General features: G+C 33.4%; 1 protein-coding gene and 1 long non-coding RNA gene across 2 annotated transcripts in view; both read left to right on the plus strand.

The window, feature by feature from the left end:
- The window catches only part of LOC147076194 (uncharacterized), a 4,664-nt gene extending 2,187 nt beyond the window's left edge, over positions 1 to 2,477 (plus strand). The window contains exons 3-4 of the mRNA XM_085941208.1: positions 728 to 1,048; positions 1,862 to 2,477. Of these exons, the coding sequence (XP_085797334.1) occupies positions 728 to 1,048; positions 1,862 to 2,353 (813 nt within the window). The 3' untranslated portion in view covers positions 2,354 to 2,477. The remainder of the gene's footprint in view (positions 1 to 727; positions 1,049 to 1,861) is intronic.
- Positions 2,478 to 37,723: 35,246 nt separating this feature from the next.
- Positions 37,724 to 43,219, plus strand: LOC147076195 (uncharacterized). Its single transcript, XR_015069576.1, has 4 exons — positions 37,724 to 37,901; positions 38,241 to 38,372; positions 40,549 to 40,701; positions 40,905 to 43,219. It is a non-coding gene; the product is annotated as an uncharacterized LOC147076195 (long non-coding RNA).
- Positions 43,220 to 61,278: the final 18,059 nt, after the last annotated feature.

Genomic DNA, 61,278 nt, shown 5'->3' on the forward strand with positions numbered 1-61,278 from the left:
CTTGAGGCACTGTGTGCACTCACCTAAAGGCAATAATACACTGACCACGAATACTATTAACTCTGACTTATATATTAAATCAATACAATAAAGTAGGTAAAAACATTATCACCTACCTATGAAGTCTCGGATCACTATTAAAAATACAACAAACAAATTATTAATAGTCTGTATAAAAAACCCTATCTTATTAATAATAATACACTCGATAAGTGTATAATAAATCGTCAAAACCTAATAATAGATCATTAGTAATTATGAACAATAAAAATACTGCACTCAAGAGGTGTAAAATCGTCCTTTCTGGGAACAATGGTAACGTATTGGGAATAAATGGAGTTAACTATCGAGTTAATATATCTACGAGTATCATATCAGTCTTTAAATTAAAAGTTATCAGTTAAGCAATTAATTTTCAATAATATTCTTAGTTTTTTTAATAATATTTTTTTAACTATTACAAATCAACAAATAAACCCACCTAATATATATTTGTATACACACGTATCCATACCTATATCCACACACCTACATACATAATGGTTGTACATCGTAAATAAACCGTCATATTTATTATAGGATATAGCAATGGGCTATTAGGAAAGCTAAGTCGATCATTCAAGATAGGTAAGCTCGACGGTAGGATATGTTATTATTAGAATTTACAATATTTATGACAATATTCATGATAAAATAATTCAAGGAACATTCTCTTCATTTTTTTCAGCCCGGAGCACACAAAATGCCTAAGATACAAGCCGCAATGCCGTACGATGCAATTACAATACACGAACATGACATTAAGCAGGAAATAGTGAATGCTCCCGATAAAGAAATATGTTTAAAATTGACAAGAGATTCCTTTCATCTCAATAATTTTGTATGCAACGTGTGTTGTGCATTTTTCTCTTCAAAAAAGATTCTGACCTACCACAAGTGTATGCATGACGTATCTCTGACTTATAATGAAGTGGCTCTCCTTCGAGCACAAGCCTTTCAAGAGTTTGGTGAACGCTTGGATTCGTCAATGTTTAATAACGATTCACAGGTACGTTCCATTGCCATTGTGTTATTGCTACCTTTACTTACTTTATATTTATTAATTTAAACACTTCGGAATAGTATGAAATATATATGGTTGCGTTTTTCATCGAGGACTGTAATTAATTAGTGAAATGATTGTGATGGTGGAGTGGATGCTGGGGGGAGGAAGTTACACGTAGGATGCAAAGCACTAACATTTAATGATGTTCTGCGATCTTGCTAAAGCTAGTCCTTGGTGCATGCCCTCATGTCATAGTAGGCACTCGCATGGTACACTTTGATGAATAATAATAAATGATAAATAAGGAAATAACATGGCCGGTAACATGGCAAGATATGGTTTGATTAACAATGTTTGCACGGAGACTCGGATAGAATATTATTTCATAATCTACATAATGTACTCTTATTCATCGGCATCGCTCGCATAGCATATTAAAATCACAAGGACGTATAGTTATAATCCGACAGCTTTAAAAAAATCACTCTAATTGCAATGCACAAAAGAAATCACATTGGGGTGGATTGTGTACCTACTGGTAATTATTATCGTATCCAATATGTCATTTTATTATTCACATGCCTATTCGCTTCCCAGGCAATTTTCTCTTTGGCGGTTATTCAAAGTCGAGTTCGAAGCATGGTAGTACGTAGCGGCTGTTTACAGTAAATATCGAACAATGGTCGGACATCAATTAACGGTGGGGTTTTTAGTTAACAAAATCTGGAGTAGGCACTATTGATAACGAGAAACAAATTGTTTTAAAAAACCTGCTTAGGTACTTTTTAATTTTTGTTTGTATTCTTTTCGTTCCAGGCCAACAATATTAAGTGCAGTATACCATCTGATGAAAGTGATCTCGTCCATGTTTCATCATCTTTGGACAACGATAAAGCATTGCGGATTATGGAATATAAACGAGATGATCGTATAACTGTGGACAATGCATCTATCCCTCGACATGACGTAATCGATGTCTATCAAGAGTTGGATACATCGAATAGGAAGGAAGCTCGCCTTGTATTGAAGAGAATTTTATTTTATTACAGATATTACGTATGCAACTTTTGCTACAGATTCTTTTTAACCAAAAACATTCTGCAAGAACATAGAACTTGTCACACGTCTTCCGTTTGCATTGAAGCTGTTCCTGATTATCTAAAAAATAAATTTGCTTTAAACCAGGAAGGAATCACCGATTCTAATGGAATATATTATTGTGATGATGTACATTCAAAGAAATTAAACATTCAGCATCAAAAAAAAATTAAATATCTGCACAGAGAAACTGATACTTCTGGGATATAGTCCAAAATTTCCTACGATGAAATTGACATACAGCAACATGACATTAAAAAGGAAATGGATTTTCAAGTATGTTCTCTCCAGCAAGAGTATCCTGTTGGTGATGTCACTACTACATCATCTGATCAAAATAATAAAACTATGGGATCCAAAACACGTTTTCCTCAAGACAAATTGAATAAACCAAACAACTCTACAGGTGCACATCTAGATCCGCGTAGAACACCTGATCAATCTATAATTGACACCTCGCTACCGTATTATGATATTGAAATCCACGAAAATGATATTAAAAAGGAATTATTAGCCCTGACCAGAGAAAAAGAAGTCTGCTTGAAGTTGAAAAAAAATACGTTCTATGATAGAAATTTTGTATGTCATGTATGCTTTGCTTTTTTCTTCTCTGAAGACATTTTAAAGGAACACAAATTGGTTCACAGCGTGTCTTTGTCTGGCAATGATAACAATAATGACAATATAAAACGGCTTGTTTGCAGGAAATGCGGATATAATACAGGAAACGCTTCCGTTTTCAAAAAACATAAAATGATCCATAGTGGCGGAATTTCGTTCCTGTGCAAAATATGTGGTTATGGTACAAGAAAAATCAGTCACATGAAGCGACATGGCATGATCCATGGTGGAAAAAAACCAATAATGTGCGACGTGTGTGATTATAAATGCAGAGATTCCACTACATTGGAAAGACATAAAATGATTCATAGTGGGGAAAAGCCTTTAGCATGCAACGTATGTGATTACAAATGCAGAGATTCTCGTTCATTAAAGACACATAAACTGATTCATAGTTGGGAAAAACCTTATGCATGCAACTTATGCAATTATAAATCTAGAGATAAAAATACTTTAAACGAACACATGTTGGTTCATGTTAGCGTGAAACCTTTTAAATGCAATTTGTGCGATTTAAGATATAAAACAGCAGGCAAATTGAACAGACACAAAATTATTCATACCGTAAGAGCCAATAAATGTGATAAATGTGATTTTAAAACCTGCCGAAAGAGTCAGCTAATAGAACATGTTATGACTCATACTGGAGAAAAACCATTTAAGTGTAAATTATGCGATTACAAGTGCAGAAGGCGTTCTCACTTGAAGTTACATAATATGGTTCATAGTGGTGAAAAACCATTTAAATGCTCTGAATGTAATTTTTCCTGCACACACTCCAGTAACTTTATTATACACAAAATGATTCATACTGGCGAAAGACCATTTAAGTGCACTGAATGTAATTATTGCAGCACACAATCTAGTTACTTAAAGAAACATAAAATGATCCATAGTCGTGAACAAAACCACTAAGTTATTGTTTGGCTTACTATAAAGGTATGTCTTAGAGTAAAATATGTACAGCGACACCATTTTACATGTTCAATCAAATACATTTAATCAGAAACATTGCCCTGACATATAAGTCTATTTCCTTAAAGCAGGAGTTCTCCAAGGGTGTATTCTCATATGTATTTAATAAATTTGAAGTAAACTTATTTCAAAGCAACGATACAGCATAGGCCATGTTTTGGAAAAAGGTTCCCGCCTCCGCTCCCGTTATGTATATGCAGTCATGTCGATGCGCGACGTCTATCATAACCCTTAAGTGTGCCAGTTCATAGAATTTAAGCCTTCATTTTTGTCCCGAGCAGAGTCGCACGGGACTGGTGATGCAACCTTGCACCGAAGTGCAAAAGTAAATGGATTGTATTTATTTATCGGCAACTATCAAAGTGTCTTTAGTTTGACGAGTCGCAATGTTGGTCGGGGTTGTCCCGCTCTCCGTACGCTCTGGTGAATTCAGTAAAGGCCTCAAAATTGGCCTCGGTTGCCACCATATACGCGTGTCCTATTGGGCCCGAATGGGTTCAGACCCGGGCAAACAACTCCTCTCGTTCGAGGCCCATAAGTGGACACAGCATAGGCCAGAAACAATTAAACGCACCTAAGCCGAAGTGGCTATTTTCTGTGGGTGGAAACAAGGTTTCACGTCTAGTAAAAATGTACATTCTAGCCAAAGTAATTTCGCCAAAAGTCCGTGTACGCCAAATGTACACTTCATAGTTTAAATGTGTAGAAAAAGACACCTGCCATAGGGACAAATACATATTCCTTAGTTTTTTCAACAAGATTTCAGAGTAGGTTATCTACAATCGAAAGAATATCAAAGTGGTGTGGGAGATGGGATCACACAAAACTCTCAATTGTTTGACACGAAAAGCTTTCACCTGGTGACACATCCCAGAACGTCGGCCCTCTGCTGACGCTCACTATCAAGCATTTGGCGACCGAACCATGTACCCTGACCACATAGTCAACAGGACCAACAAGCTTTATGCGTCGATCTCTTGATTAGTCCCACGGCTTAAACTAACGAATCTTTCAGGTGAACCGTGGAAGAAATAAAAATCAGCCACGAGGTTTATCAAATGTAGTAGTTACAATAATTTGCCATACTATGTAAAATGATAGTATCACTGGCCACAGAACGGGGTAACAGAACCGATAATAATACCATATAGTGCCTATACTGCGACAATCGACCATATAAATATGACGACCATGACGTGGACTCACAAAGTTTAGATGGATCTTTCACCAGAAGACAACAGAAGAAGAAGATCGGAGGATATGACTATACTTCCCTCCCTCTGCTTACCATGATTACAATTAAGTGCCGATTTTCGTACCACAACTACCTCAGATCGCCCCATTATAATATCACACGCCATACACATTAATTAACTGTGTTACAATATGAATATCTTTTAAACCAATAAACACTATTTTGCACAATACCGCAAAAAAAACTTATATTTTTTATTATTTATTATTATTATTATTATTATTTTTTTATTGAATTAAAAATGTTTTATTTCAAAAGTTTTTATGAGTTTCACAACTGTCTATTGACACGAATAGCCGATTTTTAATATTAGATGTACGTAGGTACGTGTTTTGAGAACTATTATAGCAAATTAATATATATTATGTAAACAATGATGATACCAGAGTAAAAGAAATCCCCAAAGATTATAAAAGGTAAGTTGCTAAGGTATAATTATTAATTATATTTTCGTCCATACGTAGGTATTTGAGTTACAATGAACAACTAATCGGTTCATACGATAAATTGACTTTGATAAGATTTATTATTTTAAATCAGTATCATTAATAAAATACCTACTCTATCGTATTACTTTTCATCGACAAATAGACGTCACTTATACCATAGCGGAACCGAACCAGGTTACATGTAAATTGTACGACAACATTATGGCCTAAAGCAGGTGCGCATGTTGCAGTTGACAAAAAAACAAAAAGCCTGACCTGATTTGTATGATTGTATTTAAGTACATGTAACATATTATGACCCAAATTACGTAATAAAGCTTCTTCTTCGGCCTAGCCCGGCCTATAGCTGGGCCATATGAACACCACGACGCACTTCCAAGAATCCCTGAGGCTCGACACCGTTACGTAATTCCAGGTCATACCAACATCCCGTTTAGGTATACTATATTATATTATTTAGTTGTCTTCTAGGATTCCGAAATCGGGTTGGCTTGAAAAACACGCAAGCCACGCTGGGGTTTTCTTCAGACATCCAAGTCCAATTGTTGCCTCTTTACTCTTAGCAAGACGAGAGGCTTCTTGATTCGATGGCTTATCTTCTTGTAAGGTAGCATGTCGCTGATGATATTATATTACATTGATAAAAGTATCTCACATTTGAAAAATTAGAAGTTTATTAATGTTTTAGCACTCTATAATAAACTTAACAGGATGCCCATATTATAATTGTCTTTGGCGTTGGCGCTATACTAGTGACAAGCTATCCATTAGCATTATAAACATAATCATTAAAAAAACCAAATAAAAGATGCACATCATCATAATATTATGTGTCGTATAGTATCAAAAGTAGATCTGTGCGTTATTCATCATTTCGAGAAAATGACGAAAAACGTTTTGTTGGGTTTTAAGAGTTATAATAGCATGAAATATGTTTCTACATTTAGAATTTAGAAATAATTATACTTTTGTTTCCAAAGTATAGAACAGTTCTAATTCTGATACCAAGCCCTATTTTCCATCACAATTTTATACCACACAGATATGATTTTGATTCTAATATTATATTGCTAGTCGTACATTATGTTTAGAAGAATAATTTGGTATACTTACTTAAATTTCGATATGTTTGCGACAATTCTACTTTTGATGCTATACGACTCATATATTCTTTCTTCGATGCTGAAAATTTGGGTTATGATTTTTTCACGAGGACAAATGCTGGCTGGAAGTAACATTTCTTAATGATCTTTTTGAGAAATCAAATCAAGCCTGCAAGAAGCGAACGAAAATATCAGAGAAAAATTTAAATCTTTCTCTAACAAGTTAGACCTGTGGACCAGAAATGTTAAAAACTTACAGCTTAATTAATTGGTTCCCAGGTGGAGACCCATCCTTAAAAAAATTAAAATTTTGAATAAGTGCAGAGGACATTAGAACTCCTTTCTGCATCATTTTCCCAAGTATTTTCCATATCCTGATTATCAAATGTACCAGTCAGTCATCAATCTATTTCCTAGATTCGACGGTACACACCTGACACTAACAGAAAAGGAAATTTTAATAGATCTAAAAAACGACCTTGTGCACAAGCCTCATTTTCTGAGCTAGACTTTTCGGCGCTGAGAACTCTATCAGCATTTTTGATATCGTTTTGGAGTCAAAACCTATCCTCGATTGGCTACAATAGCATTTAAATCTCTGTTGCTGTTTGGATAGTCGTATCTTTGCGAAGTTGGTTTTTCAGCGCTCATGGAAATGAAATCAAAAAAACGAGAGCGGTGACAGATGGTAGATAAGGAGTTACGTGTTTGGTTGTTTAATTTTAACCGCGTTTTGACAGTATTCTTTTTTTTAAGGCAGTTTTATTTAGTGTGCCGTGAAGTAGAAAAGTTTGACAGACACTGGTCTGAATTAAAAACTACGAGGCTAGAACAAATCATTTTACAGCTTAGTAAATAGCATAATTTCATTTAAAATTAAATTAAAACTGTTCATCCCTGTTAGAAAATAAGGATTTTTGTCATTTACCACAGTTGAAAGAGCAGAATAAATATGCTGTGGATAGTGGCAATTTGACCAAATATATTGTAAAAATCAAGATATTACAAGGGTTCTTTGAAAGTCGTTTTCATAATTTTGCTAAAGAAGAAAACTCCATGTTCACATTTATAAATCCATTTTCACTTAGTGAACAAAATGTAATGCTGATGCCTATAACATACGAATGGAACTGATTGATTTAAAAACAAATTCATTATCGAAAATGAAATTTGATGAGCTTTTTCCTGATCAAAATGCTTCTGATATGATTAATTTCTGGCGTTCATTACCCTGTGAACATTAATTCCCAGAGCTAAGAAAATGTTCACAAAAATAAGGTATATTATTCGCTTTGGATCGACATACAGACGTAAACAAGCATTTTCATCCATGAAGTTGATAAAAAGGAAAACAAGGTCACGTATAACTGATTCAAATTTTGAGAATTCTCTGCTGCTCTCAGAAACAAATTTAACACCAAACATTGAAAGACTAGCGAAATCCAAACGATCACCCTCTTGTACAAGAGATCATTTCTGACTGTTGTAGATTAGTGCTCCAATAAACGTGTGTTTTTTGAACTGGCATAAACTAATTGCGTGATTGAGTTGTTATTTTTCCTCCCCTAAGCAAAGTAGATCCTACCCCTATTTTCCAACCCCGACCGTGAACGTAAGAAGGTAGAAAAGTTGTTTGAGTTGCATGGCGAATCTGCACTCGTCTGTGAACAAAATTGGCGCATGGTATGCAAAAGGTTGGCCACCCCTGGCGTAGATAGACCTAAAATGACCAGCAAAAAATGATTCTGCCACTATATGTACAGTCACTTCTTCGCCCGTTTACACCGTATGTCCTTCCTTCTTTACTCGACGTTTCGGGCTCATTGCAGAGGCCATTATCAAGAGATGATATGTTTTTGAATATTGTTGATAGTTATATGAATAGATAGATATGATCCAATATTCGAGCCGGTATCCCTGATCGTAACTATTGACAGATTACTCTGAGCAACGTTTGCTCTTAGCTAATCTGATTCCTTTTGCCATTCTTAGAGCAACGTTTACGTTCACATACCTATTCTTAATCAATGACTGATAATATATGAAAATGATTAATTATTACTATTGAAAATGTACAGCGTGACTCTATTTGTGAATTGTGGTGGTAAAAATTGTTTAAATTAAAGTAACATTTAATATAATTACAATATTTACGATCGTGAGTCGTTTTGTGTCTTATCAGTTTTCCAGATATTCTACAAGAGTTATTGCATTTGTCACATTGTAATGGCTTTTTACCAGAATGAGTCATTTTGTGTCTATTCATACCACTAGGTGTGATAGAAGAGTAATCACATTGGTCACATTTAAATGGTTTTTTACCAGAACGAGTCATTTTGTGTATTTTCAACGTACTAGATGTTAAAAAAAGCATTTACGTTGGTCACATTTAAATGGCTCTTCACCAGAATGTGTACTTTCATTTCACTAGGTATTATACAAAAGAAATCACATTGATAATATTTAAATGTCTTTTCCATTAGAATGTGTCATTTTGTGTATTTCCATCGTACCGGATTGTATACAAGAGTATCACATTGGTCAAATTTAAATGGTTTTTCACCAGAATGAGTCATTTTGTGTACTTTTATTTTACTAGATGTTATACAAAAGTATTTACACTGGTCAAATGTCTGTTATTTACAGCTTGGATATTTTTATAATGCTGATGGTTCCTCAGCATTATTAAACATTTTAATAGAAAAACTCTTATTGACAGATTATCGGAAACCGTTCAACCACGTATTAAACTTAATTTTCCCTATTCCGATGACAGCAGTCGAAAGTGTAAGATGTTTTTCCACACTCAAAAGAATCAAGTATTTTAGCAGAAACACCATCACGCAACCAAGTTTGAACGCATTATGTGTGCTTGGTATCGAAAAAGGATGAAACAAGAGATTCCTGACTTCAAAAACGTGTGATTTTCGATGAAAAACAGAAGAATAGAATAGTTCATAAAATTAACAAAAACATAATTTAAATAAAGTGAACACCCAGTAAAATAGCTCACCGGTCGCCACGGCTGGTAGATCTATAGAGGCATAGGAAATCTGTCACATTCGTCGTATAGGGCAGCAGTGTCACGTTATCCTTCTTAATAAATAAAGTTAAATATAATACATTTTATGCAACTCATGTTGAATATAATATTATATTGAAACACCTACATATTTGCTATACAAAGATTAGATTTTTTTCTGAAAATTTTATTAATAGTACAACGTTAGTGTAACATAAATTGAACTGAAAGTTCTTCAATTGTTAATATTAATAAGATACTTACCTACATACAAGAATGGTACTCATATGTAATAACTGTACTTAAATGAGGATTACTAACTTTATGATGCTCCTGCCCGCCTTGCTCCCGCGTCCACCTGCCTTTTCCACCTATCGGTGTAGAACATGAGATGCTTTCACTCAAAGGGCATGGATACGGCCACTATCCAGAGCAGCTAAACCCACGCCGGGAAGCATCTCCCATGGCGTGGATTCCCAGACTCATACAGAGTCTGGAGTAAGGTTTATGTGTTTCATCTAATCTACAAGGCACCTCCGTCCACCAGGGTGGACGCCAGCAAGCTTTTCTTTGGAAGGGAAACAGCTGCAAAAGACCATGTGCTTGGTAGGACATTAGGTTGAAAATGAAAAGAATAGTTAAGTTATATCGCTGTGACGCGGCAATATTTAATAGATGAAATTGGTCCAGCGATAAGGTATAAAAGAATATAAAGAAATTACGTGGACAGAGACCCTCACACGAGCATCCCCGCCACCAGCAAATAATATTAGCCTAGACAACAAATGATAATGATAATGATGATGATGGTTACATATTTACATGATAGAGTTCTCCTCTTTGGTTCTCCCTTCATCTCGTCCATGGATAATTACAACACACGCACTTATCACTGATGGGTACGGGAATGTGGCATCGCCTAGATCCTCGTCCATGGCAGTCCGCCATTTGCACGCCAATTCGCGCTCCCGCACAACGGAAGAACGGAGACAAAGAGCGTGCTCCCCACGCAACGATCGGAACCAGAAAGAGCAAGATGCCTGCCTTCCGCTCGGGTTCACCCACCTCCTCCGGTCCGGCCGTCGATTGCTCGCAGCCAGGCATGAGTTTAGTGTTGCCAGTCGAATTTCACCAGTTAAGAAACTAATTTGATGGTTTCTTTAGGTAACGAGTTTATCACGTTACATTAGTTATAAAAGCCAGCCTCACACGTAACCTTTGCTAATAATTATTAATAGAACATTTTTAGCGTATTTAGATGTTTTGTATAGATAAAAACATTTTTGAGTTAGAATTCAATACTGTAATATTATAATGGTACCTATATAAAACAAAAATAAAAAAATTAACGAAATGCATGACTTAACTTACTTTACCTTCTAACAAACGTCACCGTGTTCGATCTTGAAAAGACCATATGGGCCTCCAGAGTGTAGGTTGTATTACAGATTTGTATACGAGAAATACATGGTATCCACTTGCTCAACCTATTAGGTCCATGCTCTGACTCCAGACACAAATTGAAAACAATATGTTCATTTGCCAGACCCAGGATTCGAACCTGAGACCCACATCATAAACCGACGCCGTGTTAAAATGTGACATCATTATATGGAACGACTGATACTTACACAACATCTACACACCTTTTCAGATACTGTGTAATGGCTATTATATTCTGCGCACAGTAGACAAAAAGTGGGTGGCCTACCGGATAGGAAGCCCAACTGACCAAGTCGTAGTATTTTATTTAACGCAATTACGATTCGCGGTGGGCAAATTTTTTTGTCAAATATCGATTTATTGCTTATCGTCATTGTTAGTGAAATATCTTTCATAAAATAGAAATAAAATTATATTTATGCATTTTTGTCTAAATAAAGCGAGGGTCCTGCAAGCAAATTCCTGTCATTTTAAAAGAAATTTCACAAGAACACATTTTCTCATGCGTCGGCCAATAGTGTCATGGGTCCCAGGTTCGAATCCTGGGTCTGGCAAGTACATATAAATTATTTTTCAATTTGTGTATGAGTCAGAGGTTGAGCAAGTGGTTGATATCCATTTCTCGTAAAAACAAAATCTGTTAAAACAAACCACCACTCCGTGGATCCACATAATATGATTTTATGAGGATTGGATATGGTCGGGTAAAAAAAACTAGTAGAGTAACAGAAAAATAAAAATCATAATAAAGTCAATCAGTTTTCGACAGAATGTATAAATTTTATGACTAATCGTAATATGGTACTAAACGTTAAGTATGATAATTTTTATTTATTATCTTAAGATGGTGTTTTACCAGAATGTGTCTTTTTGTGTTTTTTCAAGCTCCTGGATACTGTACACGAGTAATCACAGAGGTCGCATTTAAAGGGTTTTACACAAGCGTGAGTCATTTTGTGTACCTTCATGTCATTAGATCGTGCACTAGAGTAATTGCACTGGTCACATATAAATGGCTTTTCACCAGTATTGATTGAAGATTGATAGTTCCTTCGGTGTTTCCTTTCATTTTTGTAATGTTATTTCTGTAATGAAAATCGCGTTCCCAATTATTTTGTTTTTTTTTTTAATTTTAATAAACTGCTCCTACATTTTAGGCCTACATAACTGGCCCAAACTAGGATACAACAATTGTCATACATTATTGGTGAATATCGTTTACAATTTTTTTGTCCATCTATTTTTGTTTACCGGTGATGATAGGAGGCACTGTTCATATTTAGATGCTTTTGTCTGGACCAGGCTTTATAATATATAAGTATTACATTCATCAATTAGTGATTGTCCAATATTACACTCTCCGCCCAATTATGGTTTCCGGAGCTTGGTAACTCGTCACCAAAATATTATATCTTTATTAAAAACTAATCGACGAAGTTTTTCAATACTGGGTCGAATTTTTGCTCGACGTATTACTCTACTGTTCAAAGGCCTTAAGTTTAAATGTTCCATAATAACGTTACCCCGGTACTGGTATAACCACAAAGGCACTATACCCTCAACCGGCCCAGCCCTTAGACCAGGTTACGATCCTTTGCTTAAGCTAGCTCAGCCTTAAGATGAGAGGGTAGTCACCTAAAGTTCTGTTCGTCACTATTAAAAACACCGTAACAATATTATTTATTTAATTGTTCAAAAAAGAATCGCCACCTAGTAGTAGGTTGACGTCAGGATCGTTAAATATTTTATTTACCTCCAATTTAATTTTATTTAGTAACCGCAGGCACGAAATGTCAAAAACAGCTGACCAGCTATTACTTGATTCTAATATCGGATTATTTTCCGTGAAAAACATCGTGGGATTATTTCAAAAATAAAACTTCTTGATAACACAGTAGTTTTAAATATTTATTAAATTATCTTTGTATAGATTTATTTATTATAGTTAACATTAATTACCAATTTAACATGGTATTTTAACTTTAAATAATTATTATAATTATTTTATAAACTTATTTAACTAATTTATTATATAAAAACTATTGTAATTATTTTTATATTTATTTAAATGTATAGCTGCACACTTATATATTAATGGGTCACCGTCTTATAAAGTTTGGGAAACCATGTACCATTTATAGAAGATCGCGAAGTACCAATGACGCGGTACTTAATAATATATCCGTTTACTACGAATAATTTTCGCTGACGCGTTTTACCTCACAACGAGCGATGACGACACGACTTCTGACGCGACGCTAATTTACGTAAAATATTCACGGAGAATATTTTCAAATTACGCGATTTTTCTCTGTGTTTTTGGCTCGGCAGCGACACAGGTTAACAGGACTTAACTCTAGTATTGAAGATCGGCGACTGACTTTGTATAGAAAAAGACGTCTTTTTATACCCTTCAGAAGGAATTTTCCCGAAAATTGACGTCACAGATGCAAAATTCCCCCACTATTAATTTATGATTTCATCGATTATCTAAAGAATCGTCCATAATTTTGATTAGGAAATTATGTCTACGCGTAATACTTGTCATTGAAATATGGATTTTATTAACTTAAATTACAGAAAAGGATAGGAAAAGCCCTTACATGACTTTCGGGGCGTGTTCACACGCGAAAAGTGGTCCAATGGGGCAGTTTTTATACCTCCTTCATCAGGCCCAGAGCCAGGTCCTTGGACCAATTACAGAAAAGCAGTTTATCTCCCGGCTTTTCCGGAAAATTATGAACATTTAATAAGGTAAAAACAAGTGGCCTATAGATGTCTATAGGTGAAACAAGTTTCGTAACAATCGTAAAAGTCCCTCTGGTACTTTTGACATAGATAGACTAAATATCCTCTGATTCATTTATCAAGATGGCGAACGGTTCAAAACGGTGCGTATCGTTAATACGAATAACAAAATCAACTGTTCTAGTATGTCAGTATAAAAGGATTGAGTCAAAATTTAATTCTGTCCTTTCTTTTATACCCGTTCCTTCCGCGCCGGTTCTACTGAGCTGGGAGGTAGGTACGATTAAAATTTATATAATTACATTTACGAGGTACTTTAAACTTGAGATATGGCTTTAGTTTCAAGTAAGATTACTACGACAAGTATTGATTTATAAATTTTGAAATTTACCTGTTTAGGGTAACTTTTTACAATTTGAAAATGATCTGTAGGGCTTAATTGACAGATCTAAGAAATAATTTTTATTTATAAATTAGCAAAATAATTATGTCCTCGGACTTACGTTGTTAGAATTTCGATTCTTTAAATTCCTTTATCTACTTTTTACAAAAGTAGGTACTAAACTCGTACGTACATTGTTATAATTGATAACATTAATTTATTATTTAAATTAAGTGTGTGCAGCCAGTACTTACAATGAACAATCATCAGATTTTAATTACGACGTTATCTGATATCATAATTTATTTAGATAGAAGATATTTTACAATATTCAGCGATAAATACATCGCGACAAAATTTTCAATCCTTTGACGTAAATAAAATTTGATTTTATGTAATTCAAAAAATGGATTAATTATGAATTGGCATTTGTTTACAACATTTAGCAAATGATATCACATAAGTCGTTTACATATTATTATTTATTTTTAACCTTAATTCTAGACATTTTAGTTACTCACATTTATCTTACAAGACGGTTTGGTCTACCTGAAAGAAATTCGTCCATAGTTCAATATGAGTGGCTCTAAGTCGCTCAGACTGTACTGTGGGACTCATGACATGTCATTACAGCTTTGTTTAGATGTAGGCCGCGCAATTTCATACAATAATCGACATTTATGATCGCACTTAAAAGTTGTGACGTCACAAAATCGTGCGTCACAACTTTTGAAAAATGAAGGCATGCATTTCTTGGCCATGTCAATAACCATGTGTACAATTCAATTTAAAACCCAACTTTTCTGTTATGGTAACTTATTTTATGTTTGCGATGCCACCCGCAAAGACGCCCGATTGGACCCAGTCAGTTCAATCACACAAAGATCGGCCCTTAAACAACAGGGTTACACAGCCATGGGCGCCGGCAGCGTGGTGCAAGCTGGTGCAAGCGCACTACCTACCTTTGGTTCAGATTTGTTTGTATATAATAATTATTGTATAATATATAAATATTACAATAGTTCATATCGGAGCAAGTTCTACACATAAAAAATCATTTTAAGAGTAGAAAAACACATTTAATTAAAACATTTTTTAGAATATTACCTATAAGAATTCATACATATTTCATTTGTCATTAATAAATAATAATTGCAATCTTCGAGGCTTCTCTGCGAACTTGCATATAGCTGCGTCTTCGTTGACCATAATATTTCTTTCTCTATGTAAACTCATCATACACAAGCCGGCTAGTTGAACTTCGCGCATAGTTGACATTATCCATGTCCTCAGCTTGCTAAATGAGCGTTCCACGGTACATGTTGTTATAGGTAGGTAGCGTGAGCCCAATTTTAATGGCATAATGGAGCGGATTTATATGCAACAAAAATGCACATGCACATATGCACTAAAAATCATTGAAATATGCACTAAAACCAAAGAAATATGCAGTAAAATTGACATTTTTATGGAAAAATATTGTAAATACACACTTCACCCAATATTACCGATAAAAAATCGAATAACAAATTAATAATCTTAAGCAATATGTATAATACAATAACAAATAAACACAAATAATCAATATAAAGTTAATCAATTTCAATTTTCAAAATAGTTTCTTTACAAGTAGGTAAATAATTGAACAAGAAATGCAAAACGTAAATGTAAATTATAGAAACTAAACACAACTTAAAAAAACAAAAACGACACACTTAACTATTCCTAAATATTATTTGCGTTTTTTTCCGAAAAAATAAGTTACAATATTTTTTTCTATATTCTCTGGTATTAAATTTTCCGCATAACTGTCAGTATTTTGTTTATATGCAGAAAATGATCTCTCAACGTCCACAGAGATGATAACGCAAAATTTAAATAAAGGATCCCGGGTTGACTTCACTTTTTCTGATAAATTAATGAAACTAGCTGAGCCAGCTGGCTCTCGACAGTCTGTCTCGCTAGGTCTTGCAGACAGCTTGGCGTTGTTGGATTTTAATATAATTTGTTAAGTATGCATAGATGGCGCCATAGTTTTCTCTTCGGGATGGGTTTTTTATTCACGTCAGACTGTTTGACATTTCGCTGATAGTAGAAGAATGAGGTTACGGAATCCTTCATTCAGCAGTGGATTGATCCTAGTTGATGATGATGATGATAACGATATGAGTATGTAGATAAATATAATATCACCATTTTGATAAATACAGCAATTCAAATGACAGAAAGGAGTAGAATATGGGTATGGAGGCCTTTATCCAGTAGTGGATTGGATCAGGTCGATGGTGATGATGACGATATTAATATGTAGATAAATATAACATCACCGATTTTGATAAATACAGCAATTCAAATGACAGAAAGGAATAGAATCAGGCTAGGGAACCCTTCATCCAGCAGTGGATTGATCCTAGTTGATGATGATAACGATATGAATATGTAGGTATATATAATTTCACCGATTTTGATAAATACAGCAATTAAAATGCAGAAAAGAATAAAATCAGGCTAGGGAGGCCTTCATCCAGCAGTGGATTGGTTCAGGTCGATGTTGATAAGGATGATATAAATAGGTATAGTATCACAAATTCGTTTAACTGCTAGTAGTAGAATCAGGTTGCGGAACCCTTCATCCAGCAGTGGATTGATCCTAGTTGATGATGATGATGATAACGATACGAATATGTAGATAAATACAATATCACCGATTTTGATAAATACAGCAATTTAAATGACAGAAAGGAATATAATCAGGCTAGGGAGGCCTTTATCCAGCAGTGGATTGATCCTGGTTGATAATGATTTAAATAATATGTATAACACCAATTATTGTTGAATACCTTTTAAATATTTTTGGGTTATATATGAGCTAATTGAATGTATATGAGTTTCATTGGCTTAAAAAATTATCATTAAACAGCCATAAAAAAAATGTTACGTTATCAAATTTTGAAATAATATTCTATGGATGATCCAGTGTTGCCATGTCTACTGAAATTTTAGTAGATTAACTGATATTTTTTGCCAATATACTGAATTTTTGATTTTTTTTCGAAATTCAAGAAATCTACGGATATTTGTGTTTTTCCATAATTGTAAATTAATTGATGATTCTTTTAATAATAAACTTGAAATGATTTACGCATGACCTTTTTTGATGTTAAACACTTCTAAATTGACATAAAAAGCATTGTAACTCTACCCAAGAGCGCCATTTTACCCATTACTATCATCATTGTTTACAATAAATTAATATTATTAGTTATTGTTATTCTTATTAGTTTAAAATCATATCTAATAAGCCACATTTCTCAAAATCTACTGATATTTTATGAAATCTACTGAATTTTTTGTCAAAATCTACTGAAATTTTAAATTTTGACTTGGCAACACTGGGTTGATCGCATAGTCAGTGTTGCCATGTCTACTGAAATTTCAGTAGATCTACTGAATTTTTTGTCAGGAAAAGAATAAATTATGATTATAAGAAGACACTTGTGAGATTATGTCAATATGCACGCTTTCACCAAACACAATCGTTGAAATTCGTACATTTTTGTCAATCTACTGATATTTTGAAGAAAAAATTAAAAAATCTACTGAACTTTGAAAATTTTAGTTGGCAGCACTGGTTGATACCTTTTAAATATTTTTGGGTTATAATGAGCTAATTAAATGTATATAAGTTTCATTGGTTCAAAAAAAATCATTCAACAGCCTTACAAAAAAAAAAAAAGTGACATCAAATTTTGAAATATTATTCTTTGCGTTGAAATGACGATACTTGCGCGCCCGCAGTGAAATGAAATAAACATTTTTAATGTGAATTCGTATAAATGTTATTGTTTATTTGAATAATTATAGTAATCTATAGGTACTTGCTATAAATGTGAGTTATTATATAGTGATGTGCATCTTTAAAATCATTATAAGACGTAAATAATCTCAGCTACAAATTCGTTAAGATGCGATGACGGATGATAGTTTTTAAAAGTGATTTTGTTGTGACTGTGTTGAGTTTTATAAAATTGTCCTCACTTCGAATTATAGCCACTCGAATGCATCCGATAAGTAAATATGTGATGAGTAAATTGGAATAATGTAGTTAAGTATACATAGCGTGATAAATACGCAGTGTCAAAAGACTTGATTTCCGTCAGAGGTGTAGAAACTTAACTAAAAACAAAGAACCTAATTCATAAAAAAATAAATAAACCAGTTCTAATATGTTTATCGGTTTATCTTATTATGATTAGTTTGTGAAAATTGATTGTATATATCGGTTAAAACGCATTATAAATTTAATGCGGCCATCTTTGGTTAGTTGGTTTGAGTGTTGCAAACCTTGTGAAAAAATAAATTCCGACATAATCAGTTTTCAATAAAGTGGCGTGTCGCTGGAAAATAAATCGGGAAATGAATAAAAATCACCGACTTTGAGTGGAATTTCGTCAAACGGCTGTCAACTATGGAAAACCCATTTTAAACGATCCGAGAACCGATTTTTTTTTAACCCATCGGACATGACGAATAAGGCACATAATCGCTCGCCAAACAGCGGGAAAGCTGTAGGATAATAATATATAGGAGATGCTCGGGGATGCCATTAAAAATGTAAGTGCGTATACCTGATTTAGTTATGTTTCGATAAAATAATAAATGCAAAAGACCTAAAATATGCATTTATTAATGAAATATGCACCAATGTCTCAAATATGCTTTAACGTCTCAAATATGCATTTATATGCACAATAAAATTTTATTTTTGGATTCTGCATATTTAGAAATGGATTTCTGTGCTACTCCCATAGCTGTGCATACACCTTAACAAAACATGTACTAGCATATAAATCCGGGCCCTAGTAATTATAAATTATAGATAGGTAGTGGCATGGCTTATTTGTCAATTAACGCGGTGGGATGGAGTTGCAGCACCTTTTTTCATGGTACTTTTAATAAATTAGAAACATGTTAATCAGACGACAACTTGACGACAACATTGTAACTAAAAGATTAATAACACAATAACGTGTGTATATGAAAAATACATAATAGGTTATCAAATATTTACAAAACCATCAAACTTTTTTTTAATCAGCCTCAAGATTTTAGTAAAAATCCCAATGAACTCTAGGGATGTTACAATTACCATCTTGTATGGCATTTCATTAGATGAGTAGTTTTCTGTATTTTTATATTACTAGATCTAATATAAGAGTTATTGAAGGATTCACGGGAAAAACATTATAAATTGTCACAAAACCAAAAGTAGCCATAATTAAAATGTTTGATATTAAGTATTTTGAACCCGTTTCTAAACATTATAGTAAAATGCTATTAATAGATTATTAATAGCACTGATACCTTATTATTATATAAGATTCAAGATATTTTATAATTCAATTTGAAACGAGAATGGTCGAATTAATATGTCAAGCAATCTGGGCTCTCTTTTTTACATCTAAACAGTGGACATCTAAACGTTGCTGGTGCAAAATGATATTCTCAGGCTTTATTATTCTAAAGATGGCGCTGACTTAAGTCATTTTACAGTTAAGTGTGAAAATTTCTGTTTTGCCCATGTACCCCTTAATCAAACCCTTTTATCGAAATGAGTCATTTTGTATCTACTCATAGTACGAGATGTGATAGAAGAGTAATCACATTGGTCACATATAAATGGCTTTTCACCGGAATGAGTTATTTTGAGTATTTTCATACTACCAGATTTTATACATGGGTATTTACACTGGTCACATTTCAAAGGCCTTTTACCAGAATGAGTCATTTTGTGTATTCTCATTTCACAAGATCCTATACACGACAAATTACATTGGTCACATTTAAATAGATTTTCACCAGAATGTTCCATTCTATGCCATTTCATATCAAAAGATCTTATACAAGAGTAATAACATTGATCACATTAAATTGGCTTTTCACCAGAATGAGTCATTTTGTGTATTTTCATATTACTAGATGTTATACACGAGTAATCACAACGGTCACATTTAAATGGCTTTTCACTGAAATGAGTCATTTTGTGTTTTTTCATCGAACCAGATGTTATACACGAGTAATGACATTGGTTACATTTAAATGGTTTTTCACCAGAATGAGTCATTTTGTGTATTTTCATACCACTAGATTGTATACAAGTGTATTCACAGTAGTCACATTTAAATGGCTTTTCACCAGAATGAGTCATTTTGTGTATTTTCATACCACCAGATTGTATACAAGAGTATTCACAGTAGTTACATTTAAATGGCTTTTCACCAGAATGAGTCATTTTGTGTATTTTCATCGAACCGGATCTTATACAAGAGTAATTACATTGATCACATTTAAATGGCCTTTCACAAGAATGAGTCATTTTGTGTTTTTTCATATCACCAGATTGTATACAAGAATAATAGCATTGGTCACATTTAAAAGGCTTTTCACCAGAATGAGTCATTTTGTGTATTTTCATACTACCAGATGTTATACACGAGTAATCACAAAGGTCACATTTAAATGGCTTTAGACTGAAATGAGTCATTTTGTGTATTTTCATCGAACCAGATGTTATACACGAGAAATTACATTGATCACATTTAAATGGCTTTTCACCAGAATGAGTCATTTTGTGTATTTTTATAGCACCAGATTGCATACAAGAGTATTTACAGTAGTCACATTTAAATGGCTTTTCACCAGAATGAGTCATTTTATGTATTTTCATATTACTAGATGTTATACAAGAGAAATTACATTGGTCACATTTAAATGGTTTTTCACCAGAATGAGTCATTTTGTGTATTTTCATACCACCAGATTGTATACAAGAGTATTCACAGTAATCACATTTAAATGGCTTTTTACCAGAATGTGTCATTTTGTGTATTTTCATACCACCAGATCGAATACAAGAGTATTCACAGTAGTCACATTTAAATGGCTTTTCACCAGAATGAGTCATTTTGTGTATTTTCATATTACCAGATGTTATACACGAGTAATGACAACGGTCACATTGAAATGGCTTTTCACCAGAATGGGTCATTTTGTGTATTTTCATTCCACCAGATGTTTTAGATGAGTAGTCACATTGGTCACACTTAAATGACCTTACACGAGAGTGATTCATTTTGTGTTGTTTTAAATTTCCTGAGTGAATGCTGTAGTAGTCACATTGATTACATTTAAATGTGTTTTTACTAGATTGAGTCATTTTGTTTTGATTCTTCAATTCGGATCGCATGCTTACATAATTGACGGTCTCCGCTATTGATTTTTTATGACACGTAATGTGAAGCTTCAATTGAGATAGCGATGCAAAAAAATCAAAACAAAAACTGCACACAAAATTTTCCTTATTAAATGATTTTTTCTCCAACTTTATAACAGCTACTAATAATTCGGGATCTGTGAGGGTAGATTGTATATGCTTACGTTTAGCAGTGTGACTGACTATATTAGTAATAGATTCATATACGCCCAATTCTTTTTTAATGTCTTGATAGTCAATCTGTATTTCATCGTATGGCTCTTCTTCTTCTCTCTCTGTCAATCCAAGACTACCGGAATAGGTCACGGCAGTGGTTGCAGAAATCATCTAAAAGGAGGTGAAATATCGCGTTACCATGTAAGCAAGCGACTTAGCTATATGAGAGAATAATATATAAAAAATCAAACATCTTAATAACACACATAGGAATCTTGACAAGCATGGTGGATTAAATTTAAAGGAAAATGGGTACTTATGTTGATCATTATTTTTATTTGAAGTCAATTCACATGGGAGTCAGTATTTAAGCAGTAGACTAGTAGATACTTTTCTTGAGTGGAAGTCACACTATCTTATTTAAATTTATGGAATATAATATGTTATTTTTGATATAATAATAATAAGATTCGATTGGGTGAGGTAATTATTAACAATAAGAGTTCCTTCGAAACTTACCTTATCAACATCAGTAGCTCTTGACATTTTTGGCGACTTGTTTATACTCGTAATAATCGGTGAAAGTATTAAATAGTTTCCTTTGACGGTCATTGAAAAATTCCCAATTCGAGTTCCGAAATGAATGCACTCTTCTTTTGGAAAAACACTTTTTTCTTTATTACTCTTATCGTCGGTGTCATTTGTTGGTTGCCGCTGAGAATGATAATCATAAGAAATATTACAATATAATTTATTACATAGTACATAACTGTTATCGATTAAAAAAACAAACACTTACATCAGGGAACTCAGAAATAATGGGAACTGAAATACATAACGGGTAAGGCGATAGCAGGTTACCGACTCGAGTAAGGAAGAATCCGGGTTAAGCTTACACACGTGTCAAGAATACGTTTTATGTCGAATACTGAAAACTGCTCTAGGTTAATGCATTTACGCTCATTTAATGTTGGTGTATTACACACACTATTGCACATGCATAATGCGTGCTTCATTTTCGAAGGACACTCACACATTCAAAACTCTGCATCAAGATGCGGCGTATTGAATATACCCTATCGGTATTCTATTTGTTATCTGTTCTGTGACTAACATAATAATAATATGTCGAGTAGAATCTAAAAAACTAACCTCAAAAGCGTGGTTGGGATCACTAGCATTCTCTTGTTTGTTGTAAGTATTAGATTCTGAGATATTTCCTCGTAATACCATGTCAAACCAATAATTCTTTCGTGACCAGATTCTAATTTCGCGTTTTTTTTAGATTATCATTAATAAATTCGTATCCGACGTAACAATAGACTTTTGCCATAGATAAAGGATATTGATAGTATTACCCCATTAGAATTATCATAGAAGAGGTTTCGATTATTCGATAAATTAATGTTAACACTAAAATAATCCTATAAAATAGGTGCCTTGTAAGTTTAATAGCGAAATCGTTTTAATGAATAAATGAAAACGACATCTACAGCCATTGCGTTGATACAAAGCCTTGTCTATCTTTTTGTACAAGCGCAATTAGTAGTGGTCCCACTGTTCAGTTGTAAAAATCAGATCGATCATTTGACATATTGATTTGGAAAACCACTTTACCATAAGCCTTTTTTCGTTATGTGTATTCTATAATATTGTCGAGTAGCGTATATAAATGATTATTGTCGTTTTGAACTGACTGAAATTTTACCCATCGATTTCTCAGTTCCATAGTGGTACAAATAGGAATTAGTTGTTTTAAGCAGTGACGTCCCGTGGGGGTAGGCAGATTGAGCGTCGCTTGGGGGCGGCAGTTAGTCAAAAGACGGAATGAATCGAGATGAATCATTATGTATATATACCCGATCCTCTTTTTGCACGAGGGATACCGTTCCAAAGAATACCGTGCAAAACAAAACCGTGTAAAAAAAGATAAGGGGCCCATACAAAATGGTAAATAGGTTCCAAAATCAACTCATAATACGAAATTCCTGAACTCAAAACTAAATCGAATTTATACATAAAATACATAATTTTCGAATTAAATTAAATTTAGAATGAGAAATATATTCATTTAGTGTCGCTACTTGACAATAAACGAGTCCGTTTACTGTTTTTTTTGCTGGCGAAAAATTACTTGCGTCGCTAGAAATATTTAACGCTGACGCCACGCGACGCGCCTCTATAAGCTCGCGGCGCGTCTCTCTTATCGAAACCGAAGTGACTGACAAGTGGCGCCATGGATGTACGCATGTATATCTGTGCGGCATTTGGTGACAACATATCGGGGGTCTAGAAGATCATAAGGGCGAAACTACAAAAACACTGTACTGAGATAAATGGGAAAATAGGGTAAAATAGTTTTTATTGTTAAAAAATACAATTTCACTCTGTAAAAATACAAAAAAAAAATTAAAGCTATTGTAACATATTCATAAGAGTAATGTAGAGCATCAATATCGTAATTTTAGACATTAGTTAGATAGGAAAAAAAATAAAATATAATTAATGGGAGACATTCGCCCTTTTATCTCTCAAAATATTTTCAAATAAGGTTACTAGTAAATATTTGTTCATAATACAATATAGATAATACAAAACATAGGCGAAATATCTTTCATCAAATTCTATTCCTAAATCTAACTATATACATAATTTTGTTATGCATCTTCTTCATCCATGTTTTCCTAATTATTTTCAAGATTTGACAACTTTAAAGAATTGTAAAAATAATGATATTGTTCCTGAATAATGCCCATTGATATCTTTTTCGCAGTGAGGGAAAGTGCTGCGTTATATTTAGGCTGAAGTCGAAAAGATGAATGGTTAAGTATTCTGGTTTCTCTTCGCATGACTTGGAGCATTTTGAATGGCTCGTCAAATCCATATTTTCTCCATCCGTATCAATCTTCCTATTTTTATTCTTTTTTATTTTATTCTATATTTCTTATATGCATTTTTGTAATTCAGAAAAATCAAGAAAATCTTGTTGATCCATCTCAGTTAGATTGTATTTTTTGTGTGCCATCTGAACAGCAGAGTACCATGCGGATGGATGGTATTTATATCCAAATGCTTTAGTTTTCGATTCGCGCATGAACGGAATCTCATTTCATTTGCGAGTGCCCGGATTCAAAGAACATTTGATTAACTATCGGAATTTTTGGGAACGACTATGTTTTATAATGAACATCTTGTGGCACCATCCGGTCTTTGTTTTTCAATATCGCCTAAAGACCAATATGAATTCAACATTGTCTGCCGTACTGTTTCGGTAAAATTCTCATTGCACTTTCTGGGACATTTAGAACAGTCTTTGGGCTTTAAATAACTTCCTTCAATTTGCTTACCTGTAACTGAAACATATGACGTTCCGTTTTGTCTATTAGTTATATGTTTATTTCTTTTGCATTTTTACGGCTTAACAATACGTGTTCGTTTACTATTTAACTCATCAAAAACACAATATTATTTCTGAATTGAACATCATCGGACATCACCGACATCATTTCTTATTGTAATTTCTTCTGGGCATCCATTACATTTTTCAAAAAACCGGTTGAGCTATTCAAACATGTAGTAATTCCTGAGATGCTGTAAATGAGTTTGTTCTACAGGAAATCGATGAATTAACTCACTTTTATCTGTTTTCATAATATAATATTATGAAGTATATACTCGTACCATGGTTAAATTCAGCATATAATGGTGGTTCATGCGTAGGTTCTAATATATTTTCTACTGACAATAATAATTGTTCCGAATGTCCTGGTAATGGCTCAAATACAATCACTTCAAAAAATCCTATTTCACTATTCAACCACGAAGTAAATTCTGGGATGATGTGCACGTCTAAGAAAGAAATAGTATTTTTAATACAAAAGACAGATATTTTGAGTCCGGTTTTCTAAAAAAAATATAAAATATTAATTACATAATACATAATAGAGTTCAATTCTGTCTTTTATAATGAGTGAATATTCTGCATTATTTTCCATTAGTCATTTTGCTGGCCATCCTGGTAACATATCAGGGAGAAACTCTCAAAAATATTATCTTGAGCTCTGCAACCACGAAGTAACTTATGTCTGAGAAAAAAAATCGTATTTTTAATACAATCAGCTAGTAGATAAAGCCATATCTGAACAAATGAACAATTCATTATAATATTTCATCAAGTTATTCTCCTTGAAATTATAATCATTAGTCGGTGTATTATCTGGTACATGATTTGAGTTCAAAACATTCAGTTCTTCGTCTTCCAATTCTGTATTTCGATCTGCAAAACATGATTTATAATGATGCTGTAAGTATATTAATATTTAATCAGATTACATTTAAAAACAATTTGACCGGTTAGGAGTCGAAATAACATAACTTAAATATACATAAGTAATTACTTACTTCGCATGCTTGTACGTTGGTTCTGTTTAAAGATATCCACAATCATTACCTCTCCAAAACATTGTTGATATGCAAATATGAACCGATAACAAGTGTTTACTCAAGTCAAATTGACAACTTACGCCAAACTAAAAATTACGAAACTTCCATAAACTAGACTTTATGTCAGTGACATAAAGGCGAAACGCCGCTTACGTCGAAGTGTCTTTGATTAATCGGCATTAATGTCAGAGTCACACAGGTGTAAGAGGACATTCACCCATATGACATTAAAATTCCATGTGGATTTGTAGATACTCCAAGTAATATCTGGCAAACCGCTATACGTACGAGTTTCATCTTTTTACATATGATAGAACTGCGTTCTAGCAAGACAATGCAATATTTAACTCAAAACAGCCATTTTTGTAGTTTCGCCCTTATGATCCTAGACCCCCGATATGTATGCACCAGTGGCGTGCGGTCCATTGCAACGCAATTTTTTGATAAATATGTACGTACGTAAGTACGTATTTTTATTCTTTTAAGTTTTAAATATACAAAAAAAATAATCGCTACTTTTTTAAACCGTGTTATTTCGAAACCGTGCAAAAAGAGGATCGAGTGTATAGCAATAGTTAAGTACCTAAACTTACTAACGGAAATATCTTTTCATTAAAAAATTCACCTCACTGGTTGGAAACAAAATGTTATAATTAACATAAAAAGTTTATGTTCGTATTTATGTAGTGTATGGATGTATTTTTTAACGGGTTCACGATGTCTAGTTTAATTCTGTTATCCTTAGACGTCATGATCTCGATGACCAGCAATTACACGTGCAGATTTGCGAATTATAGGTAGGTACATATTTACCTAATTAATTTATCCAAATATTTTTGACAATCACTCACGAGTTTTCAATGTTTTCAGGTGTATTTTTGAATGCATGTATCTGAAACCGTGGATTTCTTAGATATTGGGGTCATGAAAGGTTGATAAAAAATACTGTATAAAAAATGGGGTGGCATTTTGTCTAGGGACGTCACTAGTTTTGAGTGATGGCTAAGTTCTTTATTAGATGCTCGTGGACTGGGTGATAATAGTCAAACACAACCGAACATCAAAAGGTTCAGTTTTATAATGTTTGACTATAGTTCATAGATTTTTCTTCTTATTTACATTTATGCAGTACATTATATTATTACCATAGATTTTGACATAATTCTCAATCAAAACAAACAATACTGGTATAATTTCTAATAGATTTTAGTTTTGTATTATTTCATTTGAGGCGTTTTTTGCGACCTGGGTTTCACCTTTTGGCATCTTCAGGCATTATCTGCACTCACCAAAAGGTATATACAAACTGACTATGAAAACAATTAATTCTAACTTATATAATAAGCTAACACAGTAAAGTAGGTACAAACTTTATCAACCAACTATTAAGTCAAGGATAAGATGTAACCCACCCCAACATCCACATCCACCATCATAATCATTCCATCAATCAATTACAGTCATCTATGAAAAGCGCAAATATTATATTTCGTACAATTTCGAAATGTTTGAATTAACAAAATTCTATAATATAGGTAGTAGGTAGCAATAACACAATGACAATGGAACGTACCTGTGAATCGTTATTGAACATTGACGAATCCGAGCATTCACCAAACTCTTGGAAGGCTTGTGCTCGAAGACCAACTTCATTATTAGCCAGAGATACGTCATGCATATACTTGTGATAGGTCAGAATCTTTTTTGAAGAGAAAAATGCATAACAAATGTCGCATACAAAATTATTGTGATAAAAGGAAGCTCTTGTCAATTTTAAACATATTTCTTTATCGGGAGCATTCACTATTTCCTGCTTAATGTCATGTTCGTGTATTGTAATTGCATCGTACGGCATTGCGGCTTGTATCTTAGGAATTTCGTGTGCTCCGGGCTGAAAAAATTAAGAGAATGCTCCTTGAAATATTTTCTTATGAATATTGTCATACATATTGTAAATTCTAATAATAACATTTCCCACCTTCGAGCCTTATCTTGAATGATCAACTTAGCTTTCCTAATAGTCAATTGCTATATCCTATAAAATGATGGTTTACATACCTATTATAATGGGCAATGGTATTGATATACAACATTTATATGTATATATGTGGATATAGGTATATATACATAGAAATACATCATATATATATATATATAAGGTGAGTTTATTTGTGGATCTGCAATATTTAAAAATAATATTATAAAAAAGTGGGTATTATATAAGAATATTATTGAAAATATTTTTTTTAATTTAAAGACTGATATGATAGTATATTAACTCCCAATACGCTACCATTGTTCCCAGAATGGACGATTTTACACCTCTTGAGAGCAGTATTTTTATGGTTTATAGTTACTAATGATTTATTATTAGGTTTTGACTATTTATTATACACTTATCGAGTGTATTATTATTAGGTTTTTTAGAAACACTTCAACTATTCAAAATTTTTTTGTTTGTCGTATTTTTTATTGTGATCCTAGACTTAATAGTTAGGTGATAATGTTTTTACCTACTTCTTTGTATTGATTTAATATATAAGTTATAGTTAATAGTCTTCGTGGTCAGTGTGTAATTACCTTTGGGCGAGTGCACATAGTGCCTGAAGATGCCGAAAGGCAAAACCCGGGTCGTAAAAAGCGACTCAATTACAATAGTACATAACTTAAATCTATTAGAATTCAAATTTGAATTCCATCAAGTACCTTAGGTCAATAGTATTAATTTTATAAATATTGTAGATATAAAATTTATAATATGGATGAGATATCTTTCCCTTGTATCAGAAAATGTTTTCTGCAATATATAAGTAGTATTACAGTACACTTTGTCAATAAATACTAATATTTAATTAACTATTTATTTTATTCAAACGAATAATTCACAAGATTTAAGAATATATCATTTTGATTATTGAACATTATATAATTTAGAAAAACACTAACTGAGAGAGTATATCACAACCAATAGAAAAAACTTTTTTTCGAAAAAAGTAAGCCAACCTGTAGGGAATCGAACCGGCGTCTCTAACGGGTAAACGCCCCAAACTGCGATGCTGAATGCGACGAGTTTGGGGCGTTTTGCAAAAATTGCTAAAATTGCATAAAATATCCTTTCCTATAAGAACGGTAGTCTCATATGTGAATGCTCCAGCCTATAAATTATCTCAGAAGGCGAACCGATTATTTCGTTATCACACTAAATTTAATCCTAATTACAGCGTCAAAAATTCGATATACTTAATTAGTAAAATAAATAATCATAATAATTGTAATATTCCTAGTAATGCCAAATTAATTTCTTTTGACGTAGTCAGTTTATTCACTAATGAACCCGCAGGTAAATGTAAAAATATTGTTCATGAAATGTTAACTAAACGCCGTGTGAATCCAGTGATTATCTCGGAATTGATGAATATTTTAGACATATGTGTAGAACAAAATTATTTCCAATTTAACGGTAAATGTTATAAACAAATTTCAGGCCTGGCAATGGGAAATTGTCTGTCTCCTTTGTTAGCAGACTTATATGTGGACTTTTTAGAATCTATTATATTCGAAAACAAAACTAAAACCACAGATATCATATATTGGTTTCGGTATGTAGATGATATACTGTGTTTGTTTAATGGTACAGATAGGCAACTGACCAAATTCCATAAGTTTTTAAATTCACTAGACGATAATATTAAATTTACATTAGAAGTAGGTGTTAAGAAAATTAATTTTCTAGACCTAAATATTAACATAGAAAAGAACATACATGAGTTCAACATTTATAGAAAACCGACATATTCGGATTGCATTATACATAGTTCTTCGAATCATCAACCTGCATATAAACTAGCCGCATTTCATTCAGATATATATAGACTTGTAACTGTACCCTTAAGTGAAAAAAATTTTCAAAACGAACTTTCAACGATTAAACAAATTGCTATTAACAACGGTTATGAGGAGTCTCTTATAGACAAACTTTAAAAAAAAAGGAAATTAAATTAGTATCTAAATTATTATATAAAGGTATAGAACCTACCATACCGGTCATTGCTAATCATTGGTATAGATTAAGTTATATAGGTAAAACCAGTGAAAAAGTTAAAACACATCTGTCCAAAAATAATGTCAAACCGGCATTTTATTGTAATAACACAGTTGGTAGATTATTAATAAATAATAAAGACTCCATAGAGATTAAAAATAAATCCGGTATTTACAAATAAGACTGTAACAACTGTCCTAAATTTTACATTGGTAAAACTACGAGGAGCCTAAATATTAGAATTTCAGAACATTTAGCAGCCCAAAGATTGGAGAAGGATACTTCAACGTTTGCTAACCACTTATTAAATGAAAAACACACGTTTGACATTGAAAAGGGTGCAAAACTACTTCACAGTCATACGGGTGATTATAAATTATTCTACCAAGAAATATTAGAAATAAATAGAGCACAGTTGCAGAGCTTACCTATACTGAACGACAGTGGCGAAGGGTGGAGGTAGGCTGTTAAGATCCGCCATAGACAGTGCATATCAAACTTTTTCAGACAAAGATATTTTTTTTCATTGAAATAAGACTACATTATACAGATAGTGTTGGTTTGTTTTTAAAATTTAATTAAACCCTGAGAAACCAAGCCATTATAGATAATAGTCAAAAAAATACATGTCTATCTATAAAATATCTAACATTATACAATTAAATCATACATAACTTTGAATATTTTATAAATAGAATAATATTTTTTATTTATTATAGTTTGGTTTAGGCAGGGCTTAATGAATTAAAAAAATTAACCAACAATATGTGTAATATGTATTTTTAATCCAACAAAAACAAATAACTATGAATGTAAAAATGTGTACAATTTTGTCGTATTGCCCAAATTAGACCAAAACTATTATGGTTTCGTTTAGGCATGGTTTAATTGATTTTTAAAACCAACTAATACCGTCTGTAAATTGTAGTCTTAGTTCAATAAAAACAAATAAATATAACTAAAAAAGTTTAGTGTGCACTATTTATAGCGAATCTTAACAGCCTACCTCCACCCTTCGCCACTGCTGAACGATCAACTTAGCTTTCCTAGTAGCCCTTTGTTATATCCTATATTATGATGCTTTACATATGAGACTATATTATGGTCAATTGTATTGACACATAATTTATATATGTTTGTATGAGATTATATATGTTTGTATGAGAGTCTAGGGATGAGGATTTAGGTATGTATAATTGTATAATATATATATATTATATTAGGTGAGTTATATATTATATTATATTAAGCGAGTTTATATGTATAATTTTGTTTTTGATAAAAAATAATGTTATAAAAGTAGGTACCTTGTAAGAGTATTATTATAGACTAATATCTCATTAGTTAACTCGATTAATTATTATTCTTAGAATTGACGATTTACACCTCTTGAGTGTAGTAATTTTATTGTTATAAAGAATTTTGACCTATTATTAGGTTTGACGATTTATTATAATAATATGAATACGTGTATTAATTAAGGCGCTAAGTACCAAAAAGTAGTTTTTCTTGTGGCTACAAAATACTGATTTGTCAAATAAAATTGTATGAAGCAGACATTTTGAAAAATGTAGTTTCACAGTATGAAGCAATCTCGGCAGCTTCTATAATTTTAAAACTTAAATTTATTTTCAATTTCCACAGTACATAGCTTTGAAATTGACATTTCCGGTCACGGTGTAAGTACCACGCAAAGAATCTTATTTTAGGGTTTAAGTACCAGCTCAGGGACGCTAGTGGGATCAAGTACACACTGATAACATTTTCAATAGATATGGGTACAATAATATAAATTAAAAAAATAAGGTTTTTCGATACTTTTGTTTTATCAATTCAATTATGTATTTACCTAGTCCTAACACAATCATTCTGCGTTTTATTTCAGCGATGTGCATATGAACCTAGAGACTATAGATCAGTGGTTTCCACGTTTCCGCGATGAATGTGCTTGTTTAGTGGTCAATCCAAATTTATCATGTTCATTGACAAATGGATTCTATCATGGGCCCCACATCCTGAAGCGGGCTCCGAGATCAAGATCTTTCAACCACAATTTTTACAATTAGTAGAATAATGTTAAAAGTGGATTATCAAACTATTCTAGAATAGATTTTTGTTTGTTTCAATATATATCTGGCATAGAAATAATTTAAATGTGGATACATGGCGAACTTTTTTTTTGTAATTTTGATTTCCAAAGCTCCAAATTTTTATGAATGCCTTCACTTTGTCTTTTAAAATCAGTGAATGCATTTGTAGTCCTTGCATTGATTTATTCACCTGCTTATTTTAATTTCAACCAAATACAACAAAATCGTATTTATCGTAATCGTATTATCGTTCCTAAACAAACTTGCGTCAAATTTCAACAGTATGATTTGATCTTTTATTCAGACTTTATTTTTTCACGAGATAGCCAGCGCGCTACACAATAGTGTAGAAGTGACGTATTATAAAGTTTGTCAATCAGGTTTGCAAACAACCTTTTATAGGACTGTTTTTTTTGTATGGTTTATAACTAGCGACCGTTTTATAAACTATGCATTTGCAAACTTCATACTTGTGGCTACATTAATTTTTTCTTAAATTTTAAATAAATTCAACATCTACATATTCAAATAAAAATTTGTCACGTCACTTTCACTGTATGACAATATGGATTCTGGTTCTAAGTGAATTGTGTTAAACTTTTCGCGCCTCCCTTAGCAACACCCCGCGCCTCCCAGTTTGGAAATCGCTGCTATAGAGTATCATAAATCAAGTACGTACAACTTTACTCAAATGTCCGCTATTCTCCTTATGTGGTATAAGGAATAAAGCACACCAAAAAAGCGTTCGGTGCGCTCACTACTGAGTAGGCCCCCTCCCACCCACGCATTACCCTTCACCTATGTTATAAGGGGCTCAAGGAGCACAAAATAATTATTATTATCAGCGTCTCTCATAAAAAAGCAATAAAAATATTATTAAAATTCTCGGGGCATGCAATTAATATCGGACACGCAATAACTAAACAAAGAGTTCATTGTTATTAAATAATGGCTTCTCGCCCGTCTTATCGACGACGCTTCGAGGGGCGTGATTTTGCTTGCCGTGTTCAATGAATGGACTACGTTGTATTTTTGTTAAATCGTATCGCTGAGAAGCCAAAAAACGATGACTCATGGGGCAGGCGGGCACAAGGCGTCGTCAAATCCAGTGTGCGCTGGCGTATTTGATTACGTTGTATTTTCGATGATTTACACGCCACTTGCGAAATTTTGCGCGAGAGCCCCACTCGCTCCGTTAAGTGGGTTTTACGCCTAAGAGATAACATTATTATTATTATAATATTAGTGCAGGATCCCATAGACTTTTCGTATACATAAAATGCGGAAAGCATTCTGACAATTGGGATAGGGTTACAAAGATATATAATGTCATGTTATTCACCTACCTATATGTGCAACCTACACTGTTTCTGGATTGACCATTATACCTACTAAAACTAATGCCATATGCATATATATGGTGAAGAAACCAATCTGGGTGATTCAATACAAAAATATTACTAAATAAAATAGTTTAAGCCAAGGAGGATCCTAAGAATCGATGATTTTGAACACATTGCACTACCCGCTATTTTTATTTTTTCAAATGGGACGAACCGTTCTACCACCATGCCGGTGGCATGGTACAATTATTGCATTTGCAATCAATCTCTGATTCGGTCTTGGTTTTATTGAAGAATTCAGAACAATTTTTGGTGGGTTATAAGAAAAAAAATTAAAACCACAATAAAAAAAAAAATACTTGTAATATCGCCTGGCAACATCGATATTATGTATCTTTGTGATCCCGAGAACCTATTCCAACTGTCAGAACGCGTTCCGCATATTATGTATACGAAACGTCTATGGAATCCTGGACTAATAGTAAAAATAAGACAAACACGGCTTTGTCTAAGTCTGCATTAAATAGGCCGGCCATAATAAAATACTTGTTATGTTATGTCGTTATGTATGCAGTGATTCCCATTATCATTTACCTGTAAACAATACCCAGCCTGTGTCCATATTATAAACATCTACTGGTGATAAAACTGATAAATTATCAATAATTATTTTTAACTTTGTTTTGTATTAAGTAGGTACATATGTGAGTCAGTCAATATCATACTTTGAAATGTTTTAATTTAAATAGTAGTACACATTTTTTTATTTGATACCATACAACTTAGCAATCATGAAATAATTAATATAAAATATGTTCTTAATTAATTATAGGATGTGTATTTCCCATTTAATTCAATAAGGCATTATTAATTATTATTATTATATTCTATAAATTATTGAAGAAGTAGGTACAATGTGTTTTATATATATATAACTAGCTGAAGTAGCCGGTTTCGCACAGGGTCGCTTCGTGGTTCTAGTTATCTTAGATATTTAAAAAATAATAAGAGGTAAATTTTTTTATATTAAAATATCTGTCTAATACAATATGGCAATAGGAAAATAATTCTAATAGGAGTAAAGGTCAAACAAAAGAACACTAAATTAAAATCAAATCCAAAATATGAAAACGTTATTAATGTTAATAATATGTAGTAAAAAAAATCAAAATTGGATGGAACAAACAAACAACAAACTTTGTATTTTATTTAATACTAATTTAGAAACCTTCTTAGGTGTGCCCACAGCAACTGACAAAAGTTTCATTGCAATCGGGTGAATGGTATAGGAACACATACGAATAGAAGAAGATGATGATTTTCTAATTCAGAAACCTTTGCGGGCGTGAGAACAACACTTCATCGAAATTTCATTGCAATGGATGAATGGTATAGGAACGCATACGAATAGAAGAAAAAGAAGATGGTTGTACTAATTCAGAAACCTTCGCGGGCGTCCGCACAACAACTGGTCAAAAATTCATCGCAATCGGATGAATGCTATAAGAACGCATACGAATAGAAGAAGAAGATGGTTGTACTACTCGTAATTCAGAAACCTTCACGGGCGTGCGCACAACAACTGGTCAAAATTTCATTGCAATCGGATGAATGGTATAGGAACGCATACGAATAGAAGAAGGTATAACGAAGAAGAAGAAGAAGAATAACAGACAGACAGATAGAATAAAAGAAGAAAAAGAAAACTGTTGTACTAATTCAGAAACCTTTGCGGGTGTTGGCACAATTACTGACGAAAATTTTATTACAATCGGATGAATGGAATAGGAACGCATACGAATAAAAGAATATAGAATAGAAGAAGAAGAAGAAGAGGATGGTTGTACTTATTCAGAAACCTTTGCGGGTGTTACCACAATAACTGACGAAGGTTTCATCGCAATCGGATGAATGGTATAGGGACCATACGAATAAAAGAATATAGTATAGAAGAAGAAGAAGATGGTTGTACTAATTCAGATACTTTTGCGGGTGTTATCACAACAACTAACAAAGGTTTCATCGCAATCGGATGAATGCTATAGGAACCATACGAATAAAAGAAGGTATAATGGAAGAAGAAGAAGAAGAAGAAGAAGAAGAATAACAGACAGACAGACAGATATTAATTTTTATATATAAGATATAGCCTATACTCTTCGCGCAAGTGCAAGCAATAAGTTGACAAAGTTTTATCGCATTCGGATGAACGGTATGGCAGCGCATAATATACGAACAAACAAACAAACACATATTGATTTTTATACATTAGATATACTTAATATTCTGAATTTCAAACCAAGAAGAAAAATGTATTAAAAAAAAGTTGCTTAATATCGATATTATAACATTATAACGATACGCATTGAACATCACTAGCGCTTTCTTGACAAATTAGCAGATTGTGTAAAACAATTATAAAAATGTACTTACCTCATAATTTCGAGGTTTTATGGCTCGAATCGCTTTACTATTAATTGTGGAGTACTCCTGGCCACTAGTTTTTAGTTTATTTTTTACATTTTAGACACTTCCATCATCTTTTTGGCGACGTTTTTTAACAGAAGTCGTGAGTGTCAACACACCGTTTTCAGCCATTTCATATGGAATGCCGTTGAACGCTGCAGTGGTACTTACACCCTTACATATAAAACTCGCCAATGGACTTACATCGTCGCCAGATTTAAATATTTAATTGTATTTTTTTGACTTGCTTAAGGCACTTAGTTTATAGTTAATAGTATTGGCGTTGGTATGTAGAACTGTTTTCTATAAAAATGTCAGTTTTTAAAATGTTGGTACTTAGCGCCTTAATTAATACACGTATTCATTATGCTGTCCAGTGTATTGTTATTTATAAGATAGGGTTTTTACTAATTAGGTTTTTTACTGACACTTCAGCTATTCATAATGTGTTTATGGTATTTTTTGTTGTAATTTTTGACTAAATAGGTAGGTAATGGAGTTTTTACCTACTTTATTGTATTGATTTACTATATAAGGTAGAGTTAAGGGTGTTCGTTGTCAGTGTGTGTTTGCCTTTGGTGAGTGTACGCGATGCCTGAAGATGCCGAAAGGCAAAATCCGGGTCGCAAAAAACGACTTAAATGGAATAGTACAGAGCTTGAATCCATTAGAACTAATATATGTGTAACCAATTAACTGTTCACTACACTACTTCAATAATCATTACACAAAAAAAGAGGATTCCCATGGCAACATTGTATTTTCATACGTGTTCGTGTACAATTAATAAGTATCATAATATAATTTAAAATAAAACAAAATAATATTATAAATATAATTATGCAGATAATGCCATGAGGACACCTATAAGTGGCGGAAACTGGTCGATACTCAATTATGTCGACAAATTCAATTGGTATATTATATTGCTATAAAAAAAGGACACCTACTCAATGGAAATTCAAAACGAATGTACCAACTTTCCTTATCCAAATCAATCGGTTTAAATGTCACTAGCGACTCATTTATAGTTTTCTTTTAATCGGTGGAAGTGTTAAATAGTTTTCTTCCACGGTTATTAAAACATTTCCAATTCGATATCCGACATGACTCGGTACATAATATACTTTATTATATCGTTGGCACCATTACTTGTCGATTCTCTGGAGAATGTTTATCCCGAGAAAGTAATAAATAACATTTGAAAAACTAACCTCGGCAACGTGGCGGGGATAAACATCATACTCGTGTTTGATGTAAGTATTTAACTCTGGATCATTTCCATGTAATGACACATCGAACAGACGTTGCTCATTTGAATCAGGTTCGAAGTCACCTCCTTCGCGTTTTACGTCCATTTTACGATTTGAAAGCGTTCGTTCTCAAAGATTATGGACCGACTCAAACTGGAAGCAATCCTGACAAAACGGTATCTGGCAGCCGTGATAGTAGACGATGATTGCTCCCGCTATAGACAAAAGACACCGAATATTATTGCCACATTATATGTATTATTTTTAACTAAACGAAATAGCTATAATTATTTTGCATCCTATTAATTCTATCATAAAATGTAAAAAAAAAATATGAAACAATGGATGTATGGTCGACAATCGACAGTTATAGGTAATATTGTTCTTGATTATTATGGCAGTGGCAATGCAGACGATTTGTCTATAGCCAAGAGATCAAAATCGTTTAGCCAATTGTCTATTGGCACGAGTGTCAATCTAGCTTCTCTAGATATTATCACAGAAGACTGCCTGAGATATTTCTGCGTTCACTAAACTTCGTAAAATGGATGTAAAACGTGAACTAGATGATTTTGAAACTGACAAAGTAGTCCAGCAATGATTTGATGTGCCAATAATCCATCCAAACGATGCGGTTACAAACATTGTTTGTATAAAGCAAGAGAATGTTTCCGATACCAACAGCACTATTGAGGTTAGGTGTTCCAAACTTGTTAATCATTGTAGGATTGTGTTTATTCTTGGTTGAAGTAGTTTCTTACTAATACAAATAAAACAGTTGCATGATATATTGGACTTTACGTACTGTAATATTTAATAATATATTATACATCGTTGTATTGACACTTCATCGATCATTTGACTGAATACCTATACATTCTGCGTCTCTGTGGGCCCTGCTTAAATATTTTCATCTGAATACAGTTGTTGAATGTTTATTAATAATAGGTAGCCAAATAATATAATAGGTCACAGGCTAATACACTAAAATAGGTGTAAACACTTATAAAATACCTACTGCCTTGTTTTTCAGAGCCCTGTAACCAATCTTGCTGACACTAAAACTGAGATTGATCCTCTGCGAGTTGATTTCAAAGAAGAATTTGTCGAAGGCAGTGATCCTAAACCCAGCTGCTCATATTCAAAATGCGAGCCAATAAATCAGGTGCATACCTACTGCATACAATATTTTATTATTATTTTAAATACGTAGGTACCTATGTGCGATCATCTATATATTTAATAACTTACTCTAAAATATCTTGAATAATACACTAATTACTTATTTAAAGAATAATTTATAAAAACACTTTCACGTCGACTTTGAGTCCCGAACTAACTTTAATTTGAGGAAAGGAAGACATCCGGCAAGATCCAACCTGCATCTCCTGGGTTTACGCTCCAATCCGCGCGTTATCCACTATGCTACGAGGTGATATACCAATGACGACAAACTTTAACTATTGGCCTTTTAATACCTGGTCATCAGCGTTCTTACAAATTAAGCTACTAGTAGCAATTGGCTTTTGTTTATTAAATCAAAGTAGGTAGGTACCTACTACTTCAATTACTAATCGACAACACGGATTTCTCCAATATTTTATGATGTAATGTACTCGTGCTTGCTAATAATTTTTAATTAACTATTACTTTTATTCTACGAATAAGTCACATGATTTAAGAATGTATCATTCTAATTATTGAACATACGTCATTTTGAAAAACACTTCTGAGAAAAAAAGATTTTTTCTATTGGTTATATACCTTATATATTTTCTAAGAAGTGTTTTTCAAAATGATGTATGTTTTATAATTAGAATGGTAAATTCTTAAATCTTGTGAATTATTTGTTGAATAAAAGAAGTAGTTAATTAAAAATATGTATATATTCATTGTGTTTATTTAAATCTATAGGGCCATATTGGCGTTCAACCAGTGGCGCACCCAGAATTTAATATGGGGGGGGGGGGGCAAGGAGGAGAATGTAAATTAGTCCGATAGGCTCTTTTTCTTCTTCATATAATTATTTTTACATATTTTCACAATACACGGCGGTATATTTGTATAGTTTCTCCTAGTTTTTATTAAATTGGAGGCATAACGGCGATAACCGTTGAGCGTGTCATCAGCACTGCGCTCAACGATTATTATATGGCGGAAAAGTTTAAAAACTTCACTTTAAATAATATTTCACTGGGTGCATTTTGCGGACTGCACAATTTTGTTCGTTATTTAGTCGCAATTATTCATTTTCAAATATCGAATCGTTTGAGCTGTCAGAATAATAATTCATGGATTTAGGTAGGTAGATATTTACAAATTTTCTGACGTTTTGTATTTAATAGACAACGTTTATATTACAAGAAATGAAAATATAATTAATATTAAATTCCACAGGTTTTTAAAAGGTTTTTCGATAGCTATTTCGGTTGTAACACCATTATCAAGACTATTTAGATAGGCCCTTTGTCTTTGCTTAAATACTATACGTGTATAGATAGAGACAGAATACATTTTCTTATTCATTCCAGCAATATTATGATCTTGTACACTTATTATTAATACTTTGAAAACCCTAAGTGGGTTTTCAATGGATATCAAAATTTACAAAATTTATCAAAATTGCAGTGTTTGAGTACTTATTAATCAATTAAAATATCGGTAATTTGGTAATGCATTCGTCCCCACTAGTAAACATAATTTAAACACACGATTAAGACAATTATACTAATAATATTTTAATTGTTTAATAATGTCAATAAATAACCAAAGTACTCAAACACTGTAATTTTGATAAATTTTGTAAATTTTGATATCCATTAAAACCCACTTAGGGTTTTCAAAGCATTAATAATATTACAATTAATAATAAGTGTACAAATTCATAATATTGCTGGAACGAATAAGAAAATGTATTCTGTCTCTATCTATACACGTAGGTATAGTATTTAAGCAAAGGCAAAAGGCCTATCTTAATAGTCTTGATAATGGTGTTACAACCGAAATAGCTATCGACAAACCCTTTTTAAAAACCTATAGAATTTAATATCAATTATATTTTCATTTCTTGTAAAATGGAATACTACCAAGTAAATGCTAACTCAATTAACGTTTATATTATTTTATTAATAGTAATTATGTATGCTTCTTCTTCTTTCATATGTTAAGTAACCAGATACCTACCTATTAATACTCAATGTATACATAACTATTTTAATTTACAATAATGAGTAGTCTTGTATATTGTAAATAACGATGTTATATTACATTAATAATTATTATGTCGTCGTAAGAAGATATTCATATGTTTTTTTATTTATAATATCAATATATTTTTATAGTTACCTTCAAACTGCCTGACCACTGTAAAACTGGAGACTGATTTTGAGCAGGTTCACTCAGAGTATGAGATTGTTCAAGAGAATGTACAGCAAAGCAAGTATTATAACCCTCAACCTAGTGGCTCGATTTCCGAACGCAAGTCAGTAAACAAGGTACCAAACAATTTTCTATTCATTTTAAATAATCTACTTATACTGATTTAACTTACCAACATACATCTTCTTCCTCTAAAATCGATCGACCCCGCATGTCAAGATTCCTACATAATATCTTTCAGATGTTTTATTTTTTAAATATTATTCTCTCATATGCCTATGTCGCTTGCTCGCTAATGCGATACTTCACCTTCTTTTAGTTGAATCCAGCAACCACTGCTTTGCTCAATTTCTCTACTCTCGGATTGTCAGAGATAATCTTAGAAGCAAAAGAGCCATTCGATGAAATACAGATTGACTATCAACACATTAAAAAAGAATTGGGCGTACATGAAACGATTACTAATAAAGTCAGTCACACTGCTAAACGTAAGCATATTATACAATCTAACGTCACAACGGATCCCAAATTATTAATAGCCGTAATAAAGTTGGAGAAAAAATCTTTTAACAACGAAAATTTTGTGTGCAGTTTATGTTTTCATTTTTTTGCATCTTTATCTCTATTGAAGCTTCACAAAGCGTATCATAAAAAATCAATAACGGATAAAACGAAAAATTACAAAACCATTAGTTCTGATTTCAAAAATCTAAAGAATGATTCTGGTAAAAAGCCATTTAAATGTGACCAATGTGATTACTCTTGTTTACAATCTGGTACGCTGAAAATACACAAAATGGCCCATTCTGGTGAAAGGCCATTTCAATGTGACCAGTGTAATTACTCATGTATACAATCTAGTAATATGAAATTACACAAAATGTCTCATTCTGGTGAAAAACTATTTAAATGTGACCAATGTGGTTACTCTTGTATTCGATCTAATGATATAAAAATTCACAAAATGACACATTCTGGTGAAAAACCATTTACATGTGCCCAATGTAATTACTCTTGTACAACATCTAGTAAGATGAAGGTACACAAAATGACACATTCTGGTGAAAAGCCATTTAACTGTGACCAATGTGAATACTCTTGTATAACACCTCGTACGATGAAAATTCACAAAATGACTCATTCTGGTGAAAAACCATTTAAATGTAACCAATGTGATCACTCTTGTATACAAGCTAGTGCGATGAAAGTACACAAAATGACTCATTCTGGTGAAAGGCAATTTCAATGTGACCAGTGTAATTACTCTTGTATACAATCTAGTAATATGAAATTTCACAAAATGAAACATTCTGGTGAAAAGCCATTTAACTGTGACCAATGTGAATACTCTTGTATTCGATCTGGTGATATGAAATCACACAAAATGTCTCATTCTGGTGAAAAACCATTTACATGTGAGCATTGCGATTACTCTTGTTTACAATCGTGTACGCTGAATAGACACAAAAGGACTCATTCTGGTGAAAGGCCATTTCAATGCGACCAATGTAATTACTCATGTACTACATCTGGTAATATGAAAATTCACAAAAAGACTCGATCTGGAGAAAAATCATTTAAATGTGACTAATGTGATTACTCTTGTTTACAATCTGATACCTTGAAAATACACTAAATGACTCATTCTGGTGAATGGTCATTCCAATGTGACCAGTGTAATTACTCGTGTATAAAATCGGGTAAAATGAAAATACACAAAATGACTCATTATGGTGAAAAGCGTTTTAAATGTACCCAATGTGACTATTTATCTAAAACATCAAGTCATATGAAAAAAACACAATATGACACATTCTGGTGACAAGCCATTTTAACGTGACCAATGTAATTTCTCATGTAGTAGATCTTATATGATGAAAGTACTCATTCTGGCGAAAAACAATTTAAATACCCTAGTATACAATCTGGTAAGATAAAGCACATAATGATTTATTCTGATGAAAAGCCTTTTAAATGTGACTAATGTACATACTCATGTATTACATTTCGTGGTATAAAAAAAAAATTGAGCCATTCTGATGAAAAACCATTTAAATGTGACCAGTGTACTTTTACATGTTTAATATCTCTTATAATGAAAGTACAGAAAATGACTCATTCTGGTGAAAAGTTATTTAAATGTAACCTATATAATTACTCATGTGTACTGGTGGTATTAAAATACACAAAATGAATCATTTTTGTGAAAAGGCATTTAAAGTTGTCTACTGACTCATGTTTTTCATCCAAAGCTATGAAAATACACAAAAAGACTGATTATAAGTGGTAAAAACTAGCATCTTTAGCATTCTCTTCTCAATACAAATATTGGCACCCGGACTGTTTGGTTGCAATATTGAGACATCACACCATTACTGCCTTTCAAGTTTATCATCGTATATGCAAAAAAGATCCAGCCTGTAAAATTATTCCTTTTGCGTCAATTTATTTCTAAAATAATGCCATATAACAAAGTTCATAGATAGTTGGTCTAGATTCCGATTTAAATCATTATTGTATAAATGTTCCAATTGTAGTTGGATCTGTCTTGAAACGATTTTTGACTATAGGAACATTTTATAAATGTCATTAGATTACCAATTATCGTCGCCATGTCTACTGAAATTTCAGTAGATCTACTGATATTTTTATATACTAAAATTATGATATTTTTTCGAACTGCAAGAAATCTACTGTTGTTGTGGTTTTCCATATTCGTAAGTTATCTGATGTTTATTTTAATAAAATACTTGATATGATTTAAGAATGCTTTTTTTTAGATGTATGAAGCTTCTGAATTGACTAAGAAAGCTCTGTAATTCTGCTTAAGAAGCGCCAATGTACCTACTTATATCATCATTGTTTATATTAATCTAATATTATTAAATTTTGTTATTATTACGTAGTTATTCCTCTTTATTAGTCTTATTTCTTCATATAAATATAACAATATAATCTATGCAGTGATGATTTGTGTTACCGACAAATAAAATAACATAGGTAATGTATAATAATAATAAATATATATCGCCCGTTTCATGTTTCATGTCGTATACTATAATATCTATTCTGGAAGCCACTCGCTAAGGACTCTTTTAACTCGCGAGTGACCAGTTGGCAACACTGCCAAAATCCAGAAAATCGATGTCTATGGTACGAGATGAAACGTGAAAAGTGAAATGTCGAAAGAAATCATTATTTTCGTTGGTTATTGACACGGCCACAAAATGTGGACCTTCAGCTAGCATTTTTCGCGACGATTTTTTGACGTCACATCTATTTTGGTCTGATCGTTGATGTCAATTCTACGTCAAATTACGGGTGCCTGCCCCAAGACGAAGCTAAAAGAATATGTAATAAGTCCCATGGTTCAGTCTGAGTGACTTACAGCCACTCAGAGTGAATTATGGATGATTTCTCAGGAGGACCAAATAGTCTTTGTAAGAAAAATGTAAGTACTTAAAAGTCTAGAATATAAGGTTAAAAATAAGCAATTTTATGTAAAAAATTTATGCGATATTATCATTGTCTAAATGCTGTAAACTAAAACAAATTTATAACCGTAATCTTGTTGTATCATATAAAATTATTCTGCGTACGTAATATTTTTGATACCGCGCGAGAGGAGATAGAGGGAGAAGCCTCTTTAATAAGAATTTGAATATAATATACCTACATATTATAATATATATAGAAATAATATGCCTCATATGACTGCGCGAGCTTAATTATAGTCGTCGCTATAATGATCAGAAGTTTAATTTTAAGTGGCTGTTTGTTTCCGATATTTCCACGCAGTTTTTCCTCGTCCATAGGAAAAGCATGCGTTTGGTTCATATAGATATGTTTACAAGACGGTTGTAAGAAGAGATTTAAAGCCCTAGATACCATTAATATTGAAACATTAACATACATCAATGAACCCATTGTTTAAATCTACAACTCACCTATCCTTTTTGCCACCACCCTGTGGTGTAGGTCACGAGACTTGCTCTCAGATTGTGGATACGCGCTCTGTTAAATTCAGTGAAACCCGCGCCTGGAACTAATCTCCATGGCGTGGTTTCCCAGACACAACAGGAGTCTGGAGTGAGTGCTGCATGGATTATTGACCCCTGAGGACAATCTTACTATACCGATTGAGCGCCAGCGAGTTTTTCACTAACGTGGAAACAACTGCAAAAGCCCGACTTAAGTAATTGGGATAACTCAAGGATTGAATAACAAGATCCTAATTAAATCAAGCCATTGTATTGAACTAATAAGAATTACAACTTAAATACAGCGGCATACAACTAAGCTAATCAGGGACAACATCGTAAGACTAACCAAGTACATTATTACGCTACAACCTTAAGGGCGGGCGTGCTCATCGTAGGTCAAAATCGAGCTTTCATTGTATATTCAAAGCATGATCCTGGACATTCCTTAAACGTTGTAGATAATCTATTTATATAATTTTGAACCGTATTTACCTTTATATTGAGTTTAAACATTTGATGACTGCAAAAAGTATTTTTATTACATAAAATAGTATTCCTTTAAACCTCTCGCTCTAATGTTTTAGAGTATAGTCATATTTCAGTACAAGCATGTGCAGTGGTGTTAAGATTTTTTATATTTATTAATTTTTAAACGCATTTATAAAACCATTACTATAATTTATGTCGACATTATTATAGTGAAATATTTACAATAAAAAAATATATTGATTATCTCTGTGATCCGAAATTTGACAAGAATTGGGCATTTTATAATTCAAAAAATGGGCAAGATTAACACATTTGAAGATAATTCTAAAAATACTAATTATAAGCTATGTATTTGACCATTCAAGTGTGATAAACGTCATACGAATAATGATTGCTTTATAATAATTATTGAGCTAGGAAGAAGGTAGTGTTTTTGGAAATACGCCATTTCTTTTGGCATTCCGCAGTGGTTAAGCTACAACATACTTCCGTAGCCATAAATTGACAAACTAAAACTAAAGTAGTATACTGTTTATCTACCATCTGTAACCACTCTCGTTATTTTGATTTCATTTCCCCGAGCGCTGATAAACCAAATTCGCAAAGATACGACGATGCAAAAGGCAACAGAGATTTAATTGCTGTTGTAGCCAATCGAGGATATTGACTCCAAAGCGATATCCAAAATGCAAATAGACTTCTCAGAACTGAGAACTCTAGCTCAAAAAATGAGGCTTTGTGCACAAGGTCGTTTTTAAGGTCTATTAAAATTTCCTCCTGTTAGTGTCAGGTGTGTACGATGTAATGTGTGATGCAAAAAGTCTGCAATTTTATTGGTGAATCTGCAATCTAATTCGATGTACGTCCTCAACACAAATCATTGATTCAACAGTATCCCTGTGTCGCGTCGACCACTGTACGAACTTGACAAATAGTTATTGAAATGTGTAGATGTTCAATTTATTTAAAAACGAAGAGAGTTTAAATGAATAGGAATATTTGAAATAAACAGTTTATAGACTTCTTTCTTCGCGGCACACCTCGAGACTTCTACGGCACACAGTTTAGCAGACACTGAACTAGACCGTGTCCATGAGTTTTTACATTTCTATCGGTTTTTCACCAGAATGTAAAAGTTTATGTATTTTTAGGTTACTAGAATGCATATACGAGTAATCACACTATTCACATTTAATGAGTTTAAAGAGAGTAACAGAATGAGTAAAATTGTGTTTTTTCTTGAGCATATGAGTAATTGATCACATATAAACGGCCTTTCACCAGGATAAGTCATTTCGTGTCGTTTTAGGCAGGTGAATGTTAAACATGAGTCTTTTAATACAATTACTTTAAACACAATTACTACATGTTAATGACATTTCACCAAATAGGAATTATTTTGTGTTTTTTTATCCCTTGAGATGTGATGCATGACAAATCAAATTAATCACATTTAAACGGCTTGTCACCAGAATGAGTCATTTTATGTTTCTTTATATCGCTAGATATTAAACATGAGTAATCACATTGAACACATTTATATGGCTTTTCACCAGAATGAGTCATTTTATGTTTTTTTAAGGAACTAGACGTTGTACAAGAAAAATTACACTGGTCAGATCTAAATGGCTTTTCACCAGAATGAGTGAAATTATGTCTTTTCAAATCGCCAGATAATATACATGAGTAATCACATTGATTACATTTAAATGGTTTTTCACCAGAATGAATGAAATTATGTCTTTTTAAATGACTAGATAATATACATGAGTAATCACATTGATCACATTTAAATGGTTTTTCACCAGTATGAGTCATTTTATGTTTTTTCATATCGCTAGATCTTATACTTGAGAAATCACATTGATCACATTTAAATGGCTTTTCACCAGAATGAGTCATTTTGTGTTTTTTCATTGCACCAGATTGTATACAAGAGTAATCACATTGATTACATTTAAATGGCTTTTCACCAGAATGAATCATTTTGTGTTTTTTCATTGCACCAGATTGTATACAAGAGTAATCACATTGATAACATTTAAATGGCTTTTCACCAGAATGAGTCATTTTGTGTTTTTTCATTGCACCAGATTGTATACAAGAGTAGTCACATTGTTCACATTTAAATGGCTTTTCGACAGAATGAGTCACTTTGTGAAGTTTCATACTACCAGATGTTATACATGAGTAATGACACTGGTCACATTTAAATGGTCTTTCACCGGAATGAGACATTTTGTGTGATTTCATTCTATCAGATCTAATACATGAGTATTTGCATTTATCACAATTAAATGGCTTTTCACCAGAACATGCCATCTTGTGTAATTTCATGTTATCAGATCTAAAACATGAGTAATTGCATTTATCACAATTAAAAGGCTTTTCACCCGAATGAGTCATTTTGTGATTCTTCATCGTATCAGATCTATGACATGCGTAATCGCATTGGTCACATTCAAACTGCTTTTCATCGGAATGAATCATTTTGTGTGACTTAATTTGAATTGATGTTTTAGAACAGTAATTACATTGGTCACATTTAAATGGTCTTTCAACAGAATGAGACATTTTGTGTAATTTCATTCTATCAGATCTAATACATGAGTATTTGCATTTATCACAATTAAATGGCTTTTCACTGGAATGAGTCATTTTGTGTATTTTCATTCCACCAGATGTTTTAGATGAGTAGTCACATTGGTCACACTTTAATGGCCTTACACGAGAGTGATTCATTTTGTGTTGTTTTAAATTTCCAGAATGAATGCTATAGTAGTTACATTGATTACATTTAAATGCTTTTTTATCAGATTGAGTCATTTTGTTTTGATTCTTGAATTCAGATCGCATGCTAACATAATTAACGGTCTCCGCTATTGATTTTTTATGACACGTTTTGTGAAGCTTCAATTGAGATAGCGAGGCAAAAAAATTAAAACAAAAACTGCACACAAAATTTTCCTTATGAAATGACTTTTTCTCTAACTTTATAACAGATACTAATAATTCGGGGTCTGTAAGAGTAGATTGGATATGCTTACGTTTAGCAGTGCGACTGACTATATTACTAATCGTTTCATATACACCCAATTCTTTTTTAATGTCTTGATAGTCAATCTGTATTTCATCGAATGGCTCTTGTACTTCTCTCTCTGACAATCCGAGACTAGCGGAATATGTCATTGCAGTGGATGCAGGAATCAACTACAAGAACGTGGAGTATATTACAATAAGACAAACAATATAGGTATATGAAAGAATAATATTTTAAAAAAATCTATCATCTTAAAAACACTCCTTAATCTTGACATACAGGGAGGATACAATTGAGTAAGAAGGTTTATGTTGGTAAGTTAAATCAGTATATTAGTAGATTATCATAAAAATATAGAGTGTTGAATATCTGATTTCCTGGGTTGCATTCGGAATAAGAGCAACTATATTGAGGATTCACATAATTTCTTTGCTCTACATCCTCTTGAACAATCTCATTCTCTGAGTCAACCCGCTCGAAATCAGTCTCCAATTTTACAGTGGTAGGGTATTTTGAAGGGATCAAAAAGAATGCATTATTTTAATTTAATTAAAAAGCAAACCAGTGTTTTCTTATGGTGGTATAATAAAGTATGCCTAAAACGAATTGGAAGAGATTTCGCAACATGTATGCCGCACGATGTTGGAGGGGTGTTATGTGACTATAGTGGATACATTTAATATTAAATATGCGAAGGTACGATTTTACCAGCGCACACATGCTTTTCTATATCTCCATCCCCCGTAGTAAGGCGTCTACCATGGCATAACGAACGGTAAGCGACCGTCAATTTTGAGCTGATTATTCAAGGAGCAACTTCCCAATACATTGGTTAGCGTGCACTACAGTGCGTGATTGAGAAAGACATTTTCGCTTGTCGATACCAAGTCTCGATGGCCCATACAAAAACGACAATCATAGTTTATTACGATTTTCATACGATTAAAGAAAACTGATTGATATTTCTCATTAGGTACCTAACTAAATTTACGAAATACCTATTTTTGTTTTCTTGTTCCATGGCTTATGAGTAAACACGGGAACATAATATGTATTTGCAAAATGCATTGCAATAATAATATAACTTTCCATCAACTCAATGATGTATGTTGGCAATTCCTGTTGAAATATTGTCACATCTAAAATTTGCGAATTATGATATCATTGCTTTCATGTTAGAGGTACAAATACCTCTTTGATGTTCTGACCGCCTGATACACCGACGCTAAATCAAAAAGTATCCGAATCCTATTTTGCAACTGACCAAAAGAAATCAGGTTGATTATCAGGAGGAATATTTGGAGCTTCATAGAAAAAATAAACTACTAAATTGGCTACTACTTTTTGACTACTAAAAAAAAGGTGAGCAAGTTCCACCTAAAACCTAGTGAAACCGTTAGAATTTTAGGCCAACGGTGAGTCGAATTCGTTGCCCTATCACGCACAACAAAGTATTATTTTGTTCAGTTGCAACACCATTATAATTGCATGTAGGTAAATACCTGATTTTCTGGGTTGCATTCGGAATAAGAGCAAGTGGGCTGACGGTTATCATAATTGCTTTGCTCTAGATCCTCTTGAACAATCTCATTCTCTGAGTTAACCCGCTCGAAATCAATCTCCGATTTTAAATTCGTAGGGTATTTTGAAGCGATCTAAAAAAATACATTGATTTAATAAATTTAAAAGCATAATATAAAAGTGTCTTATTATGAAAATATAATATGGTGTACGGAAAAATTGTGTGCGTAATAAAGTGTGAAAATGGATCAACAGATTTTTGCCTTCTATTAAAAAGCTACACCTCAAAAGATATGTCAAAAAAAATCGATTGGTTTCGACCAATAAATACAATATCAATAAAAACAAGCATACCTACCATAAAGTTAGGCAAAAATGAAATGGACCAAACGATAAAAATCTTTAATAGCATAGGGCGTAATGCTCAATTCGTACTTACCACAAACTTACAGTAAAATTGGTAAGTAGCCGAAATCCATCTGTTAACTATAGATTATAGAGATAAGGAATCCTTAACCATAGACTACTTTTGTTATGAACTCGCCCGCTTGCCCCCCTTCTGTATTACCATTTACCACTGACAGCTGCTGTCAAAATAAATTTACGTGTCTATAAAACGTCCCATACACTCAAATTCATTTAACAATTGATCTCAATATAGGTATTGAACAACTATTAAATATCCGTGACATTTAATACGACATATTTTCCTTTACTTTCGTTGATTCTGTACATGTTTTAATTTAGTAAAACCGATTATCGAATTGAAATGTCAGTGTCAATGAATTATGAAATAACTTTTCTTATTCGGATTTAGATATTTATGTAATATTAAACCAATAGATATGTAGTTGAAATATATAAGTACTTAGTTACCTACACACCAACATGGTAATATTAGTTTTAATCACTCTATATAATTATTCACATCATGGCATATTTGTAATAATTGTAAATGACAAAATCTGACATTTCAACGGCAAGTGTTACCGTATCGGGAAAAACATGGGTCAAAAAATAACTTATATTATTCACTAATTGCGGAGACATTTAATCATTTTAATTAAATATTAATTGTGTATTTATAGTTATTGAATTTATTTTGTATATTTTTCATATTTTTGTCATCGTTTAACAATTAAGAATTTTCCTAAGTTATGAAAAAGAGAATTTTTATATATGGTATTATTATCAATAGAAAAACAGAATAAAGCTATTGCAGATCTGGTGGACCATAGACAACTCGATCATAACTATGAAAGGCTTTCTGGATAGTGTTTTGTTGTAATTAAATTTTAGTAGTTTTAGTAGTAAATAGACGATTGTGCATAGGGCTCATAGTCATTTCGTTAGTACAAAATATATTATTACAATCCTTAGTTAAACTATGTAGGTATATCGAATTTTCGTTACCCCACGAACCATTACATGTGCATAGTTTAATTTGTAAAATGTACTCCACAATATAACTCATAACACTTTAAAAGCATGGATAATTAATTACAGACATTTTCAAATACATTATATTATTTTTGCCTTGATTTATCTGTCTGTAACGCACGTCAACAGCACAGCACACACACTATTTTTCCTGTTTGCGCATTACATATTGAAAGCTTCGAGCCCAACTACAAGAATATTAATCGGTGACACTGCTACCCGGTGCATAGAAACTAGTTATGATAATACTTATCTAGAAAAACACTTGGCTTGAATCCTGTTTCACACGTCAGAAGGTACCTACCTAAGTAGTGATGTGAAAATCCCGGGAATTTTACAATAATTTTACTTGCACGATCATATCAAATGTTTCGGTACCTTCGTATTGAACATAAGACCAGACTTTATTTCGCAATTCGCTACTCCTCACACATAGAATAAGCCTATCAAATAACTGGCATGAAACACTGCTCCAAAATAATAAACGTGCAGAACAAAACATCGCTGTAGATACGCACAGTACCGGGATTAATGATATGTAATACATTAATGTGATACACTTAATGAATGTCAATAATAAAATATTAAATAACAGGGAGTCCTTATCGCAAATCTAGTATCCAAAAACAAAGCACTATAGAAGCTAAAATCTAAGCATTGATATATTATGTACCGTTTTGTTCGTTACGATAACTTTATGTAAAACATATTCATACAAAATACGCTGTAATCAATGGTATAACACAAACGGAGCCAAATAGACATGATCACTAACAAGCACGATGTATGTTTATTACACAATATTGTATAAGTATGCAAGCACCTGATTTATTGGTTCGCATGTTGAATATGAGCAACTAGGTTGAGGATCACTGTCTTCTTTGAAATCAACTCGGAGAGGGTCAATCTCAGTTTTTATATTGGCAAGGCTGATTACAGGGCTCTGAAAAACAGGACAGAAGGTATTTTATAATACGTGTTTACACCTATATTAGTATCATTCGTTATATATTGCGCAAACACACGGAAGTTTCTGTCGGTGACCTATTATCACGGTTCAACACTGTCTCGCTATAATTAATAAACGTCCAACAGCTGTCTTCACATGAATGAGAGTAGTTAGCCTGCAGCCACAGAGACGCAGAACCTATAGGTAGGTACCTAGTCCAGTGACGTCCCTAGACAAAATGCCGCCCCTGGGCAGGGCAGGGCTATAATGTCGCCCCATTTTTTTATACAATATTTTTTATCATCCGTGCTTGTTTCGTTTCTGGTCATCAAATACGTCGAAGGGCAACGGGAGTAAACTAGACATCGCAAAAAAAAATACAGTCCTGTTAAACCTTTTATGTTAATTAATACATTTTGTTTCCAACCAGTGAGCTGATTTTGTTAAAAGGAAAGATACATCCGTTATTAAGTAAGTAATCAGCTTAGGGAACTATTTATATGTATACCAAATGATTCTCCTCGATTTGCCGCCCTTCGAGTAACTGCCGCCCCCAAGCGAAGCTCAATCTGCCTACCCCCACGGGACGTCACTGACCTAGTCAAACAATAGTGTCGACACAACGGTGAACTTATAGATATTATTAGATGTTTCAGTTAGTAAAGTCCAATATGTCACGCAACTGTATTATTTGCATCAGTAAGAAATGACTTCAATTTAAAATAAACATTTTTTTACAATGATTAATACGTTTGGAAAACCTAACCTCAATTATTGTGCCGTTGGAATCGTAAGCATTCTCTTGCTTTATACAAATGTTTGTAACCGGATTGTTTGGATGCTTTGTTGTAACATCAAACGATTGCTGCAGTACTTCGTCAGATTCAAAATCATCTAGTTCGCGTTTTACATCCATTTTACGAAGTTTAATAGACGCAAAATATCACGCGTGTAGGTAAGCAGCTTGACAGTCGTGACAATAGACTATAAATTAATATCTCGGCCATAGACAAAGCGTCTGCGTTGCAAACGCGAGAACAATCAACACAAATAATTAGGTAGGTATTATGTCTGTAGATGGATTTTGAAAAAAAAACACACAGGTACATCATGTATATACCTATTTATTATATTACTAGCTGACCCGACAAACGTTGTTCTGCCATATAAATTATTTCTAGTGAATATTTTGGTTGTTAAATAAAAAAAAAACGAATGTATCGTAAGTGTGTGGGGATGGGATCTATGAAAGAAAGAGAAATAGAGCGCTGTAGACGATGACCGCCGATAAAAACATAAAACATCAACCATTCATTTTCTCAATTCAAAATGAGTAATGATGTTCATAATGAATGAATTACCTGTGACAGGATCTCGTTGTTTAATGTTTATGCAATATCCGTCTTGTCCCTTCCAGAAAATTAGCGGATATTGGAGAGCGTCATATGAACGGTGTGTGTCAGCGATGAACTCCAGATTATTGTTTCTTCTTTGAATCACGATTTCTCGCGTCGATGTGCGGTCGCCAACCATGATTCCAGCAATGTCGTCAACAACATGCGCATTGAATCGACGCATGTGCTCTCCAGCTGGTTTTTTATCAGGATTGATGACAATAGCGTGATTGTTACTTTGCAATTCGTGCATGTGTGCTTTGAAGAATTTCAATAATTCATTGTGCTCATTCAACAGGGTGTGTAGTTCGCCGACGATGCGCCTGGCTATTGTAGCCACAACGTGCATCCACATGATTGATGTCCTCACCGCCCATGAAGTAGATTTGTAAAAATTTATGTGGTTCGTTTGGCATTGGCAGCAATGAGCCTACGTGGTATACTTGGCCTTGATTTTGAACGTAGAATGGAATTGTTGACCATTTGCCGCAATATTGTGAACTATTTCTGTTGCTCCGAACGAAGTCATTTGGAAGCATGGATTGAAAGTGCGAATGGACTTCAGGAACAGGTTTGAATCTGGAACCGTGCCGATGAGCAAGCCGTTCAATGGTTCTGGTGGTATCTCAATTTCTGGTAGTTGCACTTTTCCTGATGCGCAACACATCCCGGCTGACTCATGTTTGAATTTGAGCGCATGACAATGGGGACATTCTTTGTCCATAGCACCAATTAGCACTTTCGGATGAGCGGAATATTCAATATCTGGCTCGTACTCGAATGCGAAACGAAGGAACGAAGCGGATGTAAATGTTCGATGTACTTGTTGGCGTTGTCGGTCATTTCGCTGGTTTGGAGGTAAAACTCATTATGTGCACTTTTGGCCAAAATGAGTTTTTTCATTATATCCACTAATTTTTACGATATCTATTGCTGGAAAAAGTCACTGTGACGATAGCTATCTTATTAACGGAAAAAAAACTGGGGAAGAAATCATTATCAGTACCTATTTCAGATTTATGTTCAGGAAAAAGTCATTCCCGCACATAATGATTTTTTCCTGAACTGTAAACATGTATATAAGTAAGTTAGTGAGTGTATTATCTGTGGTTTGCATTGTTTATAACTATCATATTGTGCCAACTGTATATTACTGGTTGATTTTTTGTATAAGATGAGAATAAATGATACTTATACTAAATAATCAGAATGATGGTGTTAATAAGTTTAATGTAAAATACTGCCTGAACGTTAAAAATGTGATGCATTTCAAATGGACCAATTAATACAGCTTTAGTTGGATTAAGCCAAAACTGGATCATTCATAAACAATGACCGAAGAGGGGAAAAAAGTCCAGCCAATAAAGCTAGTGAGGCAAACATGAAACTGGTTATCGATCACATTAAGAGTTTCCCTTTGTAGACTTAACAGCCGCGTACGATACAGTTAACCATAGAATTCTGCTGAGTAAACTTTACATTTACAACCTCCTGAATGTTTTCAAAATAACAGGAGTGATTGAAAAGCTCCTGGCTAACCGAAGATTCTTTGTAACACTGCACGGAAAACGCAGCCGTTGGAGACAACAACGGAACGGCCTTTCACAAGGTACCGTCTTCGCACCCATACTGTTCAACGTTTATACTAATGATCAGCCAATCGGAGTCAACACAAAACATTTCCTCTATGCAGATGATCTAGCCGTGTTATATCAAAGCATTAGCTTCGAAGTGATTGAGAAACAGCTTAAAGATACATTAAGCGAGTTAAAGACATACTACGACCTCAATCAACTTAAGCCAAATCTAGGTAAATCATGGGTAGGAGCGTTCCATCTCCGAAACATGGACGCAGGGAAGTTGCTTGATGTTGTTTGGGATGGGGTGCATTTAGAACCCACAAACAGCCAACAAATACCTGGGAATCACCTTAGATCGGACGCTGTCCTATAAGCAACACTGTATTAATACTAAAATGAAGACACCAGCAAAGAACAGTATCTTGAGAAAGCTAAGCAGTAATACGTAGGGAGCTCAACTACATACACTCAGCCCTTGCACTATGCATCTCGGCGGCCGAATATACCTGTCCGGTGTGGCACATGTCTGCGCACACGAGACATGTGGACTGCGCTCAACGAAACCTGCCGGATCGTGACAGGGTGCTTGAAATCCACGCCTGTCATTAAAGTTCACGTGCTTTCAGGAATAGCCCCCCTCTAATCCGACTCCAAACTGCAGCCCTAGTTGAAAAGGCAGCCCAAGAGAGAGTCCGCGACAAGTCATGCATGTGTATCAAATGTGCAAAACAAAGGCTAAAATACAGAAAAGGCTTTATGGCGACAACTATAATACGTCTGACCGTCTCACCCGAATAAGATAGACTATCCGCATGGGCGGCTAACCTAGCCTCTGAGGGTTTCAAAGATTGGGTAAAGCCAGCAGAGCACGTCCCGCATGGAGCCAGTCTTGGGTACTGAACATGGAAAGCTCTTAACAGACTGAAAACCATGGCAGTGCGCACCCGAGATAACATGGTGAAGTGGGGGTTCTCTGAGGACCAAACCTGCGAGTGTGGTGAAATGCAAAGCATGGAGCACCTATTTTCATGCAAGGCTTGTCTAGTAAGCTTCAACTTCGACTTGATCTTACAAGCCGAAGAAAATGGTATTACCTTCGCTAACTTCTGGAGTTGTAGCACATTGTAGGTATTGAAGACCCAATATGACGAAGAAATTTAAAATTAATAAGCAATAGGAACATAGATGAAAATGTAGAGCTAGTAATGTGGCTCCAAATTAAATGTCTACGTTATTAGAAAAAATTACCTGGAATTATCCAATATCGGTATAACCATACAGGACCTTACAGAAAAAATTATGCAGCGGGAAAAGGGAGACGGAGTAATGTTATTCCACAATTAGTAGGTGCATATCAATCCATATTACCGATATCTAACTTGAAAAAAAAATATCTTATGAAGTTTTGTAAAAACGGTGACATTCCGGAAGAGCTAAGATATTGGTATGAAAATTTACCATCTATATAGATCGCGACACATTAGACACATTACCAGAGCCAGACGTTTTGGAAGACATTGTTGAGGAATAAAGAATATTTTTTATTGCTGTTTATCTTACCTCAATTTATTATAATTATTGGTTTATCCTTATTACCGTCACCAGTGTATTATTATTGTGAAATAATTATTATTAATCTCAGTGTATGTTTAATTGTTTTCAATTTGAATTGTTACTAATTCCTATTTTGGTTAAAATAAATATTTTTTATTCTTTAGTACTTAGTAGTAGTCTTAAGTACCTACTAAAAAAGAATCCAAAACAATAAAAAACATTGCGAAACCCTTGCCAAAGTATTGACATACTATCACTTTACTAACAAACATGTGTGTGGAAAAACTCATTATGTACAAAAACTCATTTTTTTAAATGTTCCTAATTTTTTTATAGAATCTGATTACCTTCAATGTATTCTCTGATTTTTTATACATTTTATACAAAAAGAAGAAAAAATGTTAATTTGAAATTGGATTTTTAATTGCAAAAAATATGTTCAAACCTCATTATCTCAGAACATCAAAATGTAACATAATGAGTTTTACCTTTAAACCAGCGATTTGCTCTGCGTGTGTTAACTACGAACCGGCGCGCTTGGCTCCGTTCCAATTGTCGTTGTTGATTTCGTTCAGCTCGTGCCTCTTGTGATTAGGGTGCACGCAATTGCGACATGCTTACACGCACGTTTTTGTTATCTTGTTGGATTTGTTCGTCTGTTCTTTCTGCTCTACTATTTCGCATGTTTGTTGCTTTACGCTTTTTGTTTGTTTGTTTGTAATACACGCACATAAAAATAGATAAATTAAAATAAATCGTACAAAATTTTGCACGCACTGCGTTGTGATATGCCGAATGAAATGTCAAAATGACGCGACGCTTCTCTTGAATTCTTCTCGGACGTAGTGCCATCTGTCATTCAACAACATAAATAATTTCGTTCTGTTTGAAATACGAACGACGATTAAATTTGTTCATACAAAAATAATAAAATCGCGATTAAAAAATGGGAGGGTGGGGGTAGGAGGGTGAAAATTTGGGGTTATAGGAATTTTTATATTCCAAATAATTAAAAAATACAAAAAAAAATTGTCAAAAAAATAAAAGAAAATTTTTCTAGATAGAGATACCCTAATCACCTAGCGGTATGAAATATACTTGTTGACCTATTCTCATACCTAACAAATATATATAAAAAAAAATCATAAAAATCAGTCGAGCCATTTCGGAGGAGTTCGACCACAAACATCGTGACACGAGATTTTTATATATATAGAGATTGCGCTACAAATTAAATGATATTTTATGCGCGCCGTATAATTTTAATGACGCTCATTGAGTGTAATGTATAGCTAAGTCGACATTTAGTCAATTCATCACCCACTCATCATCAACTTGAAATTCTGGTTTTACACCTAGAAGTTTAGTGCATGCGCCGAGGAGATGAATCCGTTTCTATAGGCATTTAGGTACATTAGTAGAATTTTCCTATATTGAAAAAAGTTTAATGAGAAACTTGATATGTCGTACCTATAAAAATATACACTAATGCAGAACTAACTAAATAACAAAAATTACTATTGCTCGAAATGCTCGATAAACTGCAATAGACGCGCGGGGGATAGGATACCATAGACAAAGAAAAGTTTCTGCTGGAAAATTCCTATTTAAAATTGTAAATGTGTGCAGCAAAAGATGGGGCCAATGAAATCAATATGGAAACTTTCAAATGAGAATTTTATAACTAATACAAGAAACTGCGAGAACAACAAGCGGGACAATATTATTAATTAGTGTTTCGAATAAAATAGCATATCTGTGCAAATATTTGATTATATTCTAAGTACCTAACTAATTGATTTAGGTTTTTCACTAGGTATGCTTTTTAGTCATTTTATGTGACCCGAGATTCACCTTTGGGCATCTTCAGACACCGCCGTAAGTAAATACATACTGTCAACTTACTAATACAGTTAATTCCTGTTTATTTAGAAAAAATTATACCAGAAAAGAAGGCCTTATTACCTACTAAGTAAATGATCAAATAAGTATGGGTGAGTGTGAAACCCGGTTAGCAAAAAATATTCAAATGTAACAGTACAAAACTTAAATAAATTAGAATTGTAATTTAAATTACATCAAATCCTTTCGATCGATAAAATAATTTGATTATAATATATTGGATAATATTATATAGGAAACAAGCATTGAAATGAGTTGTTGGTTCATATGGTGTGGATGAGGTACTGACAAAATGGTAGTCATGTATGTACATCACTTGTAATAAGCTCGACACTATCTATAATTTGCAAAGATAAAACCACATTATAAATGCACAAAACGGGCGCGGCAAGATCATACTTGTTTGAGATCCCCACACTGCCGAGCACATTGATAAGGACATTATCATAGCAATGAATTTGAAATTGTCCATGATCAGTGACCCCTTTATCGTCACGACTAATTTGTTACCTACGATTGGGTCTACAAAACTGTTCAGAAAACAATCCTAAATCAGTAAGTTAACTCAAAGTATGAATCTATTAATAATTTATTAAGTTTTAAAAACTAACCTCAAAATTGCATCTGACATCGTCGACATTTTCTTGTTTTATATAAATGTTGGCGTCCTGACTGTCACCACATGAATGTTGCCGATTTGCATCAGTTTCGAGTTTAGATGGTTCACAATTATTTATATCCATTTTAAGTCTTTAATTAAAGCAAAAATAATGCGACAAAGTATTTAAGCCACGTGCCGGTATTATAGCCGTGAGTAGTATAATGTTAAATGGTATTAGTCTATGGCAATCAGGATCAGTGCTGCCAACGGTTGGTGACAAAAACATGCCTGCCGGTAAAAAAACAAGCTAGTAGGCGAGAAAAACGTTTTGATTATGTACCTAGTACCTATGTGATTTTGTGAAAATAAGATTGCAAGTAAATTTACTTATTCTACTATGAATAGATAAAATTCATTAGGTAACTACCTACCTTTCCTTTCGCGTATCGAAAAAAGTGCAAAAATGTCTATCTATACGTCTAAAAATCATCCATTTTAACAAAAAAATTATGTAATACATAATTCTATTACATTTAGTTTAGATTACATGCATCTTTCGAAATAAAACGTCATGTAAGTTGGCTTTAATTTATTGTTTTCTATCTTTTGTCTATGGCACAAGCAATCATTGTCTACTATCACGACTGCCAGATACCGCTTTGTCAGGATTGCTCAAATACAGTTTATTATTAATTGTGACACGTTAATATTTCAGAAGTGAGCGATTTAAAAACGTAAAGGACGTAGTATTGGCTCGTCAAACCATTGCTGCATTTCTGAATAAGATCCAGTTTCATCTGCTTCACGTTTCACATCCATTGCTACGTGCTTAAAACAAATGGACAATGTAAATTATTGGCAGTCGTTATGCCGGCGCTCCATTGGCACGCAAGTCAGACGATTTACAGTCTTCGGACTTTTTTTTCGCGTGGAGCACCCCAGGTCTGCGGACTTTTTAATCCGCAGACCAGGCTCGTTGGATTTCAAACATGTTTGATATTTTACTCGCCGAGCCGCTGAAATTCGTACGTTCACCACGCTTTACCGTCACATTATTTATATCTATGCCGACGGACGACAGCGCCATCATTATTTTACTGTCATTCAAAGTGTTCGGACATCGAAAACAACAATGGTAGATCTACGAGTGCTATCGAAAAGTTTCTTGGAAGATTTTATTAGTTGTTTTAAAGACAACCCGTCGTTGTGGAAGACGACAAGAATCGTGATGCCAAGTCCTTGGCGTATGCGGAACTTTTGGAGATTTTAATCAAGGTGGAGCCGCAGGCAAGGGTCGACGATGTTAAAAAGAAAATACAGACATTGAGGTCGGGTTACAGAAAGGAGAGAAATAAAGTAAGGACATCATATCGAAGCGGAGCCGGCACAGACGCAGTTTATCTACCCAAACTGTGGTACTATAAAAATTTGGAGTTCTTGAACGACCAAATGGAAGGTACGTAGGAATGCTTTAAAGCTATTTATTATACACGTGCAGATTATGAAATTGTCGTACCTAGCTCTGAAAGTGACATCGCATTAGATTAGCTACTATTAAGCAATTAAAACATACAGCTATGAATCATTTCTAGTCACAATAAAATTTCTTATTCTTTGCCGAGGTAGGTAATAAATAATAATAATATATAGGTACGAGGGAATGCTTTAAAGCTATTTATTATACACGTGCAGACTATGACATTGTCGTATCTCTGAAAGTGACATCGCATTAGATTAGCTACTATTAAGCAATTAAAACATACAGCTATGAATCATTTCTAGTCACAATAAAATTATTTATTCTTTGCTGAGGTAGGTAAGAAATAATAATATATAGGTACGATCATGGCGGTGGAAGCGCGGCTTATTGAGTCGTGGTCGGGTCCCAGGTTCAAATCCTGGGTCTGACAAGTACACATTGAATTTCAATTTGTGTATGAGTCAGAGTATGGACCTAATATGTTGAGCAAGTGGCTGACATCCATTTCTCGTAAAAACAAAATCTGTCAATACAAACCTCCACTCCGTGGAGGTCCATATTATGATCGGACATGGTCGAAAGAAGAAGAAAAGAAATGATCATAAAATCAAAAATCGCTCGAGTTAGGTTCTTTCAGAGACAATCAATAAATCGTCAATCATCAATCAAAATTAATGGTACAGTTTGGTTATGAGGAATACAGCGGAAAACACATTTTGAAAATACCCGATATACTGGATTACACCAATTATACCAATAT

Source organism: Rhyacophila brunnea, unplaced genomic scaffold (assembly GCF_057557595.1).
Source record: "Rhyacophila brunnea isolate RB1 unplaced genomic scaffold, BYU_Rbru_1.0 scaffold_13, whole genome shotgun sequence".
Classification (NCBI taxonomy): Eukaryota; Metazoa; Arthropoda; class Insecta; order Trichoptera; family Rhyacophilidae; genus Rhyacophila; species Rhyacophila brunnea.